General features: G+C 41.3%; 1 protein-coding gene and 1 long non-coding RNA gene across 4 annotated transcripts; one reads left to right on the forward strand and one right to left on the reverse strand.

The window, feature by feature from the left end:
• The first annotated feature begins 17022 nt into the window (after nucleotides 1-17022).
• Nucleotides 17023-17675, forward strand: LOC106095353 (uncharacterized). The gene is made up of 2 exons (XR_001222730.2): nucleotides 17023-17129; nucleotides 17205-17675. It is a non-coding gene; the product is annotated as an uncharacterized LOC106095353 (long non-coding RNA).
• A 2180-nt stretch (nucleotides 17676-19855) lies between these two features.
• On the reverse strand, nucleotides 19856-48998 carry LOC106095352 (all trans-polyprenyl-diphosphate synthase PDSS2). 3 transcript variants are annotated; one of them, XM_059360156.1, is made up of 5 exons: nucleotides 48415-48998; nucleotides 21893-22082; nucleotides 21280-21826; nucleotides 20915-21216; nucleotides 19856-20329 (listed from the first exon to the last, which is right to left on the reverse strand). In XM_059360156.1, the coding sequence occupies exons 1-4, from the start codon at nucleotides 48828-48830 to the stop codon at nucleotides 20945-20947; spliced, it is 1425 nt and encodes a 474-aa protein (XP_059216139.1). In that variant the 5' UTR covers nucleotides 48831-48998; the 3' UTR covers nucleotides 19856-20329; nucleotides 20915-20944. The 3 variants fall into 3 exon arrangements, with proteins under 3 accessions (XP_059216139.1, XP_059216140.1, XP_059216138.1); XM_059360157.1 differs by lacking the exon at nucleotides 19856-20329 and adding an exon at nucleotides 20353-20841; XM_059360155.1 differs by lacking the exon at nucleotides 19856-20329 and having other exon boundaries at nucleotides 20353-21216.
• Between the last annotated feature and the right edge of the window lie 6016 nt (nucleotides 48999-55014).

Genomic DNA, 55014 nt, shown 5'->3' on the forward strand with positions numbered 1-55014 from the left:
GGTGTTACTTTTTGGAAGTGACCCGAGCGTTTAAAAGCGCTTGGATCAGCCGAGATCAGCTCTTTTCAGTTCAAAGTGATCTCCCCGACCAGAACCCCTGTCAGTAAAGTTTTTTTTTCTTTTTGCGTTGTTATTCGCTATTATAACTTTTGGAAGTTTTACCAACAATTTATAAAGTTCGCGAGTGAATATAATATTAGTTTTCACGACTTTTCTTTATAAGTAAGTTTGAATAATAATTCACGCGAGTGGTTACAGTATTTTTTTTTTAAGGAAATTCCTTTGATTTTATAGTCTGCAATAGCATTTGTTTTGCCACGAAAGAAATTTTATGCATATATGCACGGATCCTTTTCTTACTGTTAGCTGTTCAGAGAATTAAAATTTTCTTGGTAAGAGTGTGTCTAAGTTCTCTTATTATTTCCTGGTGGTGACGTTATGTATTTCATTATTCTTCAGCTTTGGAGTCTGTGACCACCAGACGAATGCTCTCTTCACCATCGATTGGCTTCGCTGTGATCAGTCCGTGTATTTCTGCCGTCGTGAGGTTGTGTAATCGGCGTACCCCCAGTAAAGCGTGGTTAAAAGGGAAGCGGGAGGAATTAATCCCCGGGGAAAATCTTGGTTTTTCGGCCTAGAAGGAGAATTTTCTTTTTGTACAAGTCTTTGACTCATCATAACCCTTAAAATCTGAAGGCTGTGCTGTGGCTAAATTAACTCCATTCCCGGACGGTAGAATTATATTCATATGGCCTGATTCGTTGTGCGAGAAAGAGACCATTGTGTGATTTTTATATTTTTGCTTAATGCCTACACTTTACGATTTACTAAAGAAAAAGACTCTAGAGTTAATAATTTTTTTAAAGAAACCCTTATGAAAAGCACTTTGTAAGAAAAAAAAAAAGAACAATGAAAGTGAAATGTCAGTGTTCGCAATTTTACAATTAGTAAATCTTAAATTTTTGTTTCACGCTGAAATTAAAATTAAAACTAACCATATCTAAGTGTGCAAAAATCAAAATCGTTGTTGTCATAGCAAAAGACTATTTCATACCTAAAGGCAAGTGATTTATACAAACTATGTACATTCATACATACATAAAGGTTTTTGTGTAAAGCCCTTAAAAGAAGGGAACATCAAAGCATTGCAAGCAGCTTCGTGTACCAATCGCATTGAAAGGCCTTTCAACGAGGGAATCGAGCTACCAAGTAAGTGATCTTAACACTCTTTTTGTTATTACCTTTGGGACTCGCTCTCTTAGAATGTTAAAAACAACCGTTACCCTTCTGAGAGAACTTTGTCCAGTAAATAATTAAAATCATTTAAATAAATTTACTTATTAAAGATTTTCCATTCAATGATTCGAATTAATAACCTAAAAATTTAAATTCGAATATGTGTCTGGATGGTCTTTAATATAGAGTTGCAAAAAGAAACAGGAAATATTAACTTTGCTTCCGAACGCATGCATACGAGATAGTCACGTATATACAGCTGACATCTACGGCACAACAACAAACGCCCACCAGTTTTAAAGTTTTGAAGACACTGCTGCAATCATACATATTGTGCCTACAGCATCGCAACTAGTTTAGTGGAGCAGTGACCATTTCGTATGCACGCGTTGCATAGCAAATATTTATATTAAACAAATTTAAATCCTTGTCGAGTGTTTATTTAACTATTAACAACGATGCTGATAGATATTGCACCCTCCAATGCATACAATTTTCTGTTTTGATAACGAACATAACTCCATTACTTGCTCACCGGAGACTGTAGAATTTAAAAACCAAATGTACAAACTCTGCGGTCATTGACCCAGTATAACTCAGCTGTTTTTGTACGTATGTCGGTATGTCTATATGTTCGCTTTGTTACAGCACAGCAAGACAATTTAATACGGGTTTCTTAACATAAAGAAAAAAATGATCGCATGAGACTTCACTTTCATTTAAGAAAAAAAAAAAACCATTTATTTTTTTTCCTAAAAGGAGATTTATTTTATACCCCATATATTTTTCTTGGATAGCTATAATGTTCTACTATTATAAAATTTGTATTGTTAACTCCTAGCTACGAATTGAGGGAACTCTCGATAAGGTATTTTGAGGAGATATTTGGGAACCTAAGTTAACTAGAACACAATAGTGCTTTCTTGCTCTGTTTAATGAAATTTTAGGTTTACCCTTAGCTGTTAGGTTAAAATAAAATAAACCATGTTCATAAAAATGAGAAAAATGCTAAATTCCTGAATTAGAAATAAAACTTTGTATTTTCGGAATGAAACTTTTTGGTAGATATTTATTGAATAAAGGTCGTTTAGTCGCAGATATGTGCTAGATATACCGTTGTCGTTTGATTTCCTCTGACCGGAAGTGTAGAGGGGGTGTGGCGTAGAAGGGTCTACCATGAATTTGATGCTATTAAGGAAGCTAGGTAGACAGGTAGGGAGGGCGAATTGTGGTGAACACCATCTTAACCACAACCGAACTTACACCTGAATTTACTTTCCCATTTCTTTCGTTTAGGCCGTACTCTCTATTAAGAGTCGACCTCATACAAGCACGCAAATATCTTATTAAAATTTTACGGTAGCGAAGTGAGTGAGTGAAATGGCAAGATCCCAACCCACCGACGAGCAAGTAGGCCGGAAAAACATGCGTGCTTCCGTCATGATCACCCTCAAAGAACCCAGTGGTTTAACAAACCTACTATTTCCGGTACAAATCGACCGTTGTATGCTACAATTATGAAATTTTTGGCGCCCAACGTGGGGCCCGAGTGACTTTGAACCATTATGTTTGTTTTTCTCTTCTTGCGTAAGCTAGAATGTTGAACAGGTCTTCTTGATATTAAAGATATCGTAGTTAATTCACTCGGCTCCAAAACTTTTTTCCCCTCTTTCTCTTTCCCACTATTCTTTTTATTTCTTATCATTTTCTATTGTTGGTAACATTACTTATCATTGGATTTTGCAGTCTGTAGGAAGCAGTAGTGCTATCGGATGTAACCGGATAATGATTATCGCCAACCCTCTCCTTTTACTGTCTTAGTGAATATTTAGGCTGTTGATATTTTTAATGGAATTCAGTTTTTGGAATATATTTCTAAACCTGACTTTAAGATATCGATAATTTAAATAATTTACCCTTAATTTTTTTTCGTATTTGGAGTATTTTCATGTTATCAAGGACATGATTATCCAAAGTGAAACCGCTTTCTTATCTTTGTCTGTATCTCTACGTTTACTTTTCCTAATTTTTCCTATTCGGGGATAGGTTATTTACAAATTATGTTCCACCCCACATCTCCTTCCGGTAACAGTTAAGGAATCAAACGATTTTGTTTATGAAAATCTGTTTTTTCGATTTAGTTATTATTTTTTTTAATATTATTACTAGATGCTTTATCTTGGGATAATTTTCATTTGATATTTTGGATTTGATTGATGTATCATTGATTAGTGTTGAGTTTTTTTTTGGCGATCTCATATATTGTTTTTTTTTGCGATTCGATTGTGATATTTTTATTAATTCGGTCTTGAGGCTTCGGCACTTATTTAATGATGTCGGTTCGTAGAAGTACGGAGGATATCCATGCTGCATCGACTGCTGCATTAGGCGAGGATACTTGTTCTATTTGTAGGCAGACTTTGGCAGACACAGCGTCTATGACTGAAACCGTGTGTAGGCACCGTTTTCATAAGACATGTATTTCTAATTATGCTCGCACGAATCAGAATTGTCCAGTATGTGGTGTTAGAGTTACGAAGGATGTTGGTGCTTTGACATCAAAATCCTCACAGAAAGTTAATTCTCCGGTTACTACTAGATCGGTTGCGAAAGCAAAGAATTTTGATGCTGGTAGGTCCACTGATGGTACGGCTCCTGGTCAAAATCCGCTCAATAGTAGTCCAGCAGATACATCACCTGCTAGTTCCACTGTTTCAGTATCAGCTCTCAAGGAGGTGGTTACCACGATTGTTTCCGAACAGCATACACAATTACTTTCCGTTTTGAGTACACAAATTTCTGCGTTGGTTGAGAAAAGTGTTGAGGCTGGCATATCGCGCTTGAATTCAGTGAATTCTATACATGCTTCGCACTCGTCGTCACCTCAAACCGGAGGGAATCCTCGAATGCATGCTTTGCCTGACGTGGAGCAGCGTACTTTGGAACAACTTTTGGGGATCCAACCTCGAAATTTGAATCAAAGTCACAATGCTAACCTGCACGGAAGTTCAAACGCTGGTCAAGAGGCACTTGATGTTCGCCCTAGCCATAATGGCACAATGACAGATCTATTGTTCCGACCTGATAGGATTAGCCAGATTTTGCATAATTGGAAACTTAAATTTAATGGAAGTTCGAATTGTTTGCCAGTGGACAGTTTCATTTACCGCGCTGAGGCGTTGACAAAACAGACATTGAATGGTAATTTCGAAATTTTGTGTGGAAATGCCAGTATGTTATTCGAAGGAAAGGCTAGTGACTGGTTCTGGCGTTTTCATAAATCAGTAGGTAATTTTCAATGGTCTGACTTGTGTAGAGCACTGCGTGAACAGTATCGTGATTCTCGTACTGATATGGACTTCCGAGAATTGATACGCGATCGTAAACAAAAGCCGAATGAATTGTTTGATGTTTTTTATGAGTCAGTGATTGATCTTGTTGATCGCCTTAATCAACCCCTGTCTGATCGTACCCTCGTGGAGATCTTAAGAAGGAATCTGCTCCCCGAGATACAACATGAGATTCTCAACATGAAGATAGATTCTGTTGGACAATTGAGAGAGGTTTGTCGCCGCCGTGAATTCTTTATTCAGGATATGAAAAATAGGCACAGTGTAGTGAGCAATAAGTCCCATAACTTTTCGAGGCGTGTTTCTGAGCTGGATGTTGCAGGCAGCGAGGGTCCTGAATTGTTAGAATTGGATGAAGTTGCTGAAGTCAACCTCACCTGTTGGAACTGTAAGCAATCAGGGCACCGATATCAAGACTGTGTTGCTGATAGAACCATCTTTTGTTATGGATGTGGCATGCCCGACACCTATAAGCCCAATTGTCGAAAGTGTGCTTCAAATTCAAAAAACTTCCGCTCGAATCCACCGAAAGGTGCATCCAGGGTGAACAGCCCTGCCGACAATTAAAGTTACTTACTAACACTATTGAAGAATTTCCCAAATGTGACTCCCCTATTTCGTCTGCTTCCTCTAAAACAATTTCTTTAGCTCCTTCTGATAATATAGCATCAAAATTGCCAGTTATTCCTGCCAGACTTGGTCCCAGACCATTAAAACCTCTCCACGAGCGTATAAAACTTTATTACGAGGCTCGCGCTAGAATTTTTGGTGAAGAGCATAAGCCTGCTCGATCTGCGATACGAATGAGAAACTTTTGGAAGAAAGTTAAAGCGGTGAAGAAACTTTTTGCAGTCTCAGTCATTAATAGGCCTGGTGATGTCCGTCCATATGCCGAGGTTCAGTTATTGAATAAGAATATGATCGGGTTATTAGACACAGGTGCCTCTGTATCTTGCCTAGGTTCACAAGCAGCTAGGAACATTTTAGTGTCTAATGAGAAGGTCCGAAGATTTAATACCTCAGTCAACACGGCTGATGGCAAACCGCAGGATGTGAAAGGTGTTCTGACAACCGATATTGCATTTAGGGGAAAAGTTGTACCCATATCTTTATTTATTGTGCCTAGTTTGTCGCAAGATTTAATTCTAGGAATGGATTTTTGGCGAATTTTTGATTTGTTCCCATCATCTTTGCTACCTTGTATTGCCCCTTGTATTCCGAATGTGTCCGAAATTTCGAATAGACGTTTCCTTACTAGTGATCAAGAAATGAGGCTTCGACTTGTTGTGGATGCTTTTCCTTCATTTTCCAAGGAGGGACTTGGAAAAACTACCGTTCTGTGCCACGTTATCGACACTGGCGATGCCAAGCCTATAAAGCAGCGCCATTTCCCGGTTTCTCCCGCTATTGAGAAACTTATTTACGATGAACTCGACCGGATGTTGGCAATGGGGGTCATCGAGGAATCGACTAGTGCTTGGTCATCTCCAGTTGTTCTTCACAGGAAACCTGGAAAGAATAGGCTCTGTCTGGATAGCAGGAAAATAAACTCCGTGACTATAGGCGACGCTTATCCTCTTCCTCATATCGACGGCATATTGAGCCGTCTGCCTAAAGCTGAATATATTAGCAGCATTGATCTTAAAGATGCATTCTGGCAGATACCCCTCGACCAATCATCGAAAGATAAAACAGCCTTTACCGTACCTGGAAGACCGCTGTATCACTTCAAAGTCATGCCGTTCGGATTGTGCAACGCCCCTCAAACAATGTCCCGGCTGATGGACAAAGTGATACCAGCTACTCTCAGGACGGAGGTATTTGTTTATCTGGATGATCTCTTGGTGGTATCTGCTACATTTGATCGTCATATGCAAGTGTTAGAGGAAGTGGCTAAGTCTTTGCGTGCCTCCGGACTGACAATTAATGTTGAAAAAAGTAGATTTTGTGTGACGGAGGTCCGATACTTAGGTCATGTGGTTGGTGACGGGGTAATTCGCACAGACCCAGAAAAAGTTTCCGCAATAACAGATTTTCCGACACCAAGGTCTGTGAAGCAAATCAGACGGTTTTTAGGGATGTCAGGTTGGTATAGGAAATTTATTCGGAACTATGCGGCCATATCAGCCCCTTTGACTGATATGCTGAAAGCAAATCGTAAGTTTATATGGAGTGAAGAAGCTCAAAGGTCCTTTGAAGAGTTAAAGTCTATCCTGAGTTCAGCCCCTGTTTTGCATAGCCCTGATTTTTCGCAGCCTTTTTATATACACTGCGATGCTAGCAAAACAGGTATAGGAAGCGTATTGGTGCAAAAGAATGCGGAGGGTGAAGAGTTTCCCATTGCCTTCATGTCAAAGAAACTCAATCAAGCCCAACGCAACTATAGTGTCACCGAACAGGAATGCTTGGCCGCAATGGTGAGCATTAAAAAGTTCAGGGCTTATATCGAGGGACATGAGTTCACGGTGATAACAGATCACGCGTCGTTAAAGTGGCTCATGTCTCAAAGCGACTTAAGCACAAGGCTGGCTCGGTGGGCTTTGAAACTTCAAGGGTACCGCTTTAAAATCGAACATCGTAAAGGATCGCAAAATATAGTTCCGGATACCCTTTCCCGTGCCAACACGGAAGATTTGTCCGAGGTCTATGGTTTGTCTGAAATAGGGACTGACAGAGGGATTTTTGTAGATTTAAACTCTACCCCTTTCTCCTCAGATGAGTATAAAGACTTAGTTAAAAAAGTTGAAGAAAACATTAACTCCACTCCTGACGTAAAGGTAATTGATGGATACTTGTACCGCAGGACTGAACATTCGGTTGGGGAACAGACGACTGATGACTTGACTTGGAAACTGTGGATACCCCGGAGTTTGGTTCCGGAAGTTTTGAGACGACACCATGATGATCCCATGTCGGCCCATTCTGGTATGAATAAGACTTTAGAGCGCATTCGCCGTTACTATTTTTGGCCCAATTTAGTGAATGATGTCAGAAGTTACATCAATGCCTGTGAAATCTGTAAGACAACGAAGCATCCTAACCACGTTATGCGTCCGCCAATGGGTAAGACCAGTGAAACGTATAGGTTTTTTCAAAAACTTTATGTTGACTTCTTAGGTCCTTATCCCAGATCGAGATCTGGTAATGTTGGAATTTTTGTCGTTTTGGACCATTTTTCAAAGTTTTCGTTCCTTCAACCTGTTAAGAAATTCACTGCCGAGGTGGTGACAAAGTTTTTAGAGGAAAGTCTTTTTCACGTTTTCGGTGTGCCAGAAACTATAGTGTCTGATAATGGCACACAATTTAAAGCCCATAAATTCAATGACCTTTTGCAAAGCTATGGCGTTTCCCACGTTTACACTGCCGTTCATTCGCCTCAGGCCAATGCGTCTGAGCGGGTAAACCGCTCAGTAATTTCTGCGATAAGATCTTACGTCAGGTTGGATCATAAGGATTGGGATGAACAATTAAGTAGAATTTCTTGTGCATTGCGTTCAGCCGTCCATTCTTCTGTGGGTACCTCTCCATATTTTATGGCCTTTGGACAACATATGATTACAAATGGGTCCACTTACAAGCTCTTGAGGACGTTAGGCATGCTTGATGATCGTTCGATTCAGTTTAACCGGTCTGACTCCTTTGATATAGTCAGGACTAAAGCCACGGAGTGCATGCGCAAACAATTTGAACGCAATGAGAAGGCTTATAATACGAGATCTCGCGAGGTGTTGTATGAAGAGGGTCAGGAGATATTCCGTAGAAATTTCCGACAGAGTGACTTCGAAAAAGGATACAATTCTAAATTGGCTCCTACATTTATTAGAGCACGGATTAAACGTAGACTGGGCAATGCATATTACGAGCTTGAGGACTTACAAGGAAGGCCAATTGGTAAATATCACGCTAAAGATATTCGTCAGTAGAAACATCTACCAGCGTGATCATCTTTCGGTTCATTTCACTCCCCGAAATCTGATTTTTGTGGGGGGTAAATGTAGGGTGCGCTCGTAGATGTGTTTTTTTCCGTTTTTTTATGTGTGAGTGAGACATATAGGTGATTTACTTTCTCAGTCCTTTCTTTTAGCCACAAACCTTCTTTCACAATCCACTGTGTGAGTGAGGCAGGTATAGCATGGTTATATGTGTTTGCTGCAGTTTCCTTGTAGCTGCTTTTGTTCACATATAGTCGCTGCCAAGATACACCGGACATTAGCACAGTGTTAGGACATCCGCTTAGTAATCCGGAGGCCCAGGTTCAAATCTTGGTCAGGGTGAAGTTTTTTTTTATTTTTTTGTAATTATTCAATTTTTTTTTTTGTACTAAAATCTGACATTTCCATTTCCATTGCAAATGGAAATATGGATAATGTATCTGGCTGAGAGATTTGTTTCATATTTTCGCCCTGTCCCTGAGCTCAAATTTCCTTTGGGTAGCCATATTTAACTTGGAATTTGCTGAATGGTGTTACTTTTTGGAAGTGACCCGAGCGTTTAAAAGCGCTTGGATCAGCCGAGATCAGCTCTTTTCAGTTCAAAGTGATCTCCCCGACCAGAACCCCTGTCAGTAAAGTTTTTTTTTCTTTTTGCGTTGTTATTCGCTATTATAACTTTTGGAAGTTTTACCAACAATTTATAAAGTTCGCGAGTGAATATAATATTAGTTTTCACGACTTTTCTTTATAAGTAAGTTTGAATAATAATTCACGCGAGTGGTTACAGTATTTTTTTTTTAAGGAAATTCCTTTGATTTTATAGTCTGCAATAGCATTTGTTTTGCCACGAAAGAAATTTTATGCATATATGCACGGATCCTTTTCTTACTGTTAGCTGTTCAGAGAATTAAAATTTTCTTGGTAAGAGTGTGTCTAAGTTCTCTTATTATTTCCTGGTGGTGACGTTATGTATTTCATTATTCTTCAGCTTTGGAGTCTGTGACCACCAGACGAATGCTCTCTTCACCATCGATTGGCTTCGCTGTGATCAGTCCGTGTATTTCTGCCGTCGTGAGGTTGTGTAATCGGCGTACCCCCAGTAAAGCGTGGTTAAAAGGGAAGCGGGAGGAATTAATCCCCGGGGAAAATCTTGGTTTTTCGGCCTAGAAGGAGAATTTTCTTTTTGTACAAGTCTTTGACTCATCATAACCCTTAAAATCTGAAGGCTGTGCTGTGGCTAAATTAACTCCATTCCCGGACGGTAGAATTATATTCATATGGCCTGATTCGTTGTGCGAGAAAGAGACCATTGTGTGATTTTTATATTTTTGCTTAATGCCTACACTTTACGATTTACTAAAGAAAAAGACTCTAGAGTTAATAATTTTTTTAAAGAAACCCTTATGAAAAGCACTTTGTAAGAAAAAAAAAAGAACAATGAAAGTGAAATGTCAGTGTTCGCAATTTTACAATTAGTAAATCTTAAATTTTTGTTTCACGCTGAAATTAAAATTAAAACTAACCATATCTAAGTGTGCAAAAATCAAAATCGTTGTTGTCATAGCAAAAGACTATTTCATACCTAAAGGCAAGTGATTTATACAAACTATGTACATTCATACATACATAAAGGTTTTTGTGTAAAGCCCTTAAAAGAAGGGAACATCAAAGCATTGCAAGCAGCTTCGTGTACCAATCGCATTGAAAGGCCTTTCAACGAGGGAATCGAGCTACCAAGTAAGTGATCTTAACACTCTTTTTGTTATTACCTTTGGGACTCGCTCTCTTAGAATGTTAAAAACAACCGTTACCCTTCTGAGAGAACTTTGTCCAGTAAATAATTAAAATCATTTAAATAAATTTACTTATTAAAGATTTTCCATTCAATGATTCGAATTAATAACCTAAAAATTTAAATTCGAATATGTGTCTGGATGGTCTTTAATATAGAGTTGCAAAAAGAAACAGGAAATATTAACTTTGCTTCCGAACGCATGCATACGAGATAGTCACGTATATACAGCTGACATCTACGGCACAACAACAAACGCCCACCAGTTTTAAAGTTTTGAAGACACTGCTGCAATCATACATATTGTGCCTACAGCATCGCAACTAGTTTAGTGGAGCAGTGACCATTTCGTATGCACGCGTTGCATAGCAAATATTTATATTAAACAAATTTAAATCCTTGTCGAGTGTTTATTTAACTATTAACAACGATGCTGATAGATATTGCACCCTCCAATGCATACAATTTTCTGTTTTGATAACGAACATAACTCCATTACTTGCTCACCGGAGACTGTAGAATTTAAAAACCAAATGTACAAACTCTGCGGTCATTGACCCAGTATAACTCAGCTGTTTTTGTACGTATGTCGGTATGTCTATATGTTCGCTTTGTTACAGCACAGCAAGACAATTTAATACGGGTTTCTTAACATAAAGAAAAAAATGATCGCATGAGACTTCACTTTCATTTAAGAAAAAAAAAAACCATTTATTTTTTTTCCTAAAAGGAGATTTATTTTATACCCCATATATTTTTCTTGGATAGCTATAATGTTCTACTATTATAAAATTTGTATTGTTAACTCCTAGCTACGAATTGAGGGAACTCTCGATAAGGTATTTTGAGGAGATATTTGGGAACCTAAGTTAACTAGAACACAATAGTGCTTTCTTGCTCTGTTTAATGAAATTTTAGGTTTACCCTTAGCTGTTAGGTTAAAATAAAATAAACCATGTTCATAAAAATGAGAAAAATGCTAAATTCCTGAATTAGAAATAAAACTTTGTATTTTCGGAATGAAACTTTTTGGTAGATATTTATTGAATAAAGGTCGTTTAGTCGCAGATATGTGCTAGATATACCGTTGTCGTTTGATTTCCTCTGACCGGAAGTGTAGAGGGGGTGTGGCGTAGAAGGGTCTACCATGAATTTGATGCTATTAAGGAAGCTAGGTAGACAGGTAGGGAGGGCGAATTGTGGTGAACACCATCTTAACCACAACCGAACTTACACCTGAATTTACTTTCCCATTTCTTTCGTTTAGGCCGTACTCTCTATTAAGAGTCGACCTCATACAAGCACGCAAATATCTTATTAAAATTTTACGGTAGCGAAGTGAGTGAGTGAAATGGCAAGATCCCAACCCACCGACGAGCAAGTAGGCCGGAAAAACATGCGTGCTTCCGTCATGATCACCCTCAAAGAACCCAGTGGTTTAACAAACCTACTATTTCCGGTACAAATCGACCGTTGTATGCTACATGAGCTCACGGTTTGTATAAAATGTTGTTTAATTATTTCGATAGCTAATTCACTAAGTAGAATATTTAAATTAGGGTTTCTTCCATTTAAAAGACAGCATTTGGTTGCAAAATATTGTTAAATTGATGGAGAACATCCTTATGTGATATTGGCTTCAATGAATGCCCTCCTTAAATAGTTGCCATTTGATGGGGAATTCCCGCTTTAGCGGCAATTCCAAATAGATTTACTAATCAGATTTACTATTTTTGTTGCGTCCGGTTATACAAATTTTCCAAAGTCCAGTTAAAATTATATCGTCAAATCCTTGTGTAGTTTCGTAGAGATTCTTCTAGATTTCCTTTTAAAATTTTCAGTGGTAGGTAAAATATTGCCTCACAAAAATCCTTTAGAATCTTCTTGAACGATGTGGAACACGGCGATTTTCCACAAAAACTGCAAGCCAAAGCTTCTTTTCTAACGCGCTATTTGACAAAATTGTAAAAAATCTTAGAATTTTCTTCGTTTTAAATGAAAAATTCTAATAAAATTTTAAACAAAAATTAATTATTTTCTGTCCTTTCCGAACAACGTCTTGACAGTTCAAAGTTTCAAATAAAAATCAATCGAAAATTAGTTGTTTGAGTATAAAAGAATTTAGAAATCTCTAGTTTACATTCCAAAGCCTCTGTGAGTCTAACCAAAAAAAAACTTTTCATGCAGTATAAATTTCCTCATCCAAATTGTTAAAATTTATCAGTCACACCCGGCAAACCAGAGTGGTTCTGCCTCAATTACGTTCCGGCAGATGCAGCCGCCTCAATTCCCACAGAGCTAGGATTGATGCCGATGTGCAAGATGTATGTCCCGATTGTAACCAGGGACCGCACGATACACGTCACCTGTTTAACTGCCCGGCCAGACCCACTCGACTCAGACCCAGATCCCTGTGGACGCACCCCATCTTAGTCGCGGAGTTCCTGGGTCTTGACACTCAACAGAATCAAGCAGACGAAAGATAGTACACAATAAACTGCTACAACAACAACAACAACATAGGTGTGGCTTGTAAGGTGCTAGCCAGTAATTGCACAGACAACTATATTGCTGCCGAGTTTCATGAAAGGCTACAACGATCCAGTATCAATGATTGTCATGTGGTGTGGACGCCAGCCCACAGACGAATTGTGATAAACGAAATAGCTGGCGAGATTGCAAAAGACGCGGCGATATGTGGTGCTTCGACATGAGTAAACTTTACCCCCGACGAAGCCTTGCGACAGATTGCAACTCTTATAGTACTCTTGAAACCGTGAGTTCTGCGATGTGTCTAAGTACAAAGGCCAGGCTCCAGAGACCTGAATATATATAAAGATCTTATAGCCTTTATCTTGAGATCTAATATAAACTTATAATCATTCGCTGATTTTACGATTATAAATTCTACTGTGATATTTACATTTTTGGTTTATAACTTTTTATGTTTTGCTATCATTTGTAGACAAGATGTGACCTGATAACATCGTAACCAGTGTGATATTTTACAATTAAGGAGTTAGACTACTCATAATTTTGTTGTTAAGCAGCCGATGTTTTCTTCTTCGTTCTTAACCTTGCTTTGGTGTCGTCGACATCGCCATCTTATATCCACAATTAAAAAAATGCAAATAATGCTTAGGATTTTAAGAAAATCACATTCGTGAACTCCGAGAAACATTTTTGCAAATCATTCTTTTTTTCAGGCAAAAATATTTAAATTTTTTCAGAATTCTATTTCAAAGTTTCCTGGACTCGTAAGTTCTCGTAAACATACTGTGAATGTAGGAAAACGTGTCAGCTGTTTTGTTTTGGCTTATGAATACACCTACAAATGATTACCGAACGTCTGAATCTGGAAACAATGAACAAAAGCGGAATATGTGGCTGGAACACTTGGAGCAATGTAACTTAGGCACCGGTTCAGGCAACCTGTGGTCTACTGTTAAGTCACTCTCGAACCCCGGTAGACGGGATGACAGGACCTTTTGGTGAAGTAACCGTGACTGATACGAAGAGATACGTTAGCTACTGAAGCCTGGTAAGGACCAGAGTTTGGGGAAGTCGTACAGACCGATCTCCCTTCTCTCACCAGTAGCAAAGACGTTTGAGGCATTAATTCTACCAAACCTCGTAGGAGAATTTCAATTTGCCGAGCATCGAAGACTGCACGGCACAAAAAAAGCTTTGCAATCCCATTGCAGTCAGTTGTACGCACCGGATTGACCCGATGGAATCCTCATCGGCAAGGGCTGTCGCCTCAGTGTACGTGTTCGTCTTTTTTCGTCATGGGAGAGGCACATCCCGGAGTGCCTTCTCCGCACGCTTCTGGTCCGTGCCGGGATTGAAAAGAACCCCGGAGAGAGATCGTGGACTTTATGAGTCGAAAGAGCATATTGGTCGCAGCGATCCAGGAGACAAAGCTGGCCAACACCTGCAGCTTGCACAGTTGTCACGGTTATAATGTGCTACGTAAGGATCGCTCAAGGAATGGAGGTGGGGGATTGGCCTTCGTTACACACCATTCCGTGCAGTATAGACCTATCTCGCCTGCGCTTGACGCTAGTGACCCCTACATGGAATATATGGGAATAGCAGTCAGGTCTGGTACTGTCGAGACAGAGATATACAACGTGTATATACCGCCGGTTGGTAGCTGTGTCCCGATTAATGGCCAGGCTTTCAACCCCGACATAAGTGGGTTGCTATCTGGCCATAATCGTCTGGTTGTAGGGGACTTTAATGCGCATCACACGTCATGGAATTCTCCCCTAGGTAACGACCAGCGTGGCATAGCTTTGGGAGAGCAGATACATAGCTCCACGTTTTGCACGGTGAATGAGGATGCCCCCACTAGGATTACGAGGAGGTGCAGCAGCTCGCCAGACATCTCAATTGCATCCCCTGATATCCTGAGTGACGTATCCTGGCAAGCCGTCATCTCTTTGGGGTCAGACCATCTCCCCATAATTCTCACCATCGACCGACCACCCGACTTCATAACCTCTGAGCACCGGACGTTTATCATTATAAGAAGGCCGATTGGACTGGCTTCAGAGAGTATACCAATCGCCGCTTCAGTGAACTGCCACCCCCCTCTGATGTGCTTGTGACCAAGAGGAAATTCCGAGACATCATTAACGCAGCAGCCGCTCGCTTTATACCAGCCGGTCGAATACCCCAAGTGCGACCCAATTTCCCGGCGCAAGCAGTGGTACTCGCAGACGAGCGTGATGGGATTCGTGCTATGAACTCCGCTAACCCCAGAATCAGCGAGCTGAATCTGGAAATAAACAGAGTAGTCAACGAACATAAGCGGAATTTGTGGCTGGAACACTTGGAGCAATGTAACTTAGGCACCGGTGTAGGCAAACTATGGGCCACTGTTAAGTCACTCTCGAACCCCGGTAGACGGGATGACAGGACCTCAGTCACTTTTGGCGAGATAACCGTGACTGATCCGAAGAGATGCGCCAGGTTGTTCAACCGTCAATTTATTGTGCATCCCGAGAGAGACAGGGCAAGGAGGAGAGCCATTCGCCGTATTCGTGGTCTCCGAGCCGATGAACAGCCATCACAATTTACCGTGGGTGAAGTTACGAATGTCATCCGTGGCGCCAAATCTTCTAAGGCGTTGGGCCCCGACGGAATCTCTACATTGATGCTGAAGAATCTGGATTCACCTGGAGTTGAGTACCTTACCACTGTCCTCAACCTGTCATTGAACATTCTTATAGTTCCCGATGTCTGGAAAATGGGCAGAGTGATCCCGCTGCTGAAGCCTGGAAAAGACCCGAGTTTAGGGGAGTCGTACAGACCGATCTCCCTTCTCTCACCAGTGGCAAAGACGCTTGAGGCATTACTCGTCCCGAGCCTCGTAGGAGAATTTCCATTCGCCGACCATCAACATGGATTTCGGAGACTGCAAAGCACAACAACAGCTTTGCATGCCATCACCACACACATTTGCCGTGGCTTCAACCAGCCCAGGCCATTTGATAGGACGGTCCTCGTGGCACTGGACCTATCGAAGGCATTCGACACGGTCATCCATGCCAAATTATTTGAGGACATCGCCAACACATCCCTTCAGCCAGCCCTGAAACGATGTGTCGCGAATTATCTGGAATTATGGCTGGAACATTGAGGACCGATCTGTGTGGTGTTCATTGCTGCCACGAGAAGCTTTGTTGCGAGCTACCGGGCTCGTCCTCAGGTTGCGGGACGTTTAATGCTCCATATGGAGTAGCTGCAACGGAAGTCGCGGACAATCTGCTGTATCGAGCGGAGAGTCACAGTGAGAGGCCGGGCGGCACCGACTCTTACACAAATACTGTGTGCCTATGATGCTCGATATGACAAGGCGGGTTATTGGTGCCTTTAAATAAGCAATGGACCGATGGCGCTGTTCTCGCGTCGATCGGTACTTTGGACCGCAACGACCCTGCTCACCTACAGAAGCCTGACGAGGATCGCCACCTCCATATGAAAATTCAGCTACAACAACAAAAACCCACGAAACCACCATGATGGCAGGTTGAAATAGGTTATTGTAGCTGTAGATAGCTACCAAGTGAATGCTAACAAATGACTCAAATAGGAGTATTGAGATTAGAGCTCAATCAACACAAGAAGGAGCTGTGTACCCCTCTTGTGGTGATTGTCGGATTTTCAGGTCATTTGAAAAGGACAGTTTGAACAGGACAGTCATAGACGGTTGAACAACTATTGTGAGACTGCCCTAAAATTGCGAGAATAGGTGCAGGATGATGGCTATACAAAAACCAATTTTCCTTTCTAAATTATCTTCATGCAATAGTCTTTTGCCATTTTGGACTACTATAGCTTTAAATTGCAATTGCAGGCCGCATGGGCGTTTTTTCATCCATGTTGACTCCTAATCATCTTCATTTTAATGTCTGGCATTGTCCTGACGTAAATTTTATCAGTGTTCTTCTGCGCTTTTTGAATCTTTCGGGAGTGACACAAAAAACCTATGTTTCCTGAGTGAAACTGATAGTGAATGAGGCTGGTAGACGCGTGCCTTAAAGACGCGTGATTTAAAGACCATAACAGCAGCAAACACAAATTATAAAATATTTATTTTGAAGTTTATATTTTTGTACGACGAACTCAAAAATGAGCTGACATATCAAATTCTCTCAGCTGGGTTGATGCGACCCCCTGATAAATACGCCTTGGATATGTCAAATCATTTTTGAATTCGCCTTACAAAAATTTTAAATTTTAAATTAATATTTTATAAATTGATTTTTGTGTTTGCTGCTGTTTTGGTTCTTAAACTTAGGTTATATTATGGTACGCATCTAACAACCTTAATCGCTATCAACTTCACTCAGGGAACTTAGGTTTATTGCGTCGCCCCCGAAATAGATTCAAAAAGCGCTGAAGAACAAAGACAAAATTAACGGCGCTACAATGCCAGATACTAGAACGAAGAAGATAAGGAGCCAACATGCATGCCAACAATAGCGCTCATGCGGGCTGAAGAGGTTCCCTCCAATCTTCCATTTCAAGACCCTATTGCAGTCAAAAATGCCGAAAGGACTATGTGCCTGCAAATAATTTAGACAGGAAAAAAGGTGTTCATTTAGTTGAAATCCTGAACCAATTCTGGAAGCGCAGCAATAGGTGCTCAACCATCTATAATACGTAAGTCCGCAATGTGTCCAGCGCGATTTCAAGTCCTGACATTGCAATTGGTTGTTAGAAGCCCTATCAGTAGTGATAGCGATAGCTCCACCCCATCTAAGAGAAGTCCTCTGAATACACCAAATTACTTCATATTATTCACCAATATGCATGTCCTCTGAATACACCAAATTACTTCATATTATTCACCAATATGCACCAACTTTATTTTTCGGGGGGTTTACGTCAAGTCGACTGGCCAATCTTAGCTGCATTCTATGTGCTCTCCGAACGGCCACATACCAAGATGAAATCGTCATCCTCATAGCCAGCAAACATTAGCCCCTTCCTTTTCAATTGACCTAAAAATCCTACAAATATCTAAGGGCCCCAAAAAGGGTTACAAAAACCGTCCTTGAGCTCTAGTCACAATATTCCTATTGGATCCCTTTGCTGGTGGTACGCTAATTATACTGCCCTTCAACATAGTATGTATTTTATTCAAGAGGAATCTTTATGTCCACCAGAGTCATGCATTTCAAAAATGTGATGTGTGGTCCCTGGTTAAAATAAAGACAAACGTCAATGATATTAGAATCAATCCCAGCCCTATTGGAATTGAGCTAGAACTACCCTGGTCTACCGTGGAAGGTTAAAGGCATTCTTAGTAGCTATTGGTAGCTTGTAGCTTACCACTACCACAACATAGTGAAAACTATTTAAAACTGCCATCTTAAAGGTTTTGTCTGGAGCTAATAGGAATTTCGAACATTTTAAAATTTTTGTTTTCCTGCTTGATACTCAACAATTAATAAACTTGTTTCTTCTTGCTCTGGTTGGTCGAAGTAAATATGCCAAAAATTTTAAATGTAACGGCGAATTGAATTTTCTTCGCCCTGTTTACAAATTTTGGCATATCAAGTTCCAAAAAGGTGCTTTGTTGTAGCAGTTCGCCGATGCAGCCACCTTATAAATACGCCTTGGTTAATAGTTTTGGTTTAGGGTGAATGGGTAGCCCACCATGAAAAGGTGAGTTCCCTCGGTGGCCAGTCTGACCTGTGGAGAAAAGAAAATGAAAAATGTAATAAAAAGAAATTACCAGAAGGGAGTAAGGGGTAAGTGCCAATACGCCGCCGCCATATGCCCTAATCCATGTTAGCACTTTGTCGTGAAACTGAAGTCTATATGTCGTGAAACTAAAGTCTATTCCGCGATTCCACACACTCCGCCAAGAAATTCGACTCACTGTCCTAGAACCCACGGCCTTGAGGGCTGCCATATATATGTATACTGATTTCGAAAACTGTAGATCCCTTTCCAGAACTTCCTTTGCGGCAGTCGTTATGGCACATATCTCTGCCTGAAAGAACATACACTCGTCCGGAGGTCTCACCGACGTGTGTGTCGCCATATGGCCCCAATCCAGCCCCTGTCTCCATTTTGGAGCTATCTATAAAGACCAAGGTATCATGCTCTTTAAACTCAGGATTCGCTTCCCATTCCTCCCTCCCGGGAAAGAGTATCACGAGAACGTCCCACCCTTGAGGCGCTGCGCTCCACTTATCGCCCATCTTCTGACTACATTATCTCCTAAGTCCGCGTTGATAGCCCTGTCACGTAGCATACAGTCACACAGCCAGAAAATCAGTTGGACCCTCGTGCGGTTCAGGACGGTGACTGTTGACCCATCTCTTCGTTATTAAATGCCCTCTCAATATTCAGGAAAGCCACCATCGTGTACTCCTTCTGTAGGAGAGACGTTTTGAATTCTCGCACCACTTTGTGGAGGGCCGTCTCCTCCGACCTGCCCTTGAGGTATGTCTGAAGTTTTCCGACGCCAGACCCTCCATCACCTTCAAGACCTTTTTGTTAATAAAATTGTTTCGTTTATAATGTCAAGTGCTACGTTTTATAGTAAGCATAATTGCCTCTTTAGTTTTATGATACATTTATTCTACATTTACGAGAGCATAGCCAGGCCTATAACCTTTTGTTGTTGTAACCACATTTTCATGTGGAGGTGGCGATCCTGGTCAAGCTCCTGTAGGTGAGCAAGCTCGTTCCGGTCCAAAGGAACGATCGCAGCGGCAACAGAGTGGGCATTGGTTATTTAAAGGCGCCAATAACTTGCCTTGTCCTATCGAGCATCATAGGCTCTCAGTATTTGTGCAAGAGCCGGTACCACCCGACCTCTCACTGAGACTCTCCGCTCGATACCGCTGATTGTTTACGACTGCCATTGCAGCTACTTCGTATGGAGCATTCCACTATCTGCAACCTATGCACGCGCCCGATAGCTCGCAGCTAAGCTTCTCGTGACAGCAAAGAACACCACACAGATCGAACCTCAAAGTTCCAACTTGTGTGGTGCACACAGCTATTCCGTGCCGGGATAATCTTTTGTAGTTCAGTTTTATTGAACAATGAATAGAAAAATACATTGAAATGTGTGAAAGCTTCAACATGAATATAAATTGCTAAGACTACTATATCATTAGATATAATATTGAGTACAACATATTTTATATTTAATTTACAACACATAATATATTAATTCAATAAGTACAAACCTACAGTCCGGACCTCATGAAGGCCATGGATGAAAGTGACATTGTATTTGTTGCTGATACCATATATGACGACGACCTCACGAATTATAGAAATAATTATGCAACGCGGAGAGATAAGCGGGAGAGAGAAAGAACTCTTTCCGAAAGCGATATGTCTTTACATTTTCGGAAATGGACGCAGTGGCACCTATGTTTGAATATTTCCTGAAACAAACCGTGCATAAGCCATGGAATTTTTAGTATGTAGAGACCAACTTTCCTCAGATTTTTAAATATGGGCGCTGTAAGCATTTGCTTCTATAAAAAATTACAAAATAGTGTTGTTGTATAAACTTTGTATATATACTATAAATTTATATGTATATAGGTATGTAGAACATTTTTGTTGTACACTTAACTACAAAAATGTTTCGAATTTTAATAGAAACAAAAAAAATTAAACGTCAATAAAAGTTGATATACGCAGTAATATCAAATAAAAATATGAAAATTTGTAATATATTCTTAAACTAAAACAATACATTTCGAATTTGGGTTCAAGACACTGCATTCCTCTGTTGCATTAAACTCCACTCATGTGACCTGATTTGTGATTTGTGATTTAAAAATTGATTTGTTGCATGGGCAGTAAGAAAGAGTTATGCCGCTGAATTAATAAGAAATATCCCAACAATCAAGGCAAGAACTTTAAAGCTCCTAAATCGCCCCACCTCAGAAGATATTTCCATGCAATACCATGGAATTAAAATGGAAACAAATTTTTTACAAAAAGGACTCCATAGCAGTGCTTAATGCGTTACTTATCGGGCCTGCATAATCGATAATTAGGACTTTAAATACCCGCTAAAAATGTAGTTAAAAATGTTTTTGAGCAATAGCTACCTGTTTGTTAACTTATTATATTTATATTGCCTACAAATCCTGCATGGCTATAATTATATTTTCCAAAGCTTTTCTAGCATCATTGTTTGGAAAACTTTCTAAAACATGAAGTGCCGCCGTCGTGTGCTTGCGTTGCAGTTGTTTTGTTTTCTCCAAGCCAGGTCCCTGCAAAATTGCCTGATGTATTTTGACGTAATCAACGTTATCCACACAAACTTTGCCCTTTTCAATTTCATCGTAAAGTTTGGGATCATACTCTAAGTGGAATAAAACGGGAGCGCTTACTAGACTGAATGAGGTATCTAAAATAAAATGATTAAGTTCAATTGGCCTACTCGTTGGTTGCTTTTGTGTATCATATCTACCATATGGAAGAGAAGTTAGCTGAAAGGGTTCTGCATCCAAACAGGCCTGCCACGCTAACGATAAGTGCTTGCCAAACAGATAGGCTTTTTTTTGTAAATACTCGCTCTGCTCGGCTAATTGCAATGAGGCCAGACAAGATTTACTCAGCAAGCTACCAACATTTAACATATTACGAGCTACCCATTCCTTCTCTGGATTGCCTATGAGTTTGACTATATTCATGGGTTTGAGTATGTCCTCAGCATCATAGTCGATGTCGACAGTGCAGGCTGGGCTATTGGTGTGTGGATATACAGTGCCTGGCTTTGACGGCAAAGGATTATTTTGCTCATCACGCTCTCCAATAAACACGGATTCGGAAAAGTCTCTGACAGCTGAGGAAATAAGGCCCACTACAATCTGATTTTTTAAATCGGCCAATTCCACACTGGAATAACTTAACAGGTAATCGCCTACTAGAAGACCAATCTTATTGCCAACAGTCATGTCATCGTATGATGTGGAATCCTGACCAGCCTTGGTACATCTTTGCAAATTGACCAGGCTCTGCAAAAAAAGGGAAATAATTATTTCGGAATTTATAATAATGCATATTACTTTTTAACTGCTTACATTGTGTACCAAGTGAGAAATGCGTATCATTTCTGTTACCTCAACCAAAACTCTTTGACTGTGCAGGACACCAGCACTTTTATCCTGTTCCATGTCTGGTACGGATGGGGCATGACCAGCAGCCTTAGAAATCAGCAGCACAATTAAACTCCAAGCTTGCGTGGTATTTTTGCCATTATATAAAAGTCCTCTGTGAAAAGAGAGTGGATAATGAATCGATTATTTGCATAAACAGTTAAGATGGCCACAGAAGTAAGCATGTCCACCTATGACACTGAACTTTTTGATGCAAGTGTTCCCATATGTTGGGGAATACATTAAAGATGACACACGATTTAAGCGATTTTTGGGCGATATTAATTAATAGACGTTAGATATCTAATTTAAACTTATTTTGATGGGCTTCGGCATCCAAAGATGCTGGAAGATCCGCCAAAAACTGTAATAAATTCAGCTTTATAAGTGCAAATCCATGGATGTGTATGTAAGCTAGATATATAGCCATATAATCCGAACCGATTTCCATAAAATTTACTAGAAATATCAACAGTCATAAAAAGAGGTTTGTGCTAAATTTCGTTAGTATCGGTTAGATAATATATACCACATTATCACAATATTTCTAAATAGAAGAGCTACTATATTTAAATCTGAACCGATTTTGGCAAAATTCCATACACATAGTGGAAATCGTTGAAGATATTGTGCAGACGCGTATGCAAAGGCATTAAAAGTAAAAATCGAACGATATATATCAAGGGGAGCTATATCTATGAAACTCACTATTAACCTGAAGATTTATAAGAGAATCCTTGTTGCTGTAACCATATTTTAATGTGGGGGTGGCGATCCTCGTCAAACTCCTGTAGGTGAGCAAGCTTCTTCCGGTCCAAAGGACCGATTATTCAAAGGCGCCAATATCGAGCATCATAAGCAATCAGTTTTTGTGCAAGAGCCGGTGCCGCCCGGCCTCTCACTAAGATTCCCTGCTGGATACCGCTGATTGTCTGCAACTGCCGTTGTACCTACTCCGTATGGGTATTTCCACTATTCGCAACCTGTGGACGCGCCCAGTAGCTTGCAGTTAAGCATCTCTTGACAGTAACGAACACCACACGGATCGGACCTTAATGTTGTGGTGTGAGCACGTGTGGTGCTCACAGTTATCTCGTGCTGGGATTTCGTAAGGATCGGATAATAAATGACCATATTATTGTAATATTAGTCCAATCGGACCAACATACTTACGAAAGGGACGGGCGTAGCCAAGGGGACCATAGAGCCTCCGCCCTTCAAAATTCTTATTTTCGAATGTTAGGTCGTATATATATTATGTAGGGTTAGTTTAAGTGGCAGTCTGCCATCAGACTCACATACACGTTTTCATCCATTGTGATACCACCGCAAGAGAAGAAAAAAGATGTCTTCTAATTCCTACCGTTGAACCAACTAAATCGCTTTAAAAACCCCAACAACTTGTGAACGTTCACATCCGGTAAATCAGACAGGTTCGCAAAGAAATGAGAATCTAAAGTGGAACTCCTTCTGACTGCTAGTGCGGTGTTCTATAGTCTCTCCTTCTTCGATGTCCTCACAGCTTCTGCAAAAGTCGTTACTGCGAACCTTCAGTCTGTCAGTATGTTTTCCGACTAGACAGTGATCTATCATGACGGACACAATGACTGAGACGTCTGTTTTAGCCAGCGACAGCAAAGCGGTAGACCTCTTTGATAATTTCTTAATAGTTTTAAGGGTCACGAAAAAGTTAAATTGAACTTAAAAAGTTAATTGAATCTCGGTGCAGATAATAAAACACGTCTTTTTCGGGTGGTGGTGATGTAAAAAAAATTTTTATTGTATTTCATAGACACATTAAATGTATACTTTCATTAAATTTAAGAATTCAAGAGAGAATTGAAGGACCTTAGGTCGTCAACTATTTGGCAAAATCGCTAGTTTGTGTTTTGGCCTTTTAAATAAACAATTTTAAGTTTTATTTCTGCAACTCAGACTTTGCCATCTGAACCTTCTGTTACCTTGACGACTCTCGTGAAAGTAACAACCTACAACCTCCACTCCTGTGGAGGTAGGTTGTCTTCGTGCACGAGAACCAAGGTGCTAATTTGGAGATTGGACATTTCTTGATGCCATTTATCCATGCCCTGAAGACCAAGTATGTCTATGTCTTTCGACCAAGCCCGCCAAAATCTTTGCTTGAGAATTTACAGCATTCGCCATCTCTTGGAGAAGCCTAGATTGCTGTATTCCAGCGACAACAAACGTAGACCAGCCCCTATTAACAGGTGCGTGGGAGTGTGGGCTTCACCGTCGTTGGGATCTGACGATAGTGGTGCGGTCGGCTGACTTTTCAAGACTGCTTCTACTTCTGCTAGCATGGTGTACATTTCTTCTCAGATGAGCGATGCGTTGCCCACGGCGCGCAGTAGAAGGTTCTTGGCTTGATTGTCTGCGGCCTTCCATAGCCCTCCGGGAGGAATGAATTTGAACTTGCGTTGTCGCAATACATTTTCTTCGGCAACCCTCGTCTGGCAACAAACGTTTTCAAACAAAGAATAAATAAGTCAGCTGAAAAGTCAGACACTAAATCAATGTGAACCGCTTTGGATGCAAAACAGACGAAAACAGCGATATATATTTTCACGGGAGGTCTACTGCGAATTTTTAGCGATACATTAACTGGCCGCAAAAACTGTCATGCAAAAGTAATCAGCCAAATATTGTCCAATTTGACATTACAATTTTCTATATGCAAATTGCGGAGATAAAATGTTACGAAGTAGGTCCGTTTCGGTAATAAAAACGAAAACTTTGTGTTATATTGCAAGGGTGCGTTAGCCAATCGACCACCTACTCTGAATAACGAAAGGTTCGGCCTCCTTCGGTAAAAGAATGTATAAATGGCGTAAGCATTTATATTTGAAGGCAAAACTTCACAATTCTTCAATTTCTACCAATTAATAGAATGCGACCCTGAGTTCTGTTGACGTTACTATGACTGAGTTAGGTCTCTTAACTTTTCTAACACCATCAACAAATCTAAATACATAGGATGCCACATTCAGTACGAAGAAAATTGTTCCATAAATTCAATAACACGATTGAAAACCTCCTCCCGTATTAAATATACTGCCGCCTTCCTTGTTTTCATTGTCCTTTCTTCCTCAGTTAGGTCGAATTTTCGATTAATAGACCATAATGATACATCTTTGGTCCGAAACAATGGACCTTTGAACCAAATGGTGTTTTGTATATCCTCTACCGCACATCCTCTTGATACTATATCGGCTGGGTGTTATTTGCCAGGAACATGACGCCATTTAACGACTTCTGACCACAACTGAATATCACCAACTCGATTGGACACAAATGTCGAAAGGGTGGATGGGTTTGACTTTATCCAATGGAGATTATTAGAATCCGTCTAGAAGAAAACTTCCTCAGTAGCGGAAAGAGGCGAAATACAACTCGATTGGACACAAATGTCGAAAGGGTGGATGGGTTTGACTTTATCCAATGGAGATTATTAGAATCCGGCTAGAAGAAAACTTCCCCAGTAGCGGAAAGAGGCGAAATACATGCATACGCATGTGCCTACGAAGGCAGTTGCCAGTACTTCTACACAAATGTAAACACCATTTCAAAATAACATTGTGTGTCATTGGCACGATGTCATGCACCTCCCATTGCTCGATATACGCCTGCAGAAGGGCCTGCAAAATATGTCCATTTACGAGTCCTACAAAAACAGTATTTTGAACTGGCCTGCAACAGAACCAATTAAATAAGGCCTGCTCTTAAAGTTGTTTTTGCAGCACTGCGAAAAATGGGATATTTGTAGGACCTAAAAAGCAAAAAATAAAAAGGACCCCCCTTTTTATATATTTTGGCAATTATATTTGAGACATTTTGTCCCTTTTCAAGTGTTAATTATTACTTTCATACCCGCTTCAACATTATCTTGAAGTTGACTTTTTGCTGCCAGCGTGATTTGAACTCAGGTCCCTTCAAATGCAAAGCGCATACTCTACCAACTCAGCCACCACACAATTAATGTAATGAACGGCAAAAGGTTTACTTTAACTTAATAACAAAATTGTAGTAGACAACATACCCCTTCATTGCAGTTTGCAGGCAAGGCAGGTTAAAATGGTAAATGCAATACGGCAAGGGTAAAAATGGTCATGTACAACCCGACTCCATTTCTACCGCAAACCCAGGTTTGAATCCCGCCGCCGGCAATTTTTTTCTGTTTTATTTCTTCTTTAAAGTAATTTTAGAAAATTCGGCGCAATTTTTTACTTATTTCTCATTAAACAATTTTTTTAAAACTGATTTCTACACTTTTTTGAATTTATATTTGTTTGGTTTTTTATTCATTTTTATCTACTAATGTCATTGTCAAAATATATAAAAGAATAGCGTGACTAACTGACTGATCGTCGCCCAGCCCAAACGGCTAAAGGTAGAATCATGAAATCTTGCAAAAATGTTGGTTTTGGATCATAGGCACAGAATAATACGTTTAGGTACTAAAAAGAACAAAAAGTACGCAATTGTGTATTTTAACCCAGCATGAACGGATAGGTCTAGAATTATGATTTTGGGCTCAAATTAAAGAGCTTTTCGAAAAAATAAGATTTGCTGGCAAAAATTTTCCAAGGTAGTACTAGAAGTGGGAGAAATAGTGAGACTGGGAGAGAACGTACGTTTAGTACCGCAATTGGTACCATTTGGTACTTCCTATACAGATGGAGCTAGAGGTCTGAAATTGTGCATGTAGGTAGAACTAGGAAATATATGATGGTTGACTAAATGATCTGTTCAAAATTCGTACATTTTGGTAACAAAATTGGTACTATTTGGTACTTTCTTTATAGATGTAGCTACAGGTAGATACAGGCAGCCGGTTGTACGCACCGGATTGACCCGATGGAATCATCATCGGCAAGGGCTGCCGCCTCAGTGTACGTGTTCGTCTTTTTTCGTCATGGGAGAGGCACATCCCGGAGTGCCTTCTCCGTACGCTTCTGGTCCGTGCTGGGATTGAAAAGAACCCCGGACCCTGGTTCTGTTCGGTTTGCCAAAACCGCCGTCATCATCGGTCGGTGTCGGTGAGGTGTAACCGATGCTTGGAGTGGGTACATTTCCGTTCTTGCTCTGGCCTAACTTCGCTACGGGAGTATAGTCATACTGGCTATGTCGCTAGGTGCTGTGCGAATATAGCCAGCAGTGGGTCACAAGCGTCGCCGTCGTCGCCTTCGGCGTCCTCGTCGTCGGACTATGTGACCCCCCCGACCTCTCCCGTACGGCAATTTATGCAACGGCAGCACCCTAGCCCTATTATTGCCAGGCCAGTACCGGGAAGTGTATCGTTCTTGCAGTTAAACTGCAACGGACTGCGTGGCAAGATTGATGAGATCGTAGATTTTATGAGTCGGAAGAGCATATCGGTCGCAGCGATCCAGGAGACAAAGCTGACCAACACCTGCAGCTTGCACAGTTGTCACGGTTATAATGTGCTACGTAAGGATCGCTCAAGGAATGGAGGTGGGGGATTGGCCTTCGTTATACACCATTCCGTGCAGTATAGACCTATCTCGCCTGCGCTTGACGCTAGTGACCCATACATAGAATGTATGGGGGTAGCAGTCAGGTCTGGTACTGCCGAGATAGAGATATACAACGTGTATATACCGCCGGTTGGTAGCTGTGTCCCGATTAATGGCCAGGCATAAGTGGGTTGCTATGTGGCCATAGTCGTCTGGTTCTGGGGGCTTTAAATGCACATCACACGTCATGGCATTCTCCCATAGGTAACGACCAGCGTGGCAAAGCTTTGGCAGAGCAGATACATAGCTCCACGTTTTGCACGGTGAATGAGGATGCCCCCACTAGGATTACGAGGAGGTGCAGCAGCTCGCCAGACATCTCAATTGCATCCCCTGATCTCCTAAATGACGTATCCTGGCAAGCCGTCATCTCTTTGGGGTCAGACCACCTCCCCATAATTCTCACCATCGACCGACAACCCGACTTCATAACCTCTGAGCGCCGGACGTTCATCAATTATAAGAAGGCCGATTGGACTGGCTTCAGAGAGTATACCAATCGCCGCTTCAATGAACTGCCACCCCCCTCTGATGTGCTTGTGACCGAGACATCATTAACGCAGCAGCCGCTCGCTTTATACCAGCCGGTCGAATACCACAAGTGCGACACAATTTCCCGGCGCAAGCAGTGGTAATCGACGACAGACGAGCGTGATGGGATTCGTGCTATGGACCCCGCTAACCCCAGAATCAGCGAGCTGAATCTGGAAATAAACAGGGTAGTCAACGAACATAAGCGGAATTTGTGGCTGGAACACTTGGAGCAATGTAACTTAGGCACCGGTGCAGGCAAACTGTGGGCCACTGTTAAGTCTCTCTCGAACCCCGGTAGATGGGACGACATGACCTCAGTCACTTTTGGCGAGATAACCGTTACTGATCCGAAGAGATGCGCCAGGTTGTTCAACCGTCAATTTATTGTGCATACCGAGAGAGACAGGGCAAGGAGGAGGGCCATTCGCCGTATTCGTGGTCTCCGAGCCGATGAACAGCCATCACAATTTACCGTGGGCGAAGTTACGAATGTCATCCGTGGCGCCAAATCTTCTAAGGCGTTGGGCCCCGACGGAATCTCTACATTGATGATGAAGAATCTGGATTCACCTGGAGTTGAGTACCTTACCACTGTCCTCAACCTGTCATTGAACACTCTTACAGTTCCCGATGTCTGGAAAATGGGCAGAGTGATCCCGCTACTGAAGCCTGGAAAAGAGTCGTACAGACCGATCTCCCTTCTCTCACCAGTGGCAAAGACGCTTGAGGCATTACTCGTCCCGAGCCTCATAGGAGAATTTCCATTCGCCGACCATCAACATGGATTTCGGAGACTGCAAAGCATAACAACAGCTTTGCATGCCATCACCACACACATTTGCCGTGGCTTCAACCAGCCCAGGCCATGTGATAGGACGGTCCTTGTGGCACTGGACCTATCGAAGGCATTCGACACGGTCAGCCATGCCAAATTATTTGAGGACATCGCCAACACGTCCCTCCAGCCAGGCTTGAAACGTTGGGTCGCGAATTATCTGTGTGGCCGCCAGTCATTTGTGGAATTTAGGGATAAGAAGTCGAAACACCGTAGAGTGAAACAGGGAGTTCCCCAAGGTGGGTGATATCTCCGGCTCTGTTTAACCTCTACCTATCCTCCATCCCACCCCCTCCAGACGGCATAGAGATCGTATCATATGCGGACGATTGTACGATCATGGCATCAGGCCCCCCACCCATTGATGACATCTGCGATAGGTTGAACGTCTACCTCAACGAGCTTGCCTCATATTTCGCTGCAAGAAATCTGAAGATATCCGCCACCACATCTTCAGCCACACTGTTCACTACAAATACGTGTGAGGTAAATACTGAGCTGACTGTGATGGTCGATGGAGAAATGATTCCGACCATCAAGTGTCCCAAAATACTTGGCGTCACATTTGACAGCTCCTACACTTTCTCCCCACATGCCACAGCAATCTGCAATAAAGTCAAAAGTAGAAACAAGGTCCTCAAGTCACTCGCTGGCAGCACTTGGGGTGCAGACAATGAAACCTTGTTGACCACGTACAAAGCAATTGGCCGGTCTGTGGAAAGTTATGCAGCGCCAGTGTGGTCACGTCAACTTTGTGACACGCAGTGGAATAATATTCAGATCTGTCAGAATGCCGCCCTCCGAACTGCGACGGGCTGTCTCCTCAGTTCTCATGTGGACCACCTCCATCAGGAGACAAAGATCCTACCAGTGCGAAGACATAACTACATGCTGTCTAAGCAATACCTTTTGGGCTGTTATCGCAGAAATCATCCAAATCACACTTGGTTCTACAACGGAATCATTATGCACCATCAGTGAAAATTTCAAGAAAATCGGTTCAGCCGTTTCTGAGTCTGTAAGGAACACAAACAAACCTACAAACAAACACCAATTGATTTTTATATATAAGATATAAAAAAGATGACCTTTGTGTTTAACATGACCATGATTTTTGATATATGTACCTACTTGGACCAAACAGATTTAAGTAGTATTTTGACAAAATTTACGAACAGTGGTAATTTTTTATAAAAGGGGTCAAAATGACCTGTAAGTCCATTTAAGTATATCGCATACGCATTCCCGTTAAAGAAAATTTTACAAATAAAACAAGTAAAAGCGTGCTAAGTTCGGCCGGGCCGAATCTTATATACCCTCCACCATGGATCGCATTTGTCGAGTTCTTTTCCCGGCATCTCTTCTTAGGCAAAAAAGGATATAAGAAAAGAGTTGCTCTGCTATTAAAACGATATCAAGATATGGTCCGGTTCGGACCACAATTAAATTATATGTTGGAGACCTGTGTAAAATTTCAGCCAATTCGTATAAGAATTGTGCCCATTGGGGCTCACGAAGTAAAATAGAGAGAACGATTTATATGGGATCTGTATCGGGCTATAGACCGATTCAGACCATAATAAACACGTTTGTTAATGGTCATGAGAGGATCCGTCGTACAAAATTTCAGGCATATCGGATAATAATTGCGACCTCTAGGGGTCAAGAAGTCAAGATCCCAGATCGGTTTATATGGCAGCTATATCAGGTTATGAACCGATTTGAACCTTATTTGACACAGTTGTTGAAAGTAAAAATAAAATACGTCATGCAAAATTTCAGCCAAATCGGATAGGAATTGCGCCCTCTAGAAGCTCAAGAAGTCAAATCCCCAGATCTGTTTATATGACAGCTATATCAGGTTATGAACCGATTTCAACCATACTTGGCACAGTTGTTGGATATCATAACGAAATACTTATCATAACGATAAGAATTGTGCACTCTAGAGGCTCAAGAAGCCAAGACCCAAGATCGGTTTATATGGCAGCTATATCAGGTTATGGACCGATTTAATGGCACAGTTGTTGGGTATAATAACAAAACACGTCGTGCGAAATTCCATTCCAATCGGATAAGAATAGCGTACTCTAGAGGCTCAAGAAGTCAAGACCCAAGATCGGTTTATATGGCAGCTATATCACGTTATGGACCGATTTGAACCATACCTGGCACAGTTGTTGGATATAATAACAAAACACGTCGTGCAAAATTTCATTTCAATCGGATAAGAATTGCGCACTCTAGAGGCTCAAGAAGTCAAGACCCCAGATCGGTTTATATGGCAGCTATATCAGGTTATGGACCGATTTGAACCATACTAGGCACAGTTGTTGGATATCATAAGAAAACACGTCGTGCAAAATTTCATTCAGATCGGATAAGAATTGCGCACGCTAGAGGCTCAAGAAGTCAAGGCCCAAGATCGGTTTATATGGCAGCTATATCAGGTTATGGACCGATTTGAACCATACTTGGCACAGTTGTTGGATATCATAGCAAAATACGTCGTGCAAAATTTCATTCCAATCGAATATGAATTGCGCACTCTAGAGGCTCAAGAAGTCAAGACCCAAGATCGGTTTATATGGCAGCTATATCAAAACATGGACCGATATGGCCCATTTACAATACCAACCGACCTACACTAATAAGAAGTATTTGTGCAAAATTTCAAGCGGCTAGCTTTACTCCTTCGAAAGTTAGCGTGCTTTCGACAGACAGACGGACGGACATGGCTAGATCGACATAAAATGTCACGACGATCAAGAATATATATACTTTATGGGGTCTCAGACGAATATTTCGAGTAGTTACAAACAGAATGACGAAATTAGTATACCCCCCATCTTATGGTGGAGGGTATAAAAATGTGTTTAACATAATTTAATAACATTACATACTACATACATTTTTGTAGTATGTAATACACATAGATTTTAGTATTCTGTAGAGCCAAATTTTGGATAACCATCGGTCGGGTCCAGATGACATGTGTCCAAATACCTTACTTTTGAATCAGATATTGTCCCAATCTACCAAAGCCTTTTTGGGTTGGGCCGTTCACCCAATAGCTTGACCCCAAACTTACCACCAGATTCATATTTTTGAGTTATTATAAGGGTACATCCAAAAATACGCTTAAATCGGATAAGCCATCTTCGATAACTGGCGTTTTTTGTCAACAAATATGCAAAAGATATGCAAAATTGCAAAATATATGCAAAAAATATGCAAAAATATGACAACCCGGACCATGCAAGAGTAATAAATTTTCTGCTGCTGACTAACTCTTAAGATTTTAATATAACTTTGGGCCAGGCCTACATCTGGGGGATTTTAATGCACATCACTCGTCAAGGCATTCTCCCCTAAGTAAACCAGCGTGGCATGGCTTTGGCAGAGCAGATACATAGCTCCACGTTTTGCACGGTGAATGAGGATGCCCCCACTAGGATTACGAGGAGGTGCAGCAGCTCGCCAGACATCTCAATTGCATCCCCTGATCTCCTGAGTGACGTATCCTGGCAAGCCGTCATCTCTTTGGGGTCAGACCACCTCCCCATAATCCTCACCATCGACCGACCACCCGACTTCATAACCTCTGAGCGCCGGACGTTCATCAATTATAAGAAGGCCAATTGGACCGGCTTCAGAGAGTATACCAATCGCCGCTTCAATGAACTGCCACCCCCCTCTGATGTGCTTGTGGCCGAGAGGAAATTCCGAGACATCATCAACGCAGCAGCCGCTCGCTTTATACAAGCCGATCGAATACCCCAAGTGCGACCCAATTTCCCGGCGCAAGCAGTGGTACTCGCAGACGAGCGTGATGGGATTCGTGCTATGGACCCCGCTAACCTCAGAATCAGCGAGCTGAATCTGGAAATAACCATGGTAGTCAACGAACATAAGCGGAATTTGTGGCTGGAACACTTGGAGCAATGTAACTTAGGCACCGGTGCAGGCAAACTGTGGGCCACTGTTAAGTCTCTCTCGAACCCCGGTAGACGGGACGACAGGACCTCAGTCACTTTTGGCGAGGTAACCGTGACTGATCCGAAGAGATGCGCCAGGTTGTTCTACCGTCAATTTATTGTGAATCCCGAGAGAGGCAAGGAGGAGAGCCATTCGCCGTATTCGTGGTCTCCGAGCCGATGAACAGTCATCACAATTTACCGTGGGCGAAGTTACGAATGTCATCCGTGGCGCCAAATCATCCAAGGCGTTGGGCCCCGACGGAATCTCTACATTGATGCTGAAGAATCTGGATTTACCTGGAGTTGAGTACCTTACCACTGTCCTTAACCTGTCATTGAACACTCTTATAGTTCCCGATGTCTGGAAAATGGGCAGAGTGATCCCGCTACTGAAGCCTGGTAAAGACCCGAGTTTGGGGGAGTCGTACAGACCGATCTCCCTTCTCTCACCAGTGGCTAAGACGCTTGAGGCATTACTCCTCCCGAGCATCGTAGGAGAATTTCCATTCGCCGAGCATCAACACGGATTTCGGAGACTGCACAGCACAACAACAGCTTTACATGCCATCACCACACACATTTGCCGTGGCTTCAATCAACCCAGGCCATGTGATAGGACGGTCCTCGTGGCACTGGACCTATCGAAGGCATTCGACACGGTCAGCCATGCCAAATTATTTGAGGACATCGCCAACACGTCCCTCCAGCCAGGCTTGAAACGTTGGGTCGCGAATTATCTGTGTGGCCGCCAGTCATTTGTGGAATTTAGGGATAAGAAGTCAAAACACCGTAGAGTGAAACAGGGAGTTCCCCAAGGTGGGGTGATATCTCCGGCTCTGTTTAACCTCTACCTATCCTCCATCCCACCTCCTCCAGACGGCATAGAGATCGTATCTTATGCGGACGATTGTACGATCATGGCATCAGGCCCCCCACCCATTGATGACATCTGCGATAGGTTGAACGTCTACCTCAACGAGCTTGCCTCATATTTCGCTGCAAGAAATCTGAAGATATCCGCCACCACATGTTCAACCACACTGTTCACTACAAATACGCGTGAGGTGAATACTGAGCTGACTGTGAAGGTCGATGGAGAAATGATTCCGACCATTAAGTGTCCCAAAATACTTGGCGTCACATTTGACAGCTCCTACACTTTCTCCCCACATGCCACAGCAATCTGCAATAAAGTCAAAAGTAGAAACAAGGTCCTCAAGTCACTCGCTGGCAGCACTTGGGGCGCAGACAAAGAAACCTTGTTGACCACGTACAAAGCAATTGGCCGGTCTGTGGTAAGTTATGCAGCGCCAGTGTGGTCACGTCAACTTTGTGACACGCAGTGGAATAATATTCAGATCTGTCAGAATGCCGCCCTCCGAACTGCGACGGGCTGTCTCCTCAGTTCTCATGTGGACCACCTTCATCAGGAGACAAAGATCCTACCAGTGCGAAGACATAACTACATGCTGTCTAAGCAATACCTTTTGGGCTGTTATCGCAGAAATCATCCAAATCATCATCTTGTGGATAGATACCCACCGCCCAGAAGCCTTAAGGTAGATCTACACGATCTAGAGCGTGAGGTCCAGCGCTACAAGAGAGAACCTCTAGATCAAGCGGCATATCAAGCGGGTCTGAACAACATTCATGCAGACACGGTAGCAGACGCGTTATTTGGCTACCGGGTGAATGTAGTCCTTGGAGAACGACCACCACCCATTACACCCGAAGAAATCGACCTCCCCCGGCAAACCAGAGTGGTTCTGGCTCAATTACGTTCCGGCAGATGCAGCCGCCTCAATTCCCACAGGCTAGGATTGATGCCGACGTGCAAGATGTATGTCCCGATTGTAACCAGGGACCGCACGATATACGTCACCTGTTTAACTGCCCGGCCAGACCCACCCGACTCAGACCCAGATCCCTGTGGACGCACCCCATCTTAGTCGCGGAGTTCCTGGGTCTTGACACTCAACAGAATCAAGCAGACGAAAGATAGTACACAATAAACTGCTACAACAACAACAACAACAACAACATAGGTGTGGCTTGTAAGGTGCTAGCCAGTAATTGCACAGACAACTATATTGCTGCCGAGTTTCATGAAAGGCTACAACGATCCAGTATCAATGATTGTCATGTGGTGTGGACGCCAGCCCACAGACGAATTGTGATAAACGAAATAGCTGGCGAGATTGCAAAAGACGCGGCGATATGTGGTGCTTCGACATGAGTAAACTTTACCCCCGACGAAGCCTTGCGACAGATTGCAACTCTTATAGTACTCTTGAAACCGTGAGTTCTGCGATGTGTCTAAGTACAAAGGCCAGGCTCCAGAGACCTGAATATATATAAAGATCTTATAGCCTTTATCTTGAGATCTAATATAAACTTATAATCATTCGCTGATTTTACGATTATAAATTCTACTGTGATATTTACATTTTTGGTTTATAACTTTTTATGTTTTGCTATCATTTGTAGACAAGATGTGACCTGATAACATCGTAACCAGTGTGATATTTTACAATTAAGGAGTTAGACTACTCATAATTTTGTTGTTAAGCAGCCGATGTTTTCTTCTTCGTTCTTAACCTTGCTTTGGTGTCGTCGACATCGCCATCTTATATCCACAATTAAAAAAATGCAAATAATGCTTAGGATTTTAAGAAAATCACATTCGTGAACTCCGAGAAACATTTTTGCAAATCATTCTTTTTTTCAGGCAAAAATATTTAAATTTTTTCAGAATTCTATTTCAAAGTTTCCTGGACTCGTAAGTTCTCGTAAACATACTGTGAATGTAGGAAAACGTGTCAGCTGTTTTGTTTTGGCTTATGAATACACCTACAAATGATTACCGAACGTCTGAATCTGGAAACAATGAACAAAAGCGGAATATGTGGCTGGAACACTTGGAGCAATGTAACTTAGGCACCGGTTCAGGCAACCTGTGGTCTACTGTTAAGTCACTCTCGAACCCCGGTAGACGGGATGACAGGACCTTTTGGTGAAGTAACCGTGACTGATACGAAGAGATACGTTAGCTACTGAAGCCTGGTAAGGACCAGAGTTTGGGGAAGTCGTACAGACCGATCTCCCTTCTCTCACCAGTAGCAAAGACGTTTGAGGCATTAATTCTACCAAACCTCGTAGGAGAATTTCAATTTGCCGAGCATCGAAGACTGCACGGCACAAAAAAAGCTTTGCAATCCCATTGCAGTCAGTTGTACGCACCGGATTGACCCGATGGAATCCTCATCGGCAAGGGCTGTCGCCTCAGTGTACGTGTTCGTCTTTTTTCGTCATGGGAGAGGCACATCCCGGAGTGCCTTCTCCGCACGCTTCTGGTCCGTGCCGGGATTGAAAAGAACCCCGGAGAGAGATCGTGGACTTTATGAGTCGAAAGAGCATATTGGTCGCAGCGATCCAGGAGACAAAGCTGGCCAACACCTGCAGCTTGCACAGTTGTCACGGTTATAATGTGCTACGTAAGGATCGCTCAAGGAATGGAGGTGGGGGATTGGCCTTCGTTACACACCATTCCGTGCAGTATAGACCTATCTCGCCTGCGCTTGACGCTAGTGACCCCTACATGGAATATATGGGAATAGCAGTCAGGTCTGGTACTGTCGAGACAGAGATATACAACGTGTATATACCGCCGGTTGGTAGCTGTGTCCCGATTAATGGCCAGGCTTTCAACCCCGACATAAGTGGGTTGCTATCTGGCCATAATCGTCTGGTTGTAGGGGACTTTAATGCGCATCACACGTCATGGAATTCTCCCCTAGGTAACGACCAGCGTGGCATAGCTTTGGGAGAGCAGATAGATAGCTCCACGTTTTGCACGGTGAATGAGGATGCCCCCACTAGGATTACGAGGAGGTGCAGCAGCTCGCCAGACATCTCAATTGCATCCCCTGATATCCTGAGTGACGTATCCTGGCAAGCCGTCATCTCTTTGGGGTCAGACCACCTCCCCATAATTCTCACCATCGACCGACCACCCGACTTCATAACCTCTGAGCACCGGACGTTTATCATTATAAGAAGGCCGATTGGACTGGCTTCAGAGAGTATACCAATCGCCGCTTCAGTGAATTGCCACCCCCCTCTGATGTGCTTGTGGCCGAGAGGAAATTCCGAGACATCATTAACGCAGCAGCCGCTCGCTTTATACCAGCCGGTCGAGTACCCCAAGTGGGACGCAATTTCCTGGCGCAAGCAGTGGTACTCGCAGACGAGCGTGATGGGTTTCGTGCTGTGTACCCCGCTAACCCCAGAATCAGCGAGCTGAATCTGGAAGTAAACAGGGTAGTCAAAGAATTTGTGTGTGTGGAATTTGTGGCTGGAACACTCGGAGCAATGTAACTTAGGCACCAGTGTAGGCAAACTGTGGGCCACTGTTAAGTCACTCTCGAACCCCGGTAGACGGGATGACAGTACCTCAGTCACTTTGGAGAGATAACCGTGACTGATCCGAAGAGATGCGCCAGGTTGTTCAACCGTCAATTTATTGTGCATCCCGAGAGAGGCAAGGAGGAGAGCCATTCGCCGTATTCGTGGTCTCCGAGCCGATGGACAGCCATCACAATTTGCCGTGGGCGAAGCTACGAATATCCGTGGCGCCAAATCATCCAAGGCGTTGGGCCCCGACGGAATCTCTACATTGATGTTGAAGAATCTGGATTCACCTGGAGTTGAGTACCTTACCACTGCCCTCAACCTGTCATTGAACACTCTTATAGTTCCCGATGTCTGGAAAATGGGCAGAGTGATTCCGCTACTGAAGCCTGGAAAAGACCCGAGTATGGGGGAGTCGTACAGACCGATCTCCCTTCTCTCACCAGTGGAAAAGACGCTTGAGGCATTACTCCTACCGAGCATCGTAGGAGAATTTCCATTCGCCGAGCATGCACAGCACAACAACAGCTGTGAATGCCATCACCACACACATTTGCCGTGGCTTCAACCAGCCCAGGCCATTTGATAGGACGGTCCTCGTGGCACTGGACCTATCGAAGACATTCGACACGGTCAGCCATGCCAAATTATTTGAGGACATCGCCAACACGTCCCTCCAGCCAGGCCGTTGGGTCGCGAATTATCTGTGTGGCCGCCAGTAATTTGTGGAATTTAGGGATAAGAAGTCAAAACACCGTAGAGTGAAACAGGGAGTTCCCCTAGGTGGGGTGATATCTCCGGCTCTGTTTAACCTCTACCTATCCTCCATCCCACCTCCTCCAGACGGCATAGAGATCGTATCTTATGCGGACGATTGTACGATCATGGCATCAGGCCCCCCACCCATTGATGACATCTGCGATAGGTTGAACGTCTACCTCAACGAGCTTGCCTCATATTTCGCTGCAAGAAATCTGAAGATATCCGCCACCACATGTTCAGCCACACTGTTCACTACAAATACGCGTGAGGTGAATACTGAGCTGACTGTGAAGGTCGATGGAGAAATGATTCCGACCATTAAGTGTCCCAAAATACTTGGCGTCACATTTGACAGCGCCTACACTTTCTCCCCACATGCCACAGCAATCTGCAATAAAGTCAAAAGTAGAAACAAGGTCCTCAAGTCACTCGCTGGCAGCACTTGGGGCGCAGACAAAGAAACCTTGTTGACCACGTACAAAGCAATTGGCCGGTCTGTGGTAAGTTATGCAGCGCCAGTGTGGTCACGTCAACTTTGTGACACGCAGTGGAATAATATTCAGATCTGTCAGAATGCCGCCCTCCGAACTGCGACGGGCTGTCTCCTCAGTTCTCATGTGGACCACCTTCATCAGGAGACAAAGATCCTACCAGTGCGAAGACATAACTACATGCTGTCTAAGCAATACCTTTTGGGCTGTTATCGCAGAAATCATCCAAATCATCATCTTGTGGATAGATACCCACCGCCCAGAAGCCTTAAGGTAGATCTACACGATCTAGAGCGTGAGGTCCAGCGCTACAAGAGAGAACCTCTAGATCAAGCGGCATATCAAGCGGGTCTGAACAACATTCATGCAGACACGGTAGCAGACGCGTTATTTGGCTACCGGGTGAATGTAGTCCTTGGAGAACGACCACCACCCATTGCACCCGAAGAAATCGACCTCCCCCGGCAAACCAGAGTGGTTCTGGCTCAATTACGTTCCGGCAGATGCAGCCGCCTCAATTCCCACAGAGCTAGGATTGATGCCGACGTGCAAGATGTATGTCCCGATTGTAACCAGGGACCGCACGATATACGTCACCTGTTTAACTGCCCGGCCAGACCCACCCGACTCAGACCCAGATCCCTGTGGACGCACCCCATCTTAGTCGCGGAGTTCCTGGGTCTTGACACTCAACAGAATCAAGCAGACGAAAGATAGTACACAATAAACTGCTACAACAACAACAACATATCCCGGCTGCTGATATTATTCATAAAAACGGTTCTAAATCGTTTTGCAATTTAAAGTAAATTTCCTCTCTGGCTGGAGAAAGTGGATAGGCGACGGTTGGGCCGGAGAAGCAATGCGCCAACTATTGCCATTTCCTCTACAACGATATTAGGCACTCCTCATGCAGTCATGTAAACAAATTATAAATTAAGTTTTGGTTAGGTAGGCGGGTTAGTATACCAGGTTAACTTTTTTAACCTGGTATTTTTTTACGTGATTGATACAAAACTCTTATCAAAAAATTTTCTAGATAAGGTAGGGAGGAATGGTTAGTTGTCGAATTACCGGACTCTTGTTCAATAATTCGACAAGTAGTATCTAGATTTTGGTCTTAATTCACTGAAATTAATTTTTAGTCAGCTATTTTTGATATGATTTTTTTTTAATATGTTGAACGTTATTTTAGTCTCATTTTCTTTAATGTATTTAATAATCTTTTTAACTTTAGTTCTAACGCACACTTTTCTGGACGTACACTATGATGGCGCAATCTTTGAAACCTTCCCGTTACTCTTCAAAATTTATACGAGATAAATAATTTACTAAGCAGTGGTTATCTTAGCATTATAGGTGTAGCTGAGACATGGCTGAAGCCTTATGTACCTACTAAGGCTGTTAGCATTTCTGGATATAAGTTTTTTAGAGCTGATCCGATTGGAATACGCGGCGGGGGTGTCGGTATGTATGTTTCAAAAGATCTTAATGCAAAAATTCTCTTGTCATCCTCTGAGCCTAGGCATTGTGAAGCCTTGTTTTTAAGAATCAATTCTGAAATGGAACTGTATATTTGCCGAATGGAGATTTAGATAGATACTCTAATGTAATAATTTTAGGAGACTTTAACTGTGATAGTTTAGATTCTAGAAAGTATTTACGCCTTAAACTATCATTTACTCGCTGCAATCTTTCCGTCCTCCACAACAACATTCCTACGCACTACTACTTAGTTCGAAACTCTCTATCTTTTATTGATTACACTCTTGTTAGTTGCACCGCCTCCGTGATTCAGAGCAGCCAGTTCAACTTTCCCGCACTTAATTCCAAACATGCATTCACGCTTTTGCAATATCGATTGCCTACCAGCAGTAATACTTTTTTCAAATCTTTTCGTGATTACAGCTCTGTCAATATAGAAAGTTTGGTAAACGATATATTGCTTACTGACTTTTCGTCAATTTACTGTAGTAATGATACGAACTTACAGCTATCAGTTTTAAATGAAAAACTCTATATTTGGTTTAACAGGCATGTTCATGAGAAAACGATATGGCAAAGCAGAATGGGACGATAATAATGATGTGCGATTAGCTATCCTTAACAGGGATTATCGCGCTTCTATTGAAGGCAGTCTTAAAAACATCTTAGTATGTCAACAAACTTTTAAGTCTAAGCTAATCCAACATTTCTTATAGGCAACTCAATTAAATTCATTTTCATCACTGATAATATCTCACATTTGCTGGTTTTTCTTGGTGTTTGATTTTTTTTAAACATTTTTTTTTACATTCAATAAATTTGTTAGTTATTTATTTTAGTGATAGTATTATATCAGATTTTAATATTGATTTTTGTATTATAAAAACCTGAAAATGTTCCAATCTGTTAATGTAAAGCCCGGGTGGGCGATGTTTGATTAATAAAACAAAATGAATGAAAAAATGAAATATGCAAACATATGCTATATATGCAGTTTGCATAAAATATGTAAAAATTTCTTAGCGATTTCTAAACCTAGATTCGATGAAACGAATTTCTGTGTTTTCAAAATTTTTTTCCGATGCTCCAAAAAATATATGCACTAAGGTGAAATATCACTAAGGTGAAATAAGCACGTCATAGCCCAAAAAAGGAGAAGATGAATTACCATATGTTACTTCGTTAAACCGTAATATTTGCAGTTCTTTGAACATTTTTCCCTTCAATCAATTGAAAATTTCTATCGGCCTCGTCAATAAAAAATGGAGGGTACATTTTTTCCACATCTGCCGTAATAAGATATTAATGCATCCGAAACCGTATTAAAATAGAATATAAACTCCCTTGAATAGTAGGTCCAACCATTAATAACTCGTTCAAATATATTTAAGTTGAAGTGTGGCTCAAGTCGTCGAAAACTACTCTAAGCTACTACATTGGTGTGGTATAAATTAGTGTGGAGATTTCGGGACCATTCTCGACATGTGGCCTAAATCGATGTATTGTACATTAAGTCATTATACATGGCCTTCATAGTGTCATCTCTTTGAAATCTCTCCAATTAGAGAAATCTGCGCCTGGCAGTATCAAATGTAAATTTTAACAAATTTGGATCTACTTTTATAGGAAGTGATACTTGAAATCTACCTTAAAATATTCAATTAAATTTATTCTCAACAGAAATTTCATTAACATTTTGACAAAATTTTATATTTTAATATTCTACAACATTTTGCTAAGGCCATGGGTGTACCATCGAGGGCAGCGAATCGACCGGGCATATGGTGGTATATGCATAATTTAGAGAATTTTTATTGACGTAGGAATTTTTTCAAATATTTTGAATCTTAAAAATTTTTAAAAAAAAATCTTTTTATTTCATAAGCCCCTACAACAAAAAATTTATTTCTTAATATTTTATGATCATTCAGCGAAGAAAGCTGTATTTAATGATTTTGGCATAAAATAGAACCTGATGTCAAAAGAAGTAGGATTATTGCCATAAATTTATTATTTTTAAAGAAACCATCAAATGCAACAAGACATTAAAACGGATTACAGAAATCTCTTAAGAATTTTGAGACATTTTTTCTTTTGATTTTTGGGATATAAAAAATTGCAGACTTTTGACAAGCCAATTTACTCCCAAAACATGACAGGAAAAATTGTTGTAACTGGTTTCAGTCGTCTACTTTACGCCAATCCAAGTTTAATTACGATACCCATTTCCTAACTCGAGGTACAATTTTTCTAAGACAGCTCAAGGCACACGGAGCAGCAGCAAGAGTCGTTGCCGTTGTATACCGTTCGATGCCAAAAGATAATTGCATGGCAATCAGTATAAAATTCAGCTCTTACTTTATGACCAAATGTCGATGTGTCAGCCACTGCACCCAAAAGCTACCACAATTAAAAAAATTTAAGTATCTTTACCAATTTCACAAGAATTTTGGTAATATTCGATTTTGAAAAAATGTGGGGAGGACCCCCTCCCCAAATAAAATCATGGCTGCGTCCCTGCGCAATACCAATCAAATCTAGCCTCTCATTCTCCCGCCTTAATTGCAATCGCTGCGCGAAATTCTCCGACATAAAATTTTTTTGAGACCCGATATCTTAAAGGGCTCTTGCCATCACATAATTTCTAGATCTACACCTGACTTGAACTATAACAGTGAGCAAAACGACATTGTCTTCCGATGATGAGTGATGTATCGAAACTTTTGAAGTTGAAGACATTTCGATCCGGTCATTTCTGCACGGCAGTTGCTGACGGTTTGGGTATCTCAGGAAGGTTGAACAGCTTCGATATATTGTCAAAGAAAATCAGACAATCGTTTTCTATATCTGTCAGAGTGTGATCGTTATGAACCAGGCTTTCAAAAAGTCCTATAAAATTCTTGTATTCACAATACTACCCAGTAAATTTTCGAAGTATCATATTCGGAAGCAGTGATTAATGATAGATTGTGCTGAATGACATATCTGCCACACTAGCCTTCCTGGCTTTTGCCAAACCCCAAGAAAAAGAGACTTTGTACTCACACAGACATCTTTTTAATCAGCCCTCTCATCATTATCAGGCGATAACATCTCATTTCTCTCTCTCTCTCTTTGTAATGTCATAGCTTGCTCTATGTAAGATTTTAAGATCTAGAGTCAACACTCTAATTCCGTAGGGTGATAATTAATTTCCCCGTCTCGAATCGCTGTTTGAAACATTTTTATGTTCATGACTACTTTATATTTCCTTTGTTTTAACTTCTCCTCGTGTCTGATATTTTTGGATTCATTCCATCCAAATTTAATTACTTACATGGATTACTTTCGTGTCTTAAAATTTCCAAATAGTGGCTGCGACAATCCACCTCGCTCTTCACTCGTATGATGTATCCGCAATTAGGTTATGTTCAATAAAATCTGCAAATCTGCCTATTTTATGTTTTGTTTATTTCCACTTAGTTTCCGATAGTACATCGACTACCTAAAACATATCATTCGATCGCCCTTATTGCAATGAGATCGATAACTAAGTGGCTCATTTAATATACTTAGACCACTCAAAGCTCTCTTAAGACTTTCGATACTGCTTTAACGCAATTGTCTCTTTAGCGATGCAGGGCGTTGTTGCTTTTTATGTACAACATAAACAAGAGCCAGTTGGCACGAGCAACGAATGAGTGAAGACTATTAAATATATGCGTTTACATACGAACATCGAATTCCGTTAATTGAGCGATTACAACCTCGGAAGATTGGTTAAAGGAATTTGCATAAATGAGAGCGGTGATAAATGAAGCTGAAAACAAATATCGACATTTAATTTCGATAAAAGCAATAAAGCACGCATTTTACATCCAATTCGGCGACGACTTACAACAAAGATATAAATAAAAGAATAGTTTGTCAATAGCTGGCAATCAGCGTGGTAACGATCTAGATTTCGTTGAATAAACTTATTCCTTGGTTTTACCTCTGCATTAAACTGGCTGGACTCCGAATTATTTCCTCGATGGTTACTTCGGCAAGTCCGGCAACGGCAACAACAACGAGGCGTCGATGTGCAAATAAAGTATTTCACGGCAAATAAACGACTATTGTAAAACCACCACAAAGACTTTGAGATTAAGATCAATTATTGCGATAATTTTTTTCTTTTTAAATTTTATTTGGATTAAAATACTTTATTGTCCCTGCTCGGGCGCCCAATGATAATAAGAATCACGAAAGAGTTAAATTAAACTTAATTTTTGCTGTCTCGGTGCAGATAATAAAAAACGTCTTCTTTGGCATACAATTCCCTGCTCAGCACCCAGAACAGGTGAATTTTTAACTGTTCAGCATCTCTTTATGAGTCCCTGCGACAGTCGAGGGCGTTTTTTGTGTTCAGAAATACGTTCTCCAAGGATGGATGCCTGGCTGTCTGAGAAGATATTTATGCCAATCTTCGTTATAATATTAAATCTTAGCCACTCCACCACTTCCTTAATTGCAAGGACCTCCGCTTGATACATACTGAAGTGGTCGGGTAGCCTTTCGATATGACCAGTTCTAGATCTTTAGAGTACACCCCCAAGGGCAACTTAGTCGTCTTGTTTGGAACTATCCGTATAGAATACTATGTAACTCCTATTACCAGGGATATCGTAGTTACAACGGTTCTATTAGGAATAGTGGTACACTACTTCTTATTAAATGGCGACTCAGGCAGAGTGTAATCCACACTACCTGGATCATCGGACATTGTATCAAGGATAACACAATGTCCGTTGCCGCCATATGACCAAAAAGAAGGCTCCTTAGCTTCACGGAAGTGGTCGCAGCAACTTGTTTATCCAAATGTCCAGAGGCATTAGATGCAGCCATAAATTCAGTGCATCCATCCTCAGTGCGGCTGTGATGCACAGACAAGCCATCCTTTTGATCCGGTTGACTATTGAACAGTGGTTAGACTTTTGATGCGCCGTCCACCAGACCACGACACCATATATTATTATAGGCCTGACAACTGAAGTATATATATGCATAGCGCGCAGTCTAAACCCCCCATTGGCTCTCATGCAGTTGTATAGGGCAAGAGTTGCCTTCCTTGTCCTTTTCAGAATGTTGGATTAGAAGTACAATTTCTTGTCCAGCAAAACTTCCAGGTATTTTACGCTTTTTGCAAATAGAACATTCTCTCCTCCCAAGGAGACAGGTGCCACTGTAGGTAACTTGCATCTCCTGCTGAAAATAACTAACATCTGACTTGCACGGATTTACGCCTAGAACACTTTTGATAACCCACTTCGCTTTTGCACGTAGATATTCCTGAAGTATGTATCTTAGTGTGCTGGGAAACTTTCCCCTAACCACAATGGCCACGTCATCAGCATACGCGACCACCTTTACACATTTTTCTTCCAGACACAATAATATATTGTTAATGGCTATATTGCTATATATTGCTAATGGTTAATGCCTGTGCTAAATTTGCAGATGATCGGATGTAAATTGCAACCTCTTTTAAACGAAGTTAGTGATCGAAACTTTTTAATGCAATAGAAAATCAATCTCATGGCTGCCAGATTGACCCAATGAAGTCCTTCATCGGCAAGGACTTCCGCCTCAGTGTGCAACACACTGCTACAACAACAATATAACGTGATTCGAAGTCGATACTTATTAACGGGCCTATATCTTTTCCTTCCTTAAATACCCTGTATCACAGTAGTGGTACAAGTCAAGTATCAGGGAGTCCCCTTTACATATCCAAATTCCCCGAGCGAACAAATATACTGATCGGTTGAACATAGGTCTTAAAAAACGATTTCGGAGGGATTAGGGAGTAGAGCGGAACCCCTGACACTTGGTGTTCCAGCTGCGATCTGTTTTATGTACCAGAACGATTCAGACTTCTCAGAGGTTACTCAGGAATCGCAACTACCTACAACGTATGTGTGGTTACTCCAACAACCTGACCCTTGGCCTTATTTTTACGTCAGATTCGTAGTTTGGGTTGGGGGTTTTCTCTAGATGCATGACCTCAAATTTAAATGTTAGGTACAAAAATTAGCATAAATCATTCCACCCATCCCCAATGTTTCTTGGGCTAATATTATATTTAATTGGCCCCGAAAAAGTTTAGCCCTGAAAACTATAAACCCTTTAGGGGTTTACCCTACTGTCCTAATACCATCACCCTAACGTAGAATATGTCACCCCAGATTAGCCGTATAACAGTTTTATTAATAAAGGGTGATTTTTTGAGGTTAGGATTTGCATGCATTAGTATTTGACAGATCACGTGGGATTTCAGACATGGTGTCAAAGAGAAAGATGCTCAGTATGCTTTGACATTTCATCATGAATAGACTTACTAACGAGCAACGCTTGCAAATCATTGAATTTTATTACCAAAATCAGTGTTCGGTTCGAAATGTGGTCAAATTTTGACAAATTTTGTTCAGCGATGAGGCTCATTTCTGGTTGAATGGCTACGTAAATAAGCAAAATTGCCGCATTTGGAGTGAAGAGCAACCAGAAGCCGTTCAAGAACTGCCCATGCATCCCGAAAAATGCACTGTTTGGTGTGGTTTGTACGCTGGTGGAATCATTGGACCGTATTTTTTCAAAGATGCTGTTGGACGCAACGTTACGGTGAATGAACACATTTCGAACCGAACACTGATTTTGGTAATAAAATTCAATGATTTGCAAGCGTTGCTCGTTAGTAAGTCTATTCATGATGAAATGTCAAAGCATACTGAGCATCTTTCTCTTTGACACCATGTCTGAAATCCCACGTGATCTGTCAAATACTAATGCATGAAAATCCTAACCTCAAAAAAATCACCCTTTACAAGCGGAATTTCTGAACATTAAATAGAAACACTCGTTCAAAATTTTGTAAAGATAGTACCAAAATTATGGCTACAACAGAATTAAAAGGCCATATCGAATGAAAGATATATATGGGAGCTATATCTTATTCTGGACCAATTTTGATAAAATTATGCACACATGTTGGAACATTAAATAGAACGCCTTGTGCAAAATTGTGTAAAGATCAAATTAGAATTGTGGCTACTACAGCCTTAAAAGGCCATATCGGATGAAAGATATATATATATGTACAACTGAACCGATTTTGATAAAATTATGCACACATGTTGAAACATTAAATAGAACGTCTTGTGAATAATTTTGTAAAGATCGGACCACAACTGTGGCTAGAGCTTAAAAATGTCATATCGGATGAATGATATATATGGGGGCTATATCAATATATCTGAACTGATTTTGATCAAATTATGCACACATGTTGAACATTAAATAGAATGTCTTGTGCAAAATTTTGTAAAGATCGGACAAAAATTGTGGCTACTACAGCCTAAAAATATCACATCCGATGATAGATGTATATGGGAGCTATATCTAAAACTGAACCGATTTTGGATCAAATTATGCACACATGTTGGAACATTTAATAGAACATCTTGTGAAAAATATTGTAAAGATCGGACCAAAATTATGGTTACTAGAGCCTAAAAATAAACCGATTTTGAAAAAAATTATGCGCACATGTTGGAACATTAAATAGAACATCTTATGCAAAATTTTGTAAAGATCGGAACAAATTTATGGCTACTAGAGCCTAAAAATATCATATCGGATGAAATATATATATGGAAGCTATATCTGAACCAATTTTGATAAAATTATGCACACCTGTTGAAACATTAAATAGAACGTCTTGAAGCAAAATTGTGGCTACTACAGCCTTAAAAGGCCATATCGGATGAAAGATATATATGGGAGCTGCATCTAAAACTGAACCTATTTTTATAAAATTATTCACACGCGTTGGAACATTAAATAGAACGTCTTATGCAACATTTTGTAAAGATCGGACGAAAATTGTGGCTACTACAACCTAAAAATATCACAGCCGGATAAAGATGAATATGAATATGGCGCATTATTTAAACCTGAACCGATTTTGTTCAAAATCAGTAGCGCTTAGTCCTTGGACCAAAAAAGTGACTTGTGCAAAATTTTACGGTAATCGGACAACAAATGTTTGCAAGAATATGGAATATCGAAAGAACAGGAAAAAAATGTTCAAGTCGAGAGGCGCGGATTAGTATTTTATTTTAGATACATGGTTTCTTTGGAGAAACTTCTTTTTTAGAATTGTATGTAGTTTACGTTTGTGCTATACGATTTTTCAATTTTTTTTCATCCATACAAATCAACCCGGCCTAATGTACATATTACTTAAAAATATGTGAACAATAAATGGGTACATTTGCATTCCATTCACACATGATGTCGCAACCAATCACATACCACACGTATCACTCACTCAGTGATCATGAATGGTATATCTTGAAAAAAAACTTGTTCAACTTACTTGGCCGTCTTTAAGAGAGGATGATTGCTACCAACCAATTTTCGCAAATACAGGGCTACGTTGGCAATTTCATCGCTGAGTAGCCATCGCAGGCTTAGAAAGGAATTTGGATATCCCACAATACGTTCTGCTTCGCTTACAGCCCTATTCCAATCATGCTTCGGAGGAGATGGTTTGGCCGCTTTTGTTATGGTTGTCGTTGAATGAATTGCTGAAGTTGTCGCCCATCTCCGGGGTATTTGTTGATAACTGATTTGTTGTTGTTGCTGCTGTTGCATTAAAGTGAAAGTTTCGTTTTTCAACAATGGCGCAAAATAGTCAACACTTAATTTCCTATTTTTGATTGCCAATTTTCTGGTAACTTGTACTTGATTGAACTTCCTCCAATGAGGCAATAATATTTTACTCAATTGCATTTTGCGGGAAAATAGTTTAAACTAGGCCTTTATTAACAGCTGGTTTTGTTCGTTTATTTCTATTTTGGATGTGAGCAATCCGTTGATGCTTCCGCCAAAACTTAAAAGTGAAACTCGACTTCGACTCAAATCGAACTGTTGCTTTTGATTGAAGCTTTCACCAAAAGCTGAGCCCAAACTAAACAGTTGTTCGATGTATAAACAAAAGGTCTGTTCGCGTACTTTTCCAGTAAAAATTTGCAGGAGAGTAAGAACCATGACATAACTACCTGGTAGTGTACGGAAAACAGCTGAGTTCAATTTTTTCTCGCGAAGTTCACTATCTGTCAACGAGTTTTGGTTGTGTTTGTGTATACTAGTAAAGAACCTAACACGCACAAACAACGAAAAATGGCGCTATCTAGTTACATACACAAAATCAGAGTTGCACTAATCATTGATTTTGACATAAAGTGCACTGAACATTTTGTTGTTGGGCAACTGCCCCTACCTGTAAATGAATGTAACTTGCCAACAACCACGAAATCAACTATACAACCCCGTGGTGATGGTAGCGTAAATTCCTACTAAATGTTGGTACCATGGCGAAACAATTAAGGTGCACTCTGCCATCTTGCAATCAAGGTGATCGACGCTTTGCCAACACACTCAAAGAAATAAGTGTCCACGTGTGTATATGTGTGCGTACATGAGCAGAGAATATGCGAGAAAGAAGATAACAACAAAGAGAATGCAAACAAAAATCTGACAATTTAATACCGGCATACCTGGCCGGATGTAGACAGCTGCGTTAGTGTATTATAGTTGTGTGTGTGTGTTAACAACCATAACACACACAATCAACGAAAAATGGCTCGAACTAGTAATATATACAAAATCAGAGTTGCACTGATCACCGTTTTTGACAGATAGTGCACTCACTATTTTGTCGTTGGACAACTGCCACTACCTGAAATTGAATATATCTTAGTAAGAACAAAGACAAATTTAACAGGTAGGGGCAGTTGGTTCTTAACTATAAAGCACACCCACAACCGAGCGTTATGAAATCTCGTTGACAGATAGTGTACTCCGCGAGAAAAAATTGTATTGGGTTGCCCAAAAAGTAATTGCGGATTTTTTAAAAGAAAGTATATGCATTTTTAATGAAACTTAGAATGAACTTTAATCAAATATACTTTTTTACACTTTTTTCTAAAGCAAGCTAAAAGTAACAGCTGATAACTGACAGAAGAAAGAATGCAATTACAGAGTCACAAGCTGTGAAAAAATTTGTCAACGCCGACTATATGAAAAATCCGCAATTACTTTTTGGGCAACCCAATACTTAGCTGTTTGATGTACAATACCTGGGAAAATTTGTCTTGGTAAGGACCATGACATTATTACCAGGTAGTGTACCGTAAACAGCTGAGTACAATTTTTTCTAGCGAAGCGCACTATCTGTCAACGAGTTTTGGTTGTGTGTGTATATTATAGTTTAGAACCATTGAACACACAAACAACGAAAAATGTCGCGAACTAGTTACAAACACGAAATCAGAGTTGCAGTAATCAATGAATTTGACAGATAGTGCACTCAATATTTTGTTGTTGGGCAAATGCCCCTATCTTAGTAAGAACCATGAGATTATTACCAGGTTGTGTACCGTAAACACCGAGTACAATTTTTTCGCGAGAAGTGCACCAGCTGTCAACGAGTTTTGGTTGTTAATGTGTGTATTATAGTTCGAACCACAGCACACACAAACAACGAAAAATGGTGCGAACTAGTTGCGTACACAAAATCAGAGTTGCACTAATCACTGATTTTGACAGATAGTGCACTCAATATTTTGTTGTTGGGAAACTTCCATTTCCTTTAAATGAATATATCTTGGTAAGAACCATTACATAATTACCAGGGGCCAAATTATTTTTTGCATCAGAGTTGATTTGAACACATGTTTGTGGCAAAACAAAACAACACAAATACACAAATGGCAATTAACTTCTACCCGGCTTTTGTAAAAAATATGAATTTATTGAAATTTTTGGAAACAAACGTGAATTAATAAATAAATAAGCATGGTAACATTGCTTTTGTTGTGCTTGTCGTCCTCGGATTCATAGATTTTGTTGTGCTTGTCGTCCTCTGATAACTTTGTGCGTATTCGCAGAGAAATGATAGATTAAAGTGTTCCAATGTCACTGTCGAATAAAGCGTACATACATAAATAATCTAAATTAAACATTTACATTATTAATAAAAAAATGCATGTTATTTAGATTTAGCTTGTGGATAGACCACAAGATGATGATTTGGAAGGTCTCTGCGATAACAGCCCAAAAGGTATTGCTTAGACAGCATGTAGTTATGTCTTCGCACTGGTAGGATCTTTGTCTCCTGATGGAGGTGGTCCATATGAGAACTGAGGAGACAGCCCGTCGCAGTTCGGAGGACGGCATTCTGACAGATCTGAATATTATTCCACTGCGTGTCAGAAAGCTGGCAAGACCACACTGGTGTTGCCTAACTTACCACAGACCGGCCAATTGCTTTGTGTCTGCACCCCAAGTGCTGCCAGCAAGTGACTTGAGGACCTTGTTTCTACTTTTGACTTTATCGCAAATTGCTGTAGTATATGGAGAGAATGTGTAAGAGCTGTCAGATGTGACGCTAAGTATTTTGGGAGACTTGATGGTTGGAATCATTTTCCCATCGACCATCAAAGTCAGCTCAGTATTCACCTCACTCGTATTTGTAGTGAACAATGTGGCTGAAGATTTGGTGGCCGATTTCTTGCAGCGAAATATGAGGCAAGTTCGTTGAGGTAGACTTTCAACCTATCGCAGATGACAACAATGCCATGATCGTACAATCGTCCGTATATGATACGATATCTATGCCATCTGGAGGGGGTGGAATGGAGGACAGGTTGAGGTTAAACAGTGCCGGAGATATCACCCCACCTTTGGGAACTCAATGTTTCACTCTACGGTGCTTCGATTTCTTATTCCCAAATTTCACAAATGACTGGCGAACACATAGATAATTCGTGACCCAGCGATGTCTTCAAATAGTCTGGTATGGCTGACCGTGTCGAATCCCTTCGATTAGTCCAGTGGCACGAGGACCGTCCTATCACATGGACTGGGCAGATTGAAGCCACGTCAAATGTATGCGGTGATGGCATGCAAAGCTGTTGTTGTGCTATGAAGTCTTCGAAAGCCATTTTAATGCTCGGCGAATGGAAATTCTCCTACGAGGTTGGGGAGGAGTAATGCCTTAAACGTCATTGCTACTGGTGAGAGAAGAAGAAGGGAGATCGGTCTGTACGACTCCCCCAAATTCTGGTCCTTTCCAGGCTTCATTAGCGGGATCATTCTGCCCATTTTCCACTATAAGAGTGTTCAATGACAGGTTGAGAACAGTAGTAAGGTTCTCAACTCCAGGTAAACCCAGATTCTTCAACATTATTGTAGAGATTTCGTCGGGGCCCAACGCCTTGGATGATTTGGCGCCACGGATGACATTTTTAATATCGTCAACTGTAAATTATGATGGCTGTCCATCGGCTCGGCCCTTGCCATGTCACTCTCGGGATGCACAATAAATTGACGGTTGAACAACCTGGAGCATCTCTTCGGATCAGTCGCGGTTACTTCGCTAGAAATGACTGAGGTCCTGTCATCCGTCTACCGGGGTTCGAGAGTGACTTAACAGTAGACCACAGAATGCCTAAACCGGTGCCTGAGTTACATTGCTCCAAGTGTTCCAGCGACAAATTCCACTTATGTTCGTTGACTACACTGTTTATTTCTAGATTCAGCTCGTTGATTCTGGGGTTAGTGGGGTCCATACAACGAATCCCTTCACGCTCGTCTGCGAGTACCACTGCCTGCGCCGGGAAATTGGGCCGCACTTTTGATATACGACCGGCTGGTATAATGCGAGCAGTTGCTGCGTTAATTATGTCTCGGAGTTTCCTCTCGGCCACTAGCACATCCGAGGGGGGTGGCAGTTCACTGAAGCGGCGATTGGTATACTCTCTGAAGCCAGCCCAATCGGCCTTCTTTTGATTGATAAACGTCTGGCGCTCAGAGGTTATGAGTAGTCGATCGATGGTGAGAATTATGGGGAGGTGGTCTGACACCAAAGAGATGACGGCTTGCCAGTATGCAATGGAAATGTTTGGCGAACTGCTGCACCTCCTCGTAATCCTAGTGGAGGCATTCTCATTCACCGTGCAAAACGGGGAGCCTTCAATCTGCTCTCCCAAAGCTATATCACGCTGGTCGTTACCTAGGGGAGAATTCCATGAAGTGTGATGGGCATTAAAGTCCCCTAGAACCAGACGATTATGACCAGATAGTAACCCACATCTGTCGGGGTTGTAAACTCTAACCTAACCTAAAAAGAACATTTTAAGTTAACAATTCCGTGCTACTTATAAAATCCTTAATTGTTTTCAATACCTCTCCCCTAAGTTGGTTCATGTCTGGTATTGTGTTTCCACCTCAGTGCCAGTATCGGTTGGACGCGAAAGCCGGGCAATTACAAAAGAAATGCTCCAACGTCTCATCATCCTCCCCGCATGCCCTACACATGCTATCACTTGTCGCGTCGATTTTGCATAAGTGAGCTCGTAGTTCTATGTGTCCCGTTATGATACCAATAGCTATACTGACCTCCTTCTTGCTGCCTTTCAGTAATAGTCTCGTCTTTTCACGATCTGGACCCTCAATAGGATTTTCGCCGTCCTACCGACCGTTTCGCTGTTCCACAATGTTGCATGCGCATTCGTCACCCACTCCCTTAACTCGGACTGCGTCGACCCGAAAGGCTTCGGGTTAACCAAGTTTATTGACGGCAGTCCTCTGCCCTTCACCGCTAAATCGTCCGCCCTTTCATTTCCCCTTTTTCCGTTATGGCCCGACACCCAAACGATGTGGATTTTTTTCTTCTAGTTCTTCTTGATTTAATGAAAATTGCAGGTATGGCAGATGGGACTGATTCGTTGTCGACTGTTTCATTAATTATGGCAACTGGAGAAAGGTATGCAGAATCAGTCCATAATAAATGCTCCTGTAATCCATAAATCTCTATTATTAGTTCATTTTCATGTGTAGGTAATTTCTGGACGAATGTTGATTGAAGCTTGAACCCATATCCACATAAGGTTTCAATACCTGCAATGTCATAAATGTACGCATTGGAATACTTTTTAGTGTGATATTCGTAGTTTTTGTGTATACATTTCCTAAGGACTTTTCTCCAGTTCTTTGGCCACTGTCGGGGACATAGTGAACCAGATTGGAAAGGCGTGTGTCAACAGGTTTTACAGCTACTATACACTAATAACTTAATAGACTGAGGTAAGTATTTGCTCTTAAGGATAAAGGAAAATGAAACCAAAATTCTTTTTGTCCCTAGCAGCATCTCTCTTGCATGTGTATTGAATCACAACATTTTGTCAAATGTTACTCCGAGGTATTTGACTCTGGATTCTACAGGAATGCTGACTCCATTGAGGGTAATTTGCAGTATCTTGCTCTGGTGTTCCACATACCTTGGACATTTGCCAGAGGCATTCCGTATGCAGATTGCCCGAGATTTGGCGGCATTAATTCTAATACCCCAAGTTTCATAATACTGGTTAATTCGACTTAGATGAGCTGCTGCTTTCTCAAGAGCAATTTCGGGCAACTTGTCATGTGCATATATAAGGCAATCATCTGTCCTGCGAATCAACCGCAGTGTGAAGAAAGTCATGTAAGGATAAATTGAACAGATACGGCGCCAATGCACTACCCCGCGGAACTCCGCTGTTAACAGAACCAAAGGTTCTGCCTTGAATATCCACACAAAATCTTCGGTTTTGAAAGTAACTACGCAAAATGTTTACAAGAAATGGATCTGTTTCATAGGCAATAAGCTTATACAATATGCCTATATGACAAACTGAATCAAACGCCTTCGCTATGTCAAGGGATATTGCTACGGTACAGGATTGATCCGTTTCATAGGCAATAAGCTTATACAATATGCCCATATGACAAACTGAATCAAACGCCTTCTCTATGTCAAGGGATATTGCTACGGTACCGGATTGGTTGCGGAGGTTGATTATAATATCATTATGGAGCTTTAACAGCGCATGCTGAGTAGAATATGCTTTTCTAATGCCAAACTGAAAATTAG

The sequence above is a fragment of the Stomoxys calcitrans genome, chromosome 1 (assembly GCF_963082655.1).
Source record: "Stomoxys calcitrans chromosome 1, idStoCalc2.1, whole genome shotgun sequence".
Lineage (NCBI taxonomy): Eukaryota > Metazoa > Arthropoda > Insecta > Diptera > Muscidae > Stomoxys > Stomoxys calcitrans.

What these genes read in the sequence shown, in the direction of transcription:
- LOC106095352 (XM_059360156.1), bottom strand. Translation starts at nt 48,830, where the DNA reads ATGCAATTGAGTAAAATATTATTGCCTCATTGGAGGAAGTTCAATCAA. An exon ending in TTTCTCACTTGGTACACAAT is followed by an intron (nt 21,827 to 21,892) that starts GTAAGCAGTTAA and finishes CTTTTTTTGCAG; the next exon opens with AGCCTGGTCAATTTGCAAAG. An exon ending in GCTAACTTCTCTTCCATATG is followed by an intron (nt 21,217 to 21,279) that starts GTAGATATGATA and finishes ATTTTATTTTAG; the next exon opens with ATACCTCATTCAGTCTAGTA.